The sequence below is a fragment of the Cibotium barometz genome, chromosome 9, assembly GCF_041138505.1.
Source record: "Cibotium barometz isolate CiBa-2024 chromosome 9, ASM4113850v1, whole genome shotgun sequence".
In the NCBI taxonomy this organism is placed as follows: domain Eukaryota; kingdom Viridiplantae; phylum Streptophyta; class Polypodiopsida; order Cyatheales; family Cibotiaceae; genus Cibotium; species Cibotium barometz.
The window spans coordinates 59455930-59528018 of NC_141054.1; the positions used below are offsets into that span (position 1 = coordinate 59455930).

Here is a 72089-nt window from a genome sequence, read left to right on the forward strand (position 1 = left end):
GAACCCGTTAGAAAATTCATTAAAAAAATCAAAAAGCTGGAATCATCCTCGTTTTTCGGGCAAGGGAAATTTTCCCGGTTTCGGTTTCGGAATGACCACCAGATTAGTCTCGTGTCTGGACATTCGAGGGCGAGGCCCCGAGTGGGAAACCCTGCCCCGCGTAAGAGGAAGCTACTTCCGCTGGCTAGCAATCGGGAATCCGCCGGTGCACAGAGGGGGCAGAGGGGTCTCACAGCTGGTATCAGAGCACTGTTGTAAACTTACAAAATAGCAGAGCAGAAATTGCCTAAAATTTTAAAGTAACTCTGGGAAATAATGTTTTCACTTGCTAAGATTATGTTTGAACTGAACTTCATAAATTGAGAACTTATAAATTGAACTGGATTTTTAGATTGATACCCCAAATCTGTCTAGCATTCCTGGACTCTCCCAGAGTCAGGATATGATCGCCTTTGCCTTCGAAAATCTCATCAACTCCGCTACAACTCGAGAAAGCAGAGTGAGACTCGCTTGTCACTTTGAGGATCTATACTTTCTTGATCCACTAGAGCGACATCAGCATATGTGGTTCTCTGGAGGGCAAAGTATTCGCGTCAATACCAATGAACGATAGAGACTCAGACAGAATATCTCGCTAACCATGATCTTGATAAGGCTAGGAGTTGTTCATTATGTAGAACTCTATAATCATTCACCTCAGAATTTCAGAAATTCTTGCCGTATTTTTAGACTTCTTAGTCGCTTTATTCCTAGGAGAAGAATTACAGCACCATTATCAGTGATGAATTGTGTATATCATAGCATGTCTCCATCGCAGTATCGCCTTTTTATGCGCACGCGATTGAGGCGGTGACTTTTGGAGCTGAGATGCTCTATGTATATATCAAAACTTTTGATAATAAATGATGTTTTGCAAAAGATTCCAAATTGTTTTCGTGGTTGTGAATATTGGTTAATAAAATTATCAGAGTGAATCTTGTTTTCAAGAATTATGATGGAATATTTATTTGTTTAATCTTGAAATAAATCTCAAAAATTAAATAGTCATAAATCTGATGACAAAGTTAAGTTGACAAAAATATCGTTTTGTCAGAATCATGAGGCGCGCGGCCCATGGTAGACAGCCGACTCCTCTTACCGAGGATGATGAAGAGTTAGATCCGGACGTTCGTAAAGCCTCTTACTACCGAGGATGATAAAGAGCTAGATCCGGACGTTCGTAAAGCCCCACACTGATCCCAACCTGGTCCCTTCAAGGGTGAAGGGGAACAGTTAGAAAAAGTAGTGGAAAAATGGATCGAGGCAATGGAAGAGTCTTTCGATGTAATTGGTTATAACGAGAGGAGCAAGATGGCTCTCGCCAGATTGAAAATTGTGGAAACGGCCAGGGTCGCATGGAGGAACCATTGCAAGACAAACCATCTCGACCGAAATACCTAGACCTGGTTAGATCTTAAGGCTTACCTCAGGAAGAGGTTTTGTCCTCCGGCTTCCTTGAAACCAAAATGAATGAGTTCTTGGAACTGAAGCAGGATAGCCGGACAATTGAAGAATACCATCAGGAATTTGCCCTTCTCCTCAAATATTCTCCACTTTTGGATGAAGAGGAGCTAATGGCCAGATTCATTCAAGGGATGAACGAGCCATTGGACACTTTAGTGAAAAATGCCAAACCAGTCTCAATGTGGCAGAAGCTGTCAGAATGGCAAAGGACTTTGCTAAAGCATTTGTTGTTAAGGTCCTGCCGAAGCTTGTACCCTCAAACTTTAAAAGATTCCAAACTCCGCGAAGTGCTTCAAACTTTCCACCCCCAAAGAGGCAGCAAGGCCCTAATCTTTCCACCCCCAAAGATTCCGAAGCTTGTACCCTCAAACTTTAAAAGATTCCAAACTCCGCGAAGTGCTTCAAACTTTCCACCCCCAAAGAGGCAGCAAGGCCCTAATCAGAATCAAGATGCTGGGAAATTTAGAAGTGAAGGAAGACCCTTCCCTCCAAACACTTTCTCAAGAGCCCCACCTCTTTCAAGGATTCATAGGGATGAGCTTAGAAGTAAGAACAGGTGTTTTGGGCTTCAGGGTTTCGGTCACCAGCTTAAAGACTGCCTGACTCCTGCCATGTCAAGAGGATAGGGAAGTCAAGGACCTAGAGTGCAGAGACCAGCCCCTTCGTATCAGTCAAAATCAAGGTCCGTCTCACCAAAATTAGGGCAATCCTAGGAGGACTCAGAACTCCCTCCCAGAATTGGGGTAACCAAAGAGAAAGAGTTCCACCCCAATCTGCAGCAGCCAGAGCAGTTACGATAGTAGAAGTAGTGGAAGAGGAAAGAGGTCAGATTTATGCCGCGATTGAAAACCAAGGGCCAAATTGTCAATTCTCTATCATCCATACTCCAGCTGAGTATAAGGGTAAGCCATTCAAGCTTTTGATGATTGATTCAAGTAGTACTCACTCATTTATTTTCCCAGGATGCTTGCGTAAGCTAGTCTTAGAATAGAAATCAGGGAAACCTATGCAAGTTGAATTGGCCAATGGGAAGATAGGGTTTATATGAGTGTGTGTGCTTGTTGCAAGAGCTCACGCTCTCTTCCTCCCTACATCTTTTCATGGTATCAAAGCCTAGTTAATGTTAAGAAGTTGAGCGGCAAGCAAGAGAAGCACAAGAAGTGGTACGAAGGGTAAGAACTTCACCTACTCTTTCCCCTTTGTGTTGGTTATACGACACCCTTGTTGGGAGCTCTTCGAGAGGCACTAGCAAACGAACTATGATTAAGGAGTTGTCTTCGTGGGGAGAAGACCTGCAGGGAAACTATCCGGTCCTTTGGAACGTGTTTCAAGCACGTCTTGACCTCCGTTTTTTAGTTCAGAGGCGTTCACGTGCACTGGACTAAGTTTTGATTCTTTATAGAATTCTATTTTTGGAACTATACGAAGGGCATTTGGTTGTGTAGACACTGTGTGTACTACAAAGAGGTCTTACAGGTGCTATTGGGAATATGCATGCAAATTGAGGTCACTGGTTGTTGTGATAGTTTGGGTGTAGTATAGTACCGTTTGCAGGGAATACAATAGTTTGTGTAGGTAAAATAAGAGTGTTGTTTTTGGTGAGTTTGTGTTGTAGGCAAGATGCCAAATGATGAAATTAACCATATTATTGCAGAGAAGCTTGATAAGAAAAACTTCCATGCTTGGAGGTTTAGATTAACAAATTTCCTGATGGGAAAAGGCTACTGGGACTCCAATGAATGTGAACATGAGGAGGCCTCATAGATACTTGAGATTAATCCAACTGCTGTAGATGTAAAAGAATAAAAGTATTAGAATCAAGGAGCAAGGAAAGTCATGTATTGGCTTTCTATTAGCATACATGACACCATGAATGGACACTAGATGTAAATATTCCTGAAGTGAAAGCTACAATGTTTGCACAAGGTTCAGGAGTTGTTGTTTACAGATATAGACATTTAGCACAATGTTTACACTAGATTTAAATATGCATGAAGTGAAAGCGTCAATGTTTACACTAGATTTAAATATGCATGAAGTGAAAGCATCGATGTTTGCACAGGGTTCAAGAGTTGTTGCAGATACAAACATTTGGCATAAGATAATTGGGCATGTAAATGTGCAAAGAATGAAGTCTATGTAGTCTAAAGAAATTGTTACAAGGCTGCCTAAGTTTAAGGTTGATGGTATGTAGAAAGTATGTGGAGCATGTTAATTTGGAAAGTAGACAAAGTATGGATTTTCACATGATAGAAATGTGAGCAAGAATGTACTAGATGTTATGAATTCAGCTACAGGCATTATATAACATACATTAATAATCACATGAGGAAAGTGTGGGTGTATTTCATGAAGGAGAAGAGTGAAGTTTTCACTCATTCTCATAATTTTAGAGTGATGGGCTGAAAAGTAGATAGGAAAGCATGTGAAGGGCCTAAGGTCAGATAGAGGGGGTGAGAGTACTTCTCCAATGAGTTCTCTGATTTTTTGTGGAAGAATGGTATTCAGAGATAGTTTACATGTAGATACACTCCGCAATAAAATGGAGTTGTTGAGCGAAAAAATAGGCATATTATAAAGATAGCATGAGTAGCATTGATGACATAGAAGAATACACCACATAGCTATTGGGATGAAGTTGTTTCTACAATAATTTATATCATGAACAAGATCCCTATTGCAGCCATACATGATGTAATTCTAGAGGAGAAATTCAGTGGCAAGAAACCTGATTTGTCTCACTTGAAAGTTTTTGGATGTATTGCATATGTTCATGTGCCAGATGAGTTGCATCATATAAAGTTGGATCCAAAGGCATAAAAATGTGTGTTTATTGGATATTCCCTTGAGCAAAAGGGATATATATGCTATAACCCTATTACGCGTGAGTTGAGGGTAAGCAGAGATGTTGTGTTTGATGAAATGAGTAGCAAGTATGCTACTAAAAAAGAAGCCATTGGGATTGATGTAACTGGAAATGTGATTGCACAGAATGCAAGTCAGTAATCATAGGCATTGAGTGGACCTAGAGAGTCCTCTTGTGTTGGGTGTGTTGATAAGCCATAGAGTAGCAGAGGCTGCATCAAAATACCAGTTCGTGAAAATGCACTTGGTAAAACATGGAAAGGCAAAGAGAAGGTTGGTGAGCCTCTTGGTATGCCTAAAATTTAAGGCATTCTTATGTTGATGGAGAGTCTAGTGGCTCAGAGTAGAGCCTTGATAAGCTTGGGATTCTAGTTATTATAACACCTGGTGTAAGAAAGGCAAGAGAAGCTGCAAAAATACCACGTAGTAATCATGGACAACGTAGGTTAGGGGGATTTAAAAAACTTGTTGTGACAAGTTGACATATGCTAGTTATGTGGCTCATCATTATGCATATATGGCTAAAGTTGTGCAAGATGTTGAACCCACATGTCTTGAAGAAGCTATTGGGAATGTAGATTAGGAGAAAGCCATGGATGAAGAAATGGTTACATTGGATGAAAATGAGACTTGGGACTTGGTACCATTTCTTGAGGATAAGAAGGCTATTGGATGCAACTGGGTGTACAAAATAAAGCACAATTCAATGGAAGTATTAGCAAGTATAAAGCAAGATTGGTTGCTAAAGGTTATACTCAAACTTGATTATGAGGAGATGTTTAGTCCCATTGCCAAGATGGCGACCGTGAGAGTTGTGATTGTGGTGGCTGCATCAAAAGATAGGTTTTACATCAAATAGATGTTAAGAATAGATGGGTTGCTAAAGGTTATACTCAAACTTGATTATGAGGAGATGTTCAGTCCCATTGCCAAGATGGCGACCGTGAGAGTTGTGATTGTGGTGGCTGCATCAAAAGATAGGTTTTACATCAAATACATCAAATAGATGTTAAGAATGCATTCTTGCATGGTGATTTGCAAAGAATAAATGTTTATGGATCAGCCATGTGAGTCACCCTAATTTTGTATGCAAGTTGCATAAAGTTTTATATGGCTTGAAACAGGCACCGAGAGCATGGCATGATAAGATAGAACAATATCTTATCACCATTGACTTTCATGTGGTAGATGCTCATTATTCACTCTATGTGTAGAAGAGTGATAAGGGCCTTGTGGTCATCACAATCTATGTGGATGACTTGATTGTTGGGGGTGATAGTGGAGAGGAAGTCGAGAGTGTGAAATGTCTCATCAAGTAGAAATTTGACATGAAGGATTTGGGTGACCTCAGGTACTTCCTTGGCATTGAAGTTATTAGGGCAGCCAAAGGCATATGTGTCAAAATTATGGGGAGTGTGCACAACAGCAGAAGCAGTAGTAGATGGCAAGATAGAGCAACATATATGAGAGAGAGAAAGAACACAAGATGTATAGAAAGATTCTATATTACCTTCTATTTCATCCACTCTAAAGTTGGCTTTCCTTCACCTTCAAGTGTTGTGTTACAAAAAGTGAGGCCTCTTGCCCTTTATATAGGGTTCACCAAGGGCTAGGGTTTGGCCAACCCTAGATCCCTTTTCCACCCACATGCCCACTTTATTTGGGGTGTGTTTACACCTACATGACCTCTTTCTCTCACCTTTTATCACTTGTACATCATATATTTCAACACACCCTCTCAATGCCACCATGGGACAATACCAAACATGGAGCAAGGCGAGCATTAGACATACAAGAACAAAATGACCCCGTCTCAACCATAGGATAGATGACAAGGTAGGTAGCCTATAAATTAGGCTTTTACAAAAGTGATGAGTTATAGAGAAATGTGGTTCACTCCCAATTCTAGCAAACATGCTTCACTCCTCAACTAGAAGAGTTGCTTATCATGTGAGGAGCTTACAAAATTCCCCTCAACCTTAGTAACATCTTTGGTATCATCTCTTCCATAGTGGGTTCGTGCACCACCCTTGTTGCTCCTTTACTCTTTGATGAAACCATCTTCTTGCAAAAGACAATCTTCAAGTGGGATTTAGATGTACCATTATTCATTACATTGGCTTCATTGGTTGCATCTTCATGCTTCTCCAATCCTTTCTCATGGTAGACATGCATCATGCATACATGTGTACTTCTAATAATGCTAGCTTCCTTAGTCTAACTGCCACATAGACCAAAAGATGGTTTGCCACCCATGTTTTAATAGCTTATGCATGTGCTTCACAATATGCTTCTTGCTTCCACCTTCCACTTCATCATGATGCATAAATACATACACCAATGTGAACATTGATTTAGGAGAGGTCTTACCATTTGTTTATCAACACAAGGATAGTGTCTAACTCCATTACAATACGGTAGATGACTTCCATGCACATGAGTTCATCAAAAAATTTTAGGATCGGATTTCATGCTTGATGCATCGATTTTGCTTGGTTTCAAAAATTGTGCATACCTTGCACTTCCCAAGCGAGAACGGCACAAATAATTTCTTCCTCCACTTGCCTTGAGCTTGAAAGAAATGAGGAAAAAACACACTTTGTAGAACCTCCGAGGACTTACAGAAAAAAACAGTTGAGAACCTTCGAGAAAAAGGTTTAAAGAAAACCTTTGATGAAAAGTTTAAAGGAACCTTTAGAAGAAGGGGGAGTTTTTTGTTAAAAAAAACCTTTAAAAAAAACTCAAGGTTTTTTAAAACCTTAGAGTAGTGTTTTTTTCTGTTAAAAGCTGTGTTGTTGTCGTGTTGGGGTTGCCAGGATGTTGCAAGGGTTTGGTTGCATTTGTTGTGCACAATGGAGCTTAGTGTCTAACGGATGGCGTAACCATCAAACGGACTACACTTTTGTCACACCGTCGACCGGATGGTGCTGCAGACATTGATGGCAGCAGGCAGAGGCTACTACCTTTTTCTAATGTGGAGCAAAGATGTCATGCCTAATAAGAGATCTTATGCTTCTTCAAACACTAGCAAAGCTTCTTCTTTAGAGCTTCAAGTCTTCAAAGAGAACCATCGACGGAAAAATGTAGACGGATCTTTTTGACAGAAAAACAAATGGACGAAAAAATTCAATGGAAGTTTGCATTTTTTCTTCTTCTTTTTCTTCCTCTTATTCTTCTTCTTGTTGATGATGAGGATTGTCTTCTTCTTCTTTTTCTAAGTTTCAAGATCTTGTTGATTATGAGACGGAATCTCCTCTTTGATGAAGTTCTTTTGCTGTCTTCCTTCTTGATGCCTTTTTGCTTCTCACCTTCTTCTACCACCGTCCTTCTTGATGAGGATGTGAATGGCTTATGAAAGTGAAAAGAGAGAAAAGGGGATTGAAGGGTAACTTAGCCTTTGCAAGGCTCTGATACCATGTCAAAATTATGGGGAGTATGCACAACATAAGCAATAGTTGCTGTGGCAAGATAGAGCAACATATATGAGAAAGAGAAAGAACACAAGATGTATAGAAAGATTCTATATTACCTTCTATTTTAGCTCTCCAAAGGTAGCTTAACCTTCACTTTCAAGTGTTGTATTAGAAAAAGTGAGGCCTCCTACCCTTTATATAGGATTCACCAAAAGGGCTAGGGTTGGGTCAACCCTAGATCCCTTTTCCAGCCACATGCCCGCTTTATTTGGGGTGTGTTCACACCTACATGACCTGTTTCTCACACCCTTTATCACTTGTACATCATATATTTCAACACCTACTCTCAATAATACCACTATGGAACAATGCCAAACATGGAGCAAGGTGAGCATTAGACATACAAGAATGAAATGACCCCCTCTCAACTGTAGGATAGATGACAAGGTAGGTAGCCTTTATAAATTAGGCTTTTACAAAAGTGATGAGTTATAGAGAAATGAGGTTCACTTCCAATTCTAGAAAACATGCTTCACTCCTCAACTAGAAGAGTTGCTTATCATGTGAGGAACTTACAAAATTCCCCTCAACCTTACTAACATCTTTGGTACCATCTCTTCCATAGTGGCTTCGTACACACCTTTATTGCTACTTTGCTTTGATGAAACCATCTTCTTGCAAAAAACAATCTTCAAGTGGGATTTGGATGTACCATTATTCATTACATTGGCTTCATTGGTTACATCTTTGTGCTTCTCCAATCCTTTCTCATGTGGTAGACATGCTTCATGTGTACATCTCCTTCCAATCATGTTAGTTTCCTTAGTCCCTCCCACCTTCCACTTCATCATGATGCATAAATACATACACCAATGTGAACATTGATTTAGGAGAGGTCTTACCACTTGTTTATCAACACAAGGGTAGTGTCTAACTCCATTACAATATGGTAGCCATGCACATGAGTTCATCAAAAAATTTTAGGATCGGATTTCATGCTTGATGCGTCGATTTTGCTTGGTTTTAGAAATTAAGCATACCTTGCACTTCCCAAGTGAGAACAGCACAAATAATTTCTTCCTCTGCTTGACTCAAGCTTGAAAGAAATGAGGAAATAAACCTTTGTAGAACCTTCGAAGACTTAGAGAAAAAAACGGTTGAGAACCTTAGAGAAAAAGGTTTAAGGAAAACCTTTGAAAAGTTAAAAGGAAGATTTAGAAGAAGGGGGAGTTTTTTGTTTAAGAAAACATTTGGGAAAAAAAATTCAAGGTTTTTAAAACCTTAAAGTAGCATTTTTTCTCTGTTAAAAGTTGTGCTATTGTCGCCTTGGTGTTGCCAGGATGCTGCAAGGGTTTGACTGCGTTTGTTTGTGCACAATGGAGCTTACTGTGTGACAAATGGCGCAGCCGTCGGACGGACTACACTTCCATCACTGTCGATGGACGGTGCTGTAGACACCAATGGCCGGTAGAGGCTGTTGCCTCCTTCTAATGTGGAGCAAAGATGTCGTGCCTAATAAGAGTTCTTATGCTTCTTCAAACCCTAGCAAAGCTTCTTCTTTAGAGCTTCAAGTCTTCAAAGAGAACCATCAACGAAAAAATGTAGATGGATCTTTTTGACAGAAAAACAAATGGACAGAAAAATTCGATGGAAGTTTGCATTTTTTTCTTCTTTTTCTTCCTCCTCTTTTTCTTATTCTTCTTGTTGATGATGAGGATCATCATCTTCTTCTTCTTCCAAGCTTCAAGATCTTGATGATGAGGGAATCTCTGATGAAGCTCTTTTGTTGCTTTCCTTCTTGATTCCTTTTTGCTTCTCACCTTCTTCTACCACCGTCCTTCTTGCTGAGGATATGAATGGCTTATGATAGTTAGAGAGAGAGAAAAGGGGATTGAAAGGGAAATTATCCTTACCATGTCAAAATTATGGGGAGTATGTACAACGGAAGCAATAGTTGATGGCAAGATAGAGTAACATATATGAGAGAGAGCAAGAACACAAGATGTATAAAAAGCTTCTATATTACCTTCTATTTCAGCCACTCCAAAGTTGGCTTAACCTTCACCTTCAAGTGTTGTGGTACTCGGGTGTGTTCTGTTACAAAAAGTGAGGCCTCCTTCCCTTTATATAGGGTTCACCAAGGGCTAGGGTTGGGCCAACCCTAGATTCCTTTTCCACCCACATATGCCCACTTTATCTAGGGTGTGTTCACACCTACATGACCTCTTTCTCTCACCCCTTATCACTTGTACATCATATATTTCAACAATATGGCTATCACAGAGACAATATGCATTGGCTATCATCACATAGGTTATTAGGATGTCCAAAGGCATATGGCTACATTGGACATGCTGTCCAAGTATGGTATCGCTGGTTGTAACCCAATTTCTATGCCATTAGATTCAAATGGCAAGTTAAGTAAAGTTGTAGGTGAGATTTTGGAGAACCTCACTATGTACATGAAGTTAGTGGTAGCTTGATCTACATAACGATCACCAGGCCAGAGTTGAACTATACAGTTGGATTGCAAAGTCAGTTTATGCAGGTTCCTCTCGAATTCACAACACATTGCATTATGTGAAGTCTATAGTAGACTAGGTATCTTTTATGAGGCTAGTACAGAGTTACATGTGTTTGGATATACCAATGCAGATTGGGTTGGTAGTATCGCAGATAAAAGATCTACTAGTGGATTTATGTTTTCCTTTGGGAGTGGTGCTATGACATGGAGCAGCAAGAAGCAGCCCCAATAATTGCCTTGTCAAGTATGGAGGCTAAGTATAGGGGTGTTGCAATGGCAGCATGTGAGGTAGCTTGGTTACGCAAGCTACTTGGTGATTTGGGGTTGTAGGTTGACAAATAGGTTATTGTGACAACCTTAGCAGTATACAGTTGGCAAGGAACCTAATTTTTCATGCACGGACCAAATACATAGAGGTCCACTATCACTTCATTAGAGAGAGGTTCTTAGCAGGAGACATTGATCTCATGTATGATATCACCACAAAAGAGGAGCAGGTAGGTGACATTTTCATGAAAGCCTTGGGAGAAAAGAAGCTTTGCGGATTTTGGACTATGGTTAGAGTCTTAGAGATAGAGTTGAGCTTGAGGGGGAGTGTTGAGATGTCAAGCTCAACATGAGCTGACACTTATGATATGCCTGGGTGATTGTTTTTGCCACTTACATTACTGGCGTGTTTGGTAGGATGCGGACATGATAGATCTTTGCCACAGTGATTCTATAGCTGGACTACACCAGCTCTACTGGTCCACTACTGAGTTATGGCATACTTATGTTGCCAGCTCCTTTTATTGTGGATGAAGAAGAAGAAGAGAAAATTTTAAGCCTCTCATCTTGTGTGTTCTCTTCTAGGGTTTGTGTGAGTGTGTGTGCTTGCAAGAGCGCAAGCTCTCTTCCTCCCTGCATCTTTTTAAACCATCCACCAACAATCTTCTATATCGTACAACATGCACCAACTGTCTTCTATATTGCCATCCGATGAGAATGCTTGCCTCAAGGAATCTTCTTGAGTGTTGAATGAAAGGCCTGAATTTGCATCACACCAAAGATTCGAATACAAGCATCCACATATAAAAGCAATTAGAAGGAAAATGCCTAGCCATACTTAAAATGTAGAGAGAGGTTGTGTGTACCTTACCATTAATGGAAGCCTTGCATTGCAAGACTGTGTGTGCATAGATATAGAACTTAGAGTGTGTATATATACAAAACTTAGAACGTTCATGAGAGTGATCGTGAAAGTTCCTCAACCATCAATGCTATGGGTCAAACATTCAAATAGACTTAATGGTTTTATAGGTTTATCCCCAATAAGGGAGACATTGGGTTAAGATTGATTCTCTAATGAAGTGTTCAAACTAATGTAATACTGACATTTTGCCTGATGCATATAGTATACCACCGGAATATAACAATCATATTCCCCCTCTCCATATAAAAGGTGGACACATATGAGACATACATAGAACAACCTATTCTTGCCTTGTAAATGTGTTACCCTTTTTCCTTCTTTAGGCAAAAAGAAGACACTCTTTAACTTTTGTTTGCCCTCATGCTGTAGTACACCGATTAACCCATTGGGAAGGGCTTGTCACTTCTCAACTTCCTCATGTGCTTTGATCCTCCTTAGATCTAAATTCAAGTTGGTATCAGAGCCTCCTAAGGATATGCAAAAAAATAACAACATAATTGATTCTCCTATGTTCGTGCTCTAACAAACAACAAAAAATATGCAAAAAGTGTTTATGATTGATTTAAGTTTTTACATTCAAGTTTATGATTGATTTATTTTTTTACATTGTGGCAATAACATAAAGACTAATTACGACACAAACTAACTAGTTGGAGAATGTATGTCGAACTCATAAGCAATAACATCTAGATCTAAAGTAGTTTAACCGATGAGTATGTTAATATGGACAAGATGAAAACAGAGGTGAAGATGTGGTGACATCAAATGAGGGCAGAAAAAGTATACAAGAAATCAAAATGTAGTGCATGGCAAAGCTATTAGGTGTAAATTTTATGAATAAAAAATGTTCATATTTTCCATACAATCCATCGGTGTGTAGACCAAGTAATTTCACTTTAAAAATCAATGAAATTCGCTCAAAATATCCTTAAGATACATCATTAAAGAAAGCATATGACCCAAAAGAGCAATCATAATTCTTTAAACATACAATCTACCATACAAATTTCTCATCATATAACTGGCTCCCGGACCTTTAAAAAATCATTCCTTTTGATCTGCAAATGCTATTGACAATCTGTTTCCACAAATATTTTTTTGTCAATGTAACAAAAATTCCCATGGAGGCGGAATTTCAATGCTTTGTGCTAATCAAGAGATGTGAAATTTTGTACGATATTGCAGGCATTTTGGATTGCCCAGCTGACTGGTTGCTTGGCGGGTAGGTGGCTCTAAGAAGACAGTGTGGGTCATGGTTATGAACTCGCTTTGCTGTTTAATGACTATTTATAAATCTTGCGAGTTTCAACCTAAGCGGGAACATACCTCAATCTATCAGCAATCTATCCAAGATCCAAAAAATGTGAGCATCATATCGCGTCTGCCAGCAGGTGCGTCTTTCTCAGAGCCTCCGGGTATCACACAATAAGATGACATACATTTTTCTCATCGTAGAGATCTATCGAGCAACGCCTTGAATCGTTCGCTGACTCGACAGGCTCATTGTGGCCAGGCACGCCAACTAGGGAGAGTGACTGCAGTGTTTATGGGGCCATGCACGCCGAGGGAGAGAGACTCCGCATGTGGCGTTGGTGAATGTAGTTGAGGACGGTTGCAACGTTTCAAGTTTTAAAAAATCCAAAATATCAAATACTATAGCATTAACCTTACCTAATACTAGTGCCCGGAAACCTTAGCTTCTCATGATTAATTGAAAGATTTTTCTTTTTCACTCATTGTGGCCCCCTATTGAGTTGTTAAAATTATGATTGTTTGATTAATCGACGAAAGAGAGACCTACAAAGATACACCATTACACAAAGGTAACAACCTCCCCACACGCAAGGGGTGGTGGTGGTGGTGGTGATGATGATGATGATAAGGAATGGTGATGGTGACGATGGTGAGGAGGCTACATCTGAGCAGAAGGGAACGAGTATTCTTTGTTGTCAACATCTTGATGAATGCGCAGCGAGAGCCCTGTTATTTCATTTGGGCCGACTTTCAACACCATGCGTGCTCTCTGCCCAAAGGTGGTGTCATTTCCCTTATTATCGTGGAATATACGCAGAGCCACCTAGCAACAACGCATATCTTTAAAGTCACCCGGCTCGCCATGAAAGCTCCATACGTTAACAACGACGTGAATAAGGCATTGGAGCAGTTCACATTGGAACGGCCGCCATCTCCCCTCTTCGATGGTTTCACATCAAGGTAATGTGCCTGCCGCATGGTGTGTTCACATTGGTATGCCATCATCCAATGCTCTACCCAATGCATGCAACCCTCTGCATCCTTCGTCTGCCACTCTAGGAAATGCATTTATTTTGTCTTTTTCTTGTATCAAATTACCCTAACCAACCCCACATCAGTCACCACCTATCTTACCCTCTCACAATTAGATAGCGAGCAATGAGATTTGAAGGACAATCATCGGAGATGCATTAAGATTGATCTTCAAGCTACTCAATCTTGATGTAGGGCTTGCTTGTGGATAACAGAGATAGGTCATCAATTACTTTCTACCTAGGCCTTACTTTTTGTGTATGAATCACCCCTTAATTGTTCAAAAGTTCAAATAATAGATGTCTTGATTGTGCGCACTAGTGACCAATCCCAACAAACCATAATGCTTTAAGTCCATAGCCTATTAATCAATGATTGATCCAAGCCTTACCACCCCATCCGTTGAAGTGCTTAACCAACTAACCACAATGTTTTAAGTCCATATCATGTCAATCAATCATTGATCCAAGCCTTACCATCCCATCGGTTGAAGTGCTTAACCAACTACGCACACATATTAGATTGAGCTTCTCATGCACAAATTTGCTCCATTCATCAATCACATGAAACTGCATGCAATAAGTTTCTTATGATTTATGTTCAACCATTGCAACATAATTTTGAGTGAAAATATTTCTTTCTAGAGCATGACATCATGTAATATCATTCCCTTATATGTGGACTTTTCAAATTAATACACACTTTACTATTGGTAATGGTGACCAAAAAGAGGTACAAAGAGCATTATTCTATTCGAGTGTGTAAGTAAAGAAAAAGGCAAGCTTTACTAATGGAAAAAGATTTTCCAAAAAGATTTTACCATTTGAAAGTAGAGTCTGTTTTTGAAAGTTTTGTGAAAGTTTTGAAAAGAATAAAAAAGCTAACATAGGATGTGTCCCATGTTCCTTCAAATCATTGGAGCAACTGTCCAAAAGGTCAACAAAATTCTCTTCTAGATATTCATATGTTTTCTTGTGATTATTGTGACATACAACTATCACCGTAATAGTAGTCTTCACTCAAAATCTTTAAAGTCAATGTGACAAGTTACATTAGACCTCCTTTTGTTATATCTACTCAAAAGTCACATGTATCGCATACTAAAAAGCATCATGATGGTTGAAAGATGTGCCTCATATATTGTAAGAATCTACTAATGATGGAAATTTGTATGAGCCAAGATAAAAAAGAAGAGCTTGTTTTTATTGTAAAAATATAGATGGATTGGTGAATATGTCTTTTCTAGATATATGAAAGTTTAGAGAATCTAGCAAATCTTTTGAAATGTTTATCTTATGTGCTGACATGTATTGTATTTTTGGTAATTATGTCTTCATGACCCACTCAAAATTGGTGATTTTGGGATTTTAATCACAAAAATTTCTTGTAAAATAGCCCAACACTATTTGGAGAACCTCATAAAATAGCAATTACGCTAAAAATAGCCCCTAATAATTCCTTGATATGAGCCTATTGAGATACTTGATGAGAAAAGTCATTTTCTTGAAAGATAAAAGAGGTTCTTGAAAATAGCCACTATTTTTTGCTTAGATATAAGTGTAATAAGATTTTCTACTTGATAAGGAAAGGCGTTTATTGGAATATAAAAGAGATTCTTCAAAATTCTTGCTAACTTTAAAGTTCAAATATAAATAAATGTGCTACCGTTATTTAAGTAAAGTGACTAGACATTTTGAAACTCTCGTATCTCAAAACATCACATGACACATGAACACTTGCAAAATTCTTCCAAATTTAAATTTAAATTTCTTTTAGAATTCCTGAATCCTCAAACGACCGAGTTTATAAATATTTTAGAAATTACTCTATATACATACAGCAACCGTATGGAGTCACATAGTTGAACTCTAGATCAATGTACACCCTCATGGTATGTTACATTCCCGTAACGCCGCTACGGGCATTACCACAAGAGGGGACGGCCTTTGGCTCACCACCCAGCCATAGAGGAAGAATGAGGATTGCCCCTCATCCCCCAGGCTATATAGTGTGTGACCTGCCGTCCACACTAGCCTGGCCGCCCATGACTCTGCACGGGCATCCTCTCCCACTGAACCCCGGACATGGCCATCCGGTCTGCCGTCGGTTCACAGGCATTACAGCCTACGTGACATTACCCCCCCCCTTAAGAAGAGTTTTCGTCCTCGAAAATAAACTGGGGAAACCTTTTGGAAATTGCACTACGGCGTTCCCAGGTTGCCACTTCCTCATCCCTATCTGTCCATTTAACAAGTACCTCCTGGTACACTTTATGTCAGGTTTGTCTGTCTCGATACCCAAGAATCCTTTCCGGTTCATGTGGTATCTTTGGTGGAGTGATCAATTCCACCAAAATATCTAGAGAAACTACGTTCTCTAACCCATGAACTGATTTCTTCAGTTTACTAACATGGAAGACAGGATGAACTTGAGAACTCTCCCCGGTAACTCAAGTTTGTAGGCTACGTCCCCAATCTTCTTAAGGATTTTAAAAGGACCGCAATATCTAGGAGAAAGTTTATCACACTTTCCCGTTTTCATCGTTGCTGACTGCGCAGGAACCTTTAAAAATACAAAGTCACCTTCTGCAAAGGTCACTTGTCTGCGTCCTTTATCGGCAAATGTTTTAGCGCGATCCTGTGCGCTACGAATGCTCTCGCGTGCAGCTCTGAGCATATCATTCATATCTTCAAGGAAATCCTTGACAGATTGAATCTTCTCCTTTTCTAGGCCTACAACCATCGGAGATCTCGGCTGGAATCCATACATTAACATGAATGGTGTAAATCCAGTCGTCGCTGAAAGCTTGGAGCTGTTATAAGCAAACTCCAATATGGGCAAATATTCTTCCCAATTTGATTGCTTCTTATCAACATAAGAACACAATATATCCTCTAGAATTTGGTTAACTCTTTCAGTGTGACCATCAGACTCCGGATGATCTGCCATACTCATACTCAGAGTAGTATCCAACTTTTTAAAGATTTCCCTCCAAAAATGCTGTTGAACTTTCTATCTCTATCCGACACTATATCTGTGGCGGCGGCGGGCAGGCCATATAGCTTGTAGAGATGTTCAATAAAGAGTTTTGCCAACTCTGGCGTTTTAACAGTTTTCTTCGTGGCAATAAACTTTGCCATTTTAGTTAACCTGTCCACTACCACCCATACCGAGTCATTCCCTCGACTCGTGGGTAAACCGGTAATGAAATCCATGGAAATGCTTTCCCATTTCCCTTGAGGAATCTCCAGCGGATGGAGTAGTTCTCCAACCTTAAGACGTTCATGTTTATTGACCTGGCACTTACTGCATTTCAGCACATAAGTCTGGACGTTCTTAAACAAACTAGGCCAATAAAACTATCTTTTTTACTAGTGCATAGGTCTTCTGAATCCTAGGATGACCCGCACTTGGACTATCAAAACTATACCCCGAAGGCTCGGCTAGCCTCTCCGGACTAACTCTCGCCTCGCTACCCGCCGCACCTACGGCTAGTCTCTCTGGACTAGCATTACATGCCGACGAGGAAGGTGGGCGAGGCTGTGACAAAGTGCGTACGCGTACAGCGCGCCAGACCTCTGTAAAGACAGGATCATGCTCACACAAGCCATGATTTGGTATTTCAACCAAAACCCCAAGGCAAATTTCATGCCTTGATTTTGCATCATGTCATTAGCACAGAAGCTAATGTACTGGAGAGCATTCTAGTAGCGCAAGTTCTTAGACTATGCTACTAGATATTTGTAGACTACGCTACCATGTTGCATCACCAACTTGTTAAAACTTCTCCTTGGAAAGTTCTACGGCCATAGGAGAAATAAACTAGAGCCAATCTAATCATGCATCACAAGGATTAGTTCTCTCTTAGAGTAACAACTTCTCTCTTAGAGTAACATCTTTGCACAAGCATATGCTCTAGAATTTTGTTGAGTTTCTAACTACCATCAATCTACGGATGGTTAAACTCCACTCTAACTCAGAGTAAATGTAACTTTTGAAAATTTCCATTCAAATATAACAATCAAACTTCCTATCTCTTATGCCATACTATATATGCGGGGACCATATAGTATGTGGAGATGTTTGATAAAGATTTTGCACCACTTACGGGTGTCTGGAGTTACATCCAATCACTTACAACTCTTTGTTGCTATTACTAGACACATCCTTTCAAGTATTGTCTGGACTCACACAACTATTCCTGTTTATGTGATATTTGAGGATATCCCTCAAGAAAGGTTTTTGTCCTCAAAAACTCTACTCTCAAGCGGACTACGCGCTAGTGTCATAGGTCCAAGAACAAATCTAGACCGTGTTTAATATCATATGTTATATTCTTGAGTCCTTCCAAGAAACTTTTAAACATCTTGCAACGAAGATGTGGTATAGTGTCTACGCACATATGGTGGTACTATTGATAAACTGCTTTGCAACAGATCAGTGGTTTCACACTTGTAACAAAGTGCTTCATTGTTGCATATTATTACCCTTCATAAGTGGTTACACACTTATAAATTATTTGGGTGGATTGTACCATCTATCAAGAAAATTTCAAACTACTAATAACCACATATCAATCCACAGATAATGACTGAGCTTGCTGCGAAGCCCTAGGTTGCTTGATAATTGATGGTAATTACACAAGCCCAATGTCTCATTACATCATACATTCAATATAAATGCAAACATCACAGTACTTCGTGATGATGAACTTAGGAATTTCATCCTATCCCTGTTTGGTGTTGGTATGAAGTATAACTATGAGAACATTATTTGCTGCCTCCTCATTATAGCGACAAAGCTACCAACCCATCACAGGTGGCAATCTCTACCAGGCTATAACAAATGACAAGCAAATAAACGAGTACTCTTCTAAGAACTTCATAACCATATCTCACACCCAACTCATAATCACTACGGATTTAATGCCAGGGCTTGCAAAATTGAATGTTATCTGATAGGTAGAGGGGATCATCAAACTACGGATGACCTTGACAACTCACTAGGATTAGTGATGTGTAACTTATAAGTTACTCCACTCTCTTGCTTATTCCATACCATCGAACAAATCGGTCCCTCGATTTGAGCAACGTTAACATATTTATGAGTACCTCGATACTCATGGATTGTGGTTCGGTAATTTAAAATGTTGATCTAGAGTATCTTTCACTCGAGGATCTTAATTTTATTAGCAGCTATGTATTAGTAGTGAGTAACTACGTACGCACTATCATCACACTAGTAGCTCCATACTAGTCTGTGAGTAACTCCGTACCCATGGCGTATCTCCCCCGAGTGGGAGTACCATATACAACCATCTATAACAAGATGCTTAAGTCACTTGCTGCTAAGAAGTGACTACACAAATTGACATACTAGTCTGTGAGTAACTCCGTACCCAATGGCGTACCTCCCCCGAGTGGGAGTACCATATACAGCCATCTATAACAAGATGCTTAAGTCACCTGTACTAAGAAGTGACTACACAAATTGACCCCTCCATTGCACATTGCAGTACAATTTCTGGTATTACAACACGAATTTTTGGACGTCCTTATCATAGAGGTCAACTTAAAAACTAGTGCATAGGTCTTGTGGAGTCTCGGCTGACCTAACCACACCATTGGTGACTTCCTACAAAAAATGTGGTGCCGAAGTCACCACCTATGTACTTTAACTCCGTAAAGTACATGGTCTTCATCTATCATCTATGGAAAGTTGTAAAACATTCCTGCGATGGATTTTTATCACCCTAAAATTATTGTGCACTATTTTAGTGTGAAGAGCTTTTTTCCTGGGTACCATGGTTCACCCCAAGCTCATCTTTTGCTAAATTCTCCAATTTAACAAAAGATATGTCTGCCTCCAAACACTCCAGTTCAGCCCCAGACTTTGAGTTTACTTCTTAACACTCCAGTTAAGTCAAAACTCACCAGATACAGTAGGATTTACCACTAAGCTCTCCGGCTTAGCCTTCTATCCTAACTCAGCCCGAGTTTATGTACACTTCATATGTCGGATCCAATACTAACAACAACCAGGCTCATCTGGAGTGAGATACTACTCACTATTGCCATGTAAAACCCTATTAAATCCATGGAATGCTCCACTCATTCCCAAGGGGACTTACGACTTATAGGGTTTACATGCACATGAACTTTGTAAGCAAAATAGCCTGTCATGCAATATTACAATTGCTTATGTAGGAAAGTAATATATTTCCCAAATTCATATGGTAGCAACTAAAATGTGCTCACAATCGCACACTTATGTTGAACATAGGCAAGACTACACTTGCAAAATGCTATAGGGCGTCCCCCATGCATGAAACTGTCCAACCAAACTAGTCTTACTGCTAACCTCTAGATTTAGATCACTCCAGAACTAAATCACTCTGTTAGCACTAGTACAATGATGGTCTTGCTACCTAGAGCTTCTCCGAACTCTGTAACTAGGTTTTATCCCAACTTATGGCTATATTTGGTAATTTTCAAAGTTCAAATTTTATCTTGCACACTTTATCACTACTACAGACAAGTGTACATACAGACCTGCCAAAGAGTCAAGTTACATGCACAAGCCTTGGCGTCCCATTCCACCAAGATTACAATCGATTCCGTGAGAATTTGACGTCCCATACCATCAAATTACCACCAAACCAATTGATGTGACATATAAAAAGGCTCTTTCTCCCCTCGAAAGATCACCACAAACTCTCGAGCAGTGGGATGTCGACGCATGGCAATAAAAAGAAGAGAAAACCATGCTAGTAAGTTTAAGAACAGTTCTCTTCGTCGATCAACTTCTATAAGGGCATTGAGCATTACATCTCAAGACTATACCCCCTTCAGATTTACCTTTGATTTCTACAAATCAATCCTAAATCTGCTATTATTATCTAGGCGTATGCTAATCCTTCAGATTAGTACTCCTAGATAAACCATTCAATTGAGTACTGTTAGCAGCACTACTAACGCCTTTATCCCAAGTAATACACACCTTAGGGATTACTTTTACTAGGCAATCATGTGACTAAATCAAACTAGTCACTACTCTCTAGGCCCAAGTAGTGACATTATTTTGTTACTTTTAACAAGGGCCAGCTTGCCTCTACGGGCCAAGGCTCTCTTGTTGCTACAAACAGTAAGCAACTTGTTTGGACACAAGGCCTAACCACATCAAGACTACGCTTGTACATGGTTCTCATTTGCCAAAGTTTATCACGATCTTCTAGCATCTGTTAAAAGATTGTGAAGGGTTATGAGCACTACGGCTCAATTAGGCTTACCTTGATTTCTCGTGATAAGCACTTCGTCTAATTTTGGCACAACTGACGCCATTGCCGGTCCTCTTAGCCCAAGTTAAAACACATCTCAGTTTTAGATTTACACTAGCCAAACTACGTGACTTTGATGGTCAACACTAAGTCTATGCTCAGCTTAAATTTAGTTTCTCTGAACCAAATGTGTGATCACCACATGTGCTACTCTCGAGGCGTTACGATCATAGACGTGTTCACTAGGCACAACGGCCATAGAACGGCTCTCTCTCAAAGGACTCGGCACTACGGCCGTGGGATCTGTCTCTCTCTTAGCACGCGACGCTACGGCCGTGTGCGGTGGGTCTCTTTCGTGGAAAACAGGCACTATGACCATACGACACGACGGCCGTGTGGATTTGTTTCATGGGGTGTGCCGTTGTTTTGTGTTTTTTTTTAAATAATAATAATAACGGGCCAGGCCGGCCCTCGCCGCTTCGGGCGTGGCCGCCCGCCCGTGGGGAGTGTCCTTAGGGCCGAGTCTGGCCGCCCGCTTCATTTTTAATAAAGTAAAAATGAACAAGTAAAATATTTTATTATTATTATTATTATTATTATTTTTTTGGGTTTTTCTGGCCGCCTGCAGCGCTGGTGGCTAGGCTGGTGGCTGGCCGCCGCCGCCGCCGCCGCCGCACGCCTGGGCTCTATGCCCCCAAACGCTCGACGTGGTCTTCGACGGTGCAGAAGGAGTCTGCTGCTACTCCCCCCCCCTTTCAAAGAGGGTCAGCTTTCGCCCCCACCCAAGCTTCAAAGCTCATACAAACGTTGCCTTTCAACAGTCATTTTCACCTTCACGTGCTCGCCGTCGCCTTGTTGGTAGCGCAGGTAAAAGCGTGGGGCTGTGGGGCTGCTCTTCGCCCCCCCCACCTCCCCCCTTCACGGGTCGTGGGCTGGTGGTCTTCGCCCCCCCCACACACGCATTTTTTTTTAATTTCGTGGGGTTGGTCTGCGCCCCCCCACCTCTACACAGGTTTCAATTCTTTTCGCAAGCATTCAACGGAGAGGTTTTCGCAGCATTTGTAGCCATTCAACACAGAAAACAAAAACAAACAAAAATTTTGCTTACCTGCGATGCTCCTTCGTGTGTGTGACGGGGGGAGAGAGAGAGAGAGAGAGAGAGAGAGAGAGAGAGAGAGAGAGAGAATTCTTCCCCTCCCTTCTTCCATGGCTGCCTCCCTCCACACCCTCCATTCGAGATAATGATAAGGAGACGAATGGTCGAAAACCATCGAGTGGGCTCCGGTCCCCCGGTCATGCGCGGGCTCTGACAATCCCATCGAAGCATGCTCTGATACCAGTATTACATTCCCGTAACGCCGCTAGGGGCATTACCACAAGAGGGGATGGCCTCTGGCTCACCACCCAGCCATAGAGGAAGAATGAGGATTGCCCCTCATCCCCCAGGCTATATAGTGTGTGGCCTGTCGTCCACACTAGCCTGGCCGCCCATGACTCCGCACGGGCGTCCTCTCCCACTGAACCCCGGACATGGCCATCCGGTCTGCCGGCCGTCGGTCACAGGCATTACAGCCTACGTGACATGGTAGCAGATTTATCTCTAGACAATCCATCTAACTATAACATGGCTAATCATGATAAGTCAACTAGCACATGGTCCTTGATTTTCCCAAAACATAACTAAGAATTTTTGTAAAAGAACCTAGCTCAACATAGGTAGCTTCTTGGGCCCAACCTTAGTCTCTACTTAGTACAATTAATAAGGTAAGTCCATGCACCTCACATAATTAAAAATATCATGTTGGAAGACCTAAGCCTTGTTCTAAAATGTAAGCACAATTATTTTGATGTAGATCTTGTCTTATATAGAGATATGGTTACATTAATTAACACTCATATCACTATTACATTTTTAAAATCTTGTTATAAAAATGATTAACTTAATCATTTTAAAGACATCAATTTCATATTGTTGAGATATCAAGCTCAACTAGTGTTACGGACATTGATGACCCACTTCACTGATAGCTTTCACACTTATGCCACAGATATGGTTGGTGGTATTATGATTGATATGCCGCTAGTGGATGACAAGTTATCTAACAACCATATTTGAATTACTAGAGTATGGCATAGTTATATCACGAGCTCATATAGTCAGGTTCACACTTGGAGCTGACCATTGTAGGAGAGCACTTTCCCCTATAGTATGTACTCTTATCTTTTAGCTTATGGTTGTAGAGAAGAGAAGAAGAGAGCACTTTCCCTTGTAGTATGTACTTTTACCTCTTTAGCTTATAGTTATAGAGAAGAGAAGAATAAAAGAAAATTTAGCTATCCATCTCTCTCTTATGTCTTGTTCTCTCTTGTGTGTATCTATTTGCTTGCAAGGACTCAAGCTATCTTGCATTCCCTCTATGGTATCAGATCCCCAGTTCATGTGAGAGTTGAGGGGTTAAGAAAAAGGCAAGCACTATACGGGTAAGTGTAGTTCTATCTCTTTCCCTCTTTGATTTTGGAGAAACACCTTTGGTAGCTATGAGAGCTACATGCAAACAGGGAAGTCACTATCTTTAATTGAGGCATTCTCGTGGATGAAGGAAGAAGGCCATGTTCTGTACAGCTAACTTTGTTGAAGTCCACTTTTTCATGTGTTGCTACAATTCAAGCATGTTTTAGGCCCCATTTCAGCTCTGTAAGTTTTTCGCAGGCACTCTATGAAGAAGTGTCGATGTTGGCTGAGTATGCCTAGTTTTTTATTTGGTGCAAATTTGTAGCAGAAATTTGGTTGTAGAAGAGTGTGTGCAGAGAATCTATAATTTATAGGTTATTTGTAGAAGAGTGTGTGCAAAGAATCTATGATTTATAGGTTATTGGTGGATGTATATTTGTGTGACTTCTCCATATACAATTGTAGTATAATGGGTATGGGGTACCCACTCTGTTGAATATTGTAGGTTTGATACAAGTGTAAAATGATATCAAAAGTGAGTAGTTGTTTATGATGCACCACTATCATTGCTCAATTCCACAATAGGAGACATGTGAGGATTAGGAGATATTTAGTATGTTGATTTTGGCACCTCTAACAACATGACCATTCATGGTGAGTGGTAAAACTAAGCTATGTAGAAATAGGTGATGATACTGCACACCCCATTATGCATGTTGGTAAAGTGCCATTATCTATGAAGTAAAATGAAGTATTTGGCAGATGTACTTTATGTTTCAAATTACAACGAACCTAGTTTTTATTGGTTGGGGGGTTTGCAAAATAAGTGAGGTTTTACATTAGGACCTCAATGGAAGGCTTCTTGGGCCCTTTTATTTGGCAATTTAAGGGAGTCAAACCTTTTCTCTTAAGAAGAAACGTTTTCTAATTAGAAGCTTCAAAACGGCTACTTTATTCGAATTTGAATTTTGGGGGGAAAATGGAATTTAAAATCTAGCAAATAAAACCATATCATGTAACATATCTATGGAAAGCTCTTGATGCGTAGATCACAAATCTGTAATCTCCGCTCAAATCGGAGCTTGTATGTAGAAGTTATGGAGGTCCGAAAATTGTAAAATTGCCCCCCTCTTTTTGGGGAAAAAAGTGCACCCTTTGACCACTCTTACACCTCTCTTAAAAACCCAACATTTCAATCCACATGGCAACCCCCCATTTGGCTATTCCTTAATCACCTTGATTAGGCTTGGGCAAATTAAAGGGCCCAAGAAGACCCCATTCACTTCCTAATGTATGGAAGACTTCAAAAACCATTGCCACTTGGTTACAAAGAGTAACACAAATGGCATGATGTTTACTGTAGATGTTAGCATGCTTGAGGTGAGAGCAACCATGTTTATGCATGGGATAGGTATCATTTGTAAATATTGACATATGGCACAAGCGCATTAGTCATATGAATATACAACGATTGAAGTCTATGTAAGCTTAAAATATTGTTGCAGGTTTGTCAAACTTCAAGATTGATAGTATACACAAAGTATGTGAAGTATGTCAACTTGGTAAGTAAGCCAAACATGATTTTTCGTATGAAGATCATGTCAATGCAAGGCCATTAGATGTTACACATTCGAATGTATGGGGATTGACCAAGATTGCAACAATTGCAGCAGCAGGTACTGTGTTACATTCATTAATGATCACACTAAGAAAGTGTTGGTTCATTTTGTGAAGGAGAAAAGTGAGGTGTTTGCTCAATTTCAGAGATTTAAAGTCTTGGTCAAGAAAGAAAATGCAGATCAAATGCCTAAGATGGAATAGTAGGAGAGAATTTTTCTTCAATGAGTTTAGTGATTTCTCTAAAAAGTAGGGAATCAAGGAGGTAAGTCATATACAGATACACTCTGAATGGTGTTAAGGAAGCAAGGAATCAAGAGGTAGTTCATATGTAGATACACTTCACAACAACAGAATGGTGTTGCAAAAAAAGGAAAATCATGCACATTGTAGAAGTTTCTCATGCCAACTACTGCTGCACATTATGAACAAGACCCCCACTGCTATAGTTGTTCATGGGATGATGCTTGAACATAAGTTTACATGTATAAAACTATATGTGTCTCTCTTGAAAGTGTTTATATGTAGTATTTATATGTATTACACATGTGAATGTTCTCACTGAAGTGAGAATAAAGTTGGATCCAAAGTTAGAGAAATACATCTTCATTGGTTATGCATTAGAGCATGAAGGTTTATAAATGTTATAACCCTACTACTTGTGAGATGAGAGTAAGCAAAGATGTTCTCTTTGATGAGATGAGTAGCTATTATAAACCAATGAAGATAAAACAAGATGCAAATGTAAGAAGTAATGATGTTGCCCCACATATAAAACAACCAGACACAAGTGAGATGTTGCCCCACACATAAAGCAACCAGACACAAGTGAGATGTGAGTGAGAAAAGATGTTATCTTTGATGAGATGAGTAGCTAGTATGTACCAATCAAGGCAACAAAATATGCAAATGTAAGAAGTAATGATGTTGCCCCATATATAAAGCAACCAAACACAAGTGAGATGTGAGCGAGAAAAGATGTTATCTTTGATGAGATGAGTATGTACCAATCAAGGCAACAAAATATGCAAATGTAAGAAGTAATGATGTTGCTCCACATGTAGAGTATTAGCCGCAAGTGCTTATTAGGAAGGAAAAAGTAGATCAACATTTTGTGCCTGATCTATCAACATGCATTTTCTATCGACATTTTTAAGGAGATAGATTTTCTTTAGTCATGTGATCTTACGGTCTCGGTATTATGGTTGGTAATTACATCGATAGAAGCATCAGTATTTAAACTTTTTTTGAAATTTACCTACTAAATTTTATAAAAACTATTAGTGATAAATATATTTGATTTGAGAATATAAAAGAAACTTCATGATTGTTCATCCTATACAAGGTTCCTGTCTCCAAAGAGGTCAATTTCTAAAGTGGTCTCTATATCTCCTATATCTTTAAACATGGAAATAAAATGGAATTCGTTACCATCCCGTAGAAGGATCTGATCATGTACTACTGGTAAATTCACAAGATGATAATGAGCCGTCCTCATATTCTATCAATTGATTCTCAATGACATTATCATCCACACAACATTTACATTATGAACATCTCTTAGATTAAGCGCCAGAGCATTAGGGAGATTTTCAACTTCTTCCATTTCTTCCTCAACATCTTTATCTTCAAATAAGTGTTTTATTTGAGGTGCAACTTGTATTACATATGGTCACCATTTCTATTTCGACACAAAGATGATTAAAAGATTACTTGCTCCATATTATAAGATCTATTGTGTTTTTTCCATTTATAATGATAAAAAACTAATATTTAAAATTCTTAAAAATATTACCTATATCACGATTACCTGTCCACATTCAAATAACAAAGCATGATGCCATTGATAAAACATCTTTTCTCTTCAATATAGGAAAACAAACTTCTAGCATTCATGTTGCACTATATCATAATAATGTAAAATCTATGACTCATATACATTTTAAGATTCATAACCATTGTAATTAAGCATGTAAAAGAAGTGTTAAGAAATGTGGTGCCAAAGAGCACAAGAAAAATATGGAGTGAGTGTGAGAAGCCACACCACCAAGTGAGAATTATCCCACATGCAAGAGAAAGGCTAAGCTGTACTCTCCTCTTATAAAAGGAGGACATTTCAGGCATTGGATTATAATCACAACATCTCAAGTCCTTTTATGAATACATGTTTCCATGTTACAATCTTAGTGAACTTGAGCCTAAACTTAATTAGAACACACTCACAATGAGTCTCTTTCATTTTTATACACCTTAGATTAACAATATCATTAGAGAAGATTAGCATTGTGATTAGTGTAGGATAAGTTTATCATTAGATTGATGTCTTGTCATTAGGAGAGCTCAATCCATACTTCCAACATGGTATCGGAGCTTAGGTATAACTCTCCTAGCTTAGTTCTTTAGTGTTTGTAAGTAAGTAATGTGTGATTAGAATATAATTAGGACATAGTTTCCTTCTTCATTAATGATGATGACAATTATATGTTTGTCAAAAATTGTGTAAACCATTGTAAAAGCGGCCAATATGAGCACGCGAGAGTGAGTTTGAAAATGAAGAGCAGATTTCTTGTAAAAATCTCGCAACCAAATGAGTATGTGAGTGCATGTGTGGATAAACTGCATGTGTGGATAAACAAAGCAAGAGTGCATTTACATTCAAATGTAAACATGATCAAGCATCAACGAAGAAATAAAGACCACTACCCATTTTTTAAAACAAAAAATTTCTTGTAAGAAAATCCTACTTCCTACAAAAAGTGCTTGTATCTAGCCTCTAGGACCAATGATGTATCCAAGCTAGAAATTCATCTCTCACCTAGAGCCAAAGTAGCATTAAGGGGGGGAAGTGCCAAAGTAGCACATGGGCCAAAGTTTCTCATATCACATAGGGGAATGTAGAAAGTAAAAAGTCAAAACAAGACTTTGTAAAACCAACATCCAACCACCTTGAGTAGCCCAACGATTTGGCACCAAGGGAGGTGTTGAGAAATGTGGTGCCAAAGAGCACAAGGAAAATATGGAGTAAGTGTGAGAAGCCACATCACCAAGTGAGAATTCTCCCACATGCAAGAGAAAGGCCAAGTTGTACTCTCCTCATATAAAAGGAGGGCATTTCAAGCATTGGAATACAAGCACAACATCTCAAGTCTTTTAATGAGTACAAGTTTCCATCTTGTAACCTAACTAAACTTGAGTCTAAACTTAATTAGCACACACTCATCACAATGAGTCTCTTTCATTTTTATCCACCTTAGATTAGCAATGTCATTAGAGTAGATTAGTGTTATGATTAGTGTAGGATTAGTTTATCATTAGGTTGATGTCTTGTCATTAGAAGAGCTCGATCCATACTTTCAACAAGAAGTCCATACACATTGAAAGTTTGAAACTACACACTAGGTTACAAAAAGTTTCAAATTATACACATGCAAGGTTTTAAATCACACATTAGGTTACGACTAATACATGCCCAAAGAATTTATACACATCTTATACAACACTAGAAAAATGCAGATCTATGAAGATTTAATGGTAAATTCATTGAGCCTTTTATTCCTTTTTATCAAGACTATAAACATAATCAAGCTTATTTATTGACTCTTAAATTCACTTGTCAAACTGAGGCAGGAGAGGAGGCGGGCTGAATTGAGGGAAGAGAAAAGAGGGTATGTACATAATAAGAACTCACAAATAGTTTAAGAGGCCACAAGTAGGCTAAATGTTATAAACGGTACAATGGGAGAGGGCAAAGATGACATAAGCTTAAAGGCAGGGTGGTAGGTGGTGTGGCAAAGGGGTTGGGCAAGGGAGGGATGGAAGATGTAGTGGTGGGTGAGATGGAAGATGTAGTGGTGGATTATGGTGGGGGTGGAATGAAGGAAGTGGAAGTGGAGCCCATGGAAAGGCTGGAGGGTGGCATCAACACTCTAGAAAGACAAGAAGTAAAGGTAGTGGAGGTTGCATCCTTCCAAATACACCAAAGATGGCTATAGGGATCCCTATGGCAGAATGGGAGGGCATGCAAGGGGTAGGGGGTAAGAATATGGTGGATGGAGGATGTTACCGAGGAGGATAGGGGTGCCAGAGTACCCATGCATGGTGTCGAAAGGGCATGGAAGGCATTAGATGCATGGGGAGTATTGAGGAAGTGCTAGAGAAGGCAAGTGAAAAAACATACATTGGGCAAGTAGAACTGAGAACTGTTGGGATTTTGGTACTGAGCCTAGAAGCGCTAGCACTTGGTGGTGTGGATGGTGTCATGTGGAGAAGGTGTGCAAATGGATACGAGAGGATGGTGCAAAGACCCAAAAAAAAAAAAGCTTTGGTGTCAAGGGAAAATTGGAGAGGGTGTAGTGGGTGGTTGAGGTGGCTCACGAAAGAGGAAGTAATAATTGAAGAGGGCATAAAGGTTTAGGAGGGTTGTGAGGAGATTAATGATATGACTAATTAACTAGCTAAGTGGAAGTCCGCGTGTGGAGGATGGAAGAGCAAACACCAAGGGCAAATGTGTGTGCTAGGCCGATTATGATGTAGAGCTTCGGGGTTGAAATGCGAATGCAATTTTGACAGGGTCCAAAAAAGGAAAATTGAAGAGGAGAGAGGAACATATGTCAATGTCGAGTGTAGTCACCGAAGCCAGAGAAGCAAGGATGGTGAGACGAGGGTTGAGAGGAAGGGCCATGAGATAGAAAGGAGGGCTCTTGGAGATAGATAAGAAAGTTGTAGTGATTATATCTAGGAGAGGGAGCTATCTGATAAGGGGTGGACAACTGAGAGGAAGATGTTGAATGGTTGGTGGTATGAGAGGTGTGTCCTGGGACATAAGGCCTATCATCTTCAACAATGGAGATAGAGATAGAGGCAAAAGTAGAGGAGGATATAGGGGAGTAAAAGATTAAGTAGGCGTGACCAAGGGAATTATTCTGTGTGTGGCCATCCAAGGCAGTGTAGTCCTTGTTGGCAGTGGGGAGGTCGGGGAGGACAGCATCTAGGATACATTTCATTGGGCTCACTTTGTCTTATTCAAACATCTAAGGGTGAGACCACTTTAAAAAACCCCCCCTACAAGTGGCTTGGTCTCACCCCTACATGTGTCAATAAGACAAATGTAGGTGGCTGAAATATATCATGTTCCGATAGTATAGGCTACCAAGTGAAGCCAACAATAAAGAGAGGGTAAGAGCGAGCATAGAGGAAGTGGGAGAAGCTGATGATGAAGAGAGGGTAAGAACGGGTGCAGAGGACTTGGGAAATGCCATGGGAGATGGCAAGCTGAAGTAGCTCTAGGAGTGGCTATCAGTGATGTGATGAGAAGGACCGCAAGGTGAGGTGCAGGTTGGTGCCAATGAGGTCAGTGTGGGGGATAGCCCCATGGAGCATAGAACTTTTAATGGAGAGGGTGATTGGTTGGGCTGATCGTCATCAACAATGGCGCGTTAGGGTGGTGCTAACATTGATGGTGAGGAAGAGGGACACAAGGGGGGATGGCAAGGTGAAGTAGCTCTAGGAGTGGCTATCGGTGATGATGAGGAGGACCACAATGTGAGGTGCAGGTTGGTGCTAATGAGGTCATTGTGGGGGACAGTCGCATGGACTGGAGAACTTTTAATGGAGAGGGTGATGGTTGGGATGATCATAATCAACAGTGGCACGTCAAGGTGGTGCTCACATTGATGGTGATGAGGAAGAGGGACACAAGGTTCTGGCCTTGTGCCAATGGTGATGGTGTCACTCTTGGATGTACACAAGGAGGGAGAAATGATGGTGTCGACTGATGGTAGTTGGTGTGGAAGCGAGGAAATGGTGGCTGGTGAACATTGAAGGCAAGATTAGATGGAGTGTTGGACAACACTTGAGGGTGTTGGTTGGATGGAGTGTGCAATCTTGTGCTTAATGTTGAGTCACTAAAGGTATCCTAGAGGCGGTGTGGGACATGCACTGCAAGAGATCATGATCACATTGATGAATACGTGGGAGGCATGTATGCAGTTAGCAAGAGTATGGTGGATGAGAAGGATGGAGTGACCACATGTGGTGTTGATGAATATGTGGGAGAGGCATGTATGCAGTTGGCAAGAGTATGGTGATGGTGAGAAGGATGTAGAGATCGGTCCACATGTGGTGTGGTAAAAGAAAAAGAATGCGTGTGTCCGTTGATTTAAAGGTTGTCTTTGGGGAGAGAGTGGTGCTTTTGTTGAAGATAGAAATGGAAGAGCATAGTTGACGAAGAGAGAGAAGGTGGACACTTTTGGCCAAGTGAGAGAAGGTTTTCTATTGCGAAGAGAGAGAGGGAGCATATTGTCAAAGACAGAGAACAATGATGTCCCAGGAGAGAGAAAAAAGTGTCAAAGAGAGACAAGGGGAGAGACAAGAAGGAAAATTTCTAGGGGATGTTTGTGTGTCAAAGAGAGATAAGAGACACGATGTGGGAAATTTTGGTCTTAGAGAGAGAAGGGACACTTTGTGGACACGTTTGTGTGAAAGAGAGAGAAGGGATACTTTGTGGACACTTGTGTGTCGAAGAGAGAGAAGACACATCTTTTGGACATTTTTGGTTGAAGAGAGAGAAGGAATACTTTTGAGAGAGATAAATGGGAAGCATGCTTATTGGAAAAGCACTTTGTCAAAAGGGAATACGTTTGTTAAGAGACAAGGGGAACACTTTGTGGAAGAGATGTGTGCTGAGGTGAGAGGTGTGCATATATCAAAGAGATAGAATAGGGTATACCAAGGAGAGACAAGGGAGAAGGGGGAGGTGTGGAAGAGAGAGAAGGGACACTTTGTGGACACGTTTATGTGAAAGAGAGAGAAGGGACACTTTGTGGACACGTTTGTGTGAAAGAGAGAGAAGGGATACTTTGTGGACACTTGTGTGCAAAGAGAGAGAAGACACATCTTTTGGACATTTTTGGTTGAAGAGAGAGAAGGAATACTTTTGTCAAACGTTTAAGAGAGATAAAGGGGAAGCATGCTTATTGGAAAAGCACTTTGTCAAAAGGGGATACATTTGTTAAGAGACAAGGGGAACACTTTGTGGAAGAGATGTGTGCTGAGGTAGGTGAGAGGTGTGCATATTTCAAAGAGATAGAATAGGGTATACCAAGGAGAGACAAGGGAGAAGGGGGAGGTGTGGACAATGGGACCACCACCAACAACAAAGTGGCTTATTATGCTGGGTGCTGAGCACACCAAAGGGGGTCGGGTAATTGTGTTGCTCCAGTGTGTTGAGATGGTGGGGCGAAGAGAGAGAGAGAGAGAAAAGGAAGAGAATAGAGGGGGTGCGTGTGGATTGAAGAGGGAGCCTCTCTCTCTCAAGAAGAAAGAAGAAGGAAGTGGTGAGGCCAGCAAATAAATAAAGCAAAAAACAAGTGCCAATGGGATGGGGTATGTGTAAGTAACAAGGGAAAAAAAGGAGGTAAAATAGGAAGCTGGTGAAAAGAGAGGCTGGGAGAAGAAGATGTGCCTTTTTTCTTTCTTTCTTTTCTCTTCTCTTAGTCTTTTTTTAAAACATTTATTAATTGGGCCTACTAGGAGATGGTTTTCAACCCTATGTTGGAGATAGAGCTCGAGTCTAGACCCATTCACTAGAGGAAGGCAATCATTTAACAAGGCAGGATGTCTTGAACCTTGTAAGGGCCTGCCCATGCAGGTTCCAACTTCTTGGTGCGTTTAAGGTATCGAGCCTAGTAAAGCAGCACCGAGTCGCCATGAGAAAAATGATGATGTAAATTTATGTCGTTCCATGCCTTGCATTCAGCTTCCATGACAAGGTTGGTAAGGGTGTGGGTCTCTTCCAAGATAAAGAGATGGTTGATGGAGGAGGAATGAGAAGCACCAAAGTAAGATACAAGGAGGATTCCACCTGGTGAGTGGAAAGTTCTTGGAACTCCCACAACATGGCACCTAGCCTGAGGCTCTCACAACATGGCACCTAGCCTGAGGCTCTCCCTAGGACCTTTTGTTGAGTGGTGCGAGGAAGAGTGTGTTTCACCCAATTATGCACCATGAAGTCACCTAGATGGGTGGGCAAGAAGGAAACCATGATTGTTGCTTGTGTTATGAGCTCAGGGATTGTTTCTCCTCCAGGAAGAAGCTTCAAGTGGTGGAGTTCCTACAACACCTGCTCCTCATAATTTCTTAGATAGAAGGTTCTAGAGAAGGTTTCACGTAGCATTGTCCAATCGCCAAAATCATCCATTAGAAACCGACTCAATCATTTGTCATTCGGCCTGTGCATGGTGGAAGGAAAGAGTACCACATAGGAATCTTCCATGCCCAACCCTCTGCTCTTGCACATGGCTGTTGTCAACATCCTCTTTATGGCGGTTCCCTTGAAAGTTAGTAGCTTGACTTTTAGCATAGTTCACTAGGGGGTCAGTTTACGACTAGATTTGTATTAGCCATGAGTGGGGAAGTGAAGATGAGGATGGTTTGGGGGGGGGGTATGGGAGGCATAATTGTAAGTCCAATTGTGTGGAACCCTGGGTTTGTTGCATGTATTTAAAGTAAATTTTCTTAATATTTCTAAATTTGATTTGTACGAGATGTGTGAATTTCTCATACTATTTTGGCTTGGAACTCATGCATTTCAAACTTTTATTTTGAATGGTTATTTACAAGTCTTGGGGTGTCACGTGATGTTTAAATGAGACAAGAGAACTTCAAAATGCCTAGTTGCTTTGCTTGAATAATGGTGGCATAACTATAACTTTGAACTTTTAAGATAGAAAGCATTTTGAAGGATCTCTTTAATTCTCTTCTAAGAAAGGTCTTTCTTCGTCAAGGTATCAAATTTTAATAAGATCATACACATTGCAAGATGCGCGACACCTTTTGGTCCATAATGATGTCAAGTTTAATACGTAACATTTGAGATGCAGAGACTTTTGGATCCATGATGATGTTAAGTTTAATACACCTTCAAGTTTAATGCCATGGTCCTCACTTACAGAGTGTACATCGATTGTGAGTTCAGGCTCTGAGTCCAATCGTGTGAATCAATTGTGTTGTTGCATGTATTTAAAGTAAATCAGTTTCTTGAATATTTCCAAATTTGATTTACGAGATCTATGAATTTTGCATACTATTTTGGCTTAGAACTCATGCAATTTTGAATGGTTCTTTACAAGTCTTGTCATGTAATGTTTTGAGACAAGAGAGTTTCAAAATGCCTAATTGCTTTGCTTGAATAAATTAGGTGGCATAACTATAATTTTCAATTTTAAAGATAGAAAGCATTTTGAAGGATAACTCTAGATAAAGGATCTCTTTAAGTTTCTTCTAAGAAAGGCCTTTCCTCATCAAGGTATGAAATTTTAATAGGATCATACACATTGCAATCATGATTTGTTACAACATATTAGGTGCTTGGCAATGATGCTTTAAAACGCCTTCAAGAGATGCCTTTTTCTCGCGAAGGAAGTTAAAAAGAACTTCAAAATAAACAAAACAAAAGGAGGTCCAATGGAGATATTGAGTGACTTCAAAGATCTTGATTGAAAAATGTTATCAATATACGATGATAGTTTATGTAAGGAAAATCTAAGAAAACATATGAATATCTATATAAGAATGTTGTTGACCTTTTTGAAATGTTGTTGCTATGATTTGAAAGAACATGGGGCACACTCTATGTTAGTTTTGCATATTCTTTTAAAAACAAAACAAAAAAAAACTATACTTTTGAATGGTAGATGCTCTTTAAGAAAGCTTCTTCCATGAGTAAAGTTGGCTTTTTTTCTTTAGTTATTTATTGGAATAGAAAAATGTCCTTTGTACCTCTTTTTGTTCATCAGTATTACCCGTAATAAGTGTGTATTGATTTGAAAAGTCCATATGAGGGAATGATAGTGGTATCCCATGATGTGATGCTTTAGAAAGAGATCTTTCCACTCAAATCTTGTCTTGTGCATATGGTTTCCATAATTGATGAACAACTTATTTCATGTGGCTCCACACGATTGATGAATGGAGCAAATTTTTGAATGAGAAGGTCAATCCAATATATGTGCTTAGTTGGTTTTAGCACTTCAACCAATGGGATGGCAAAGCTTGGGCCCAATGATTGGTTGATGCCCTAAGGACTTAAAATACTCGAGACTTGTTGGGATTCATCTCTAGTGCACACAATTTAGACAATTAATATTTGAACTTTGGAATGGTGGTGATTCACAACTCGAGAAAGTAAGGCCTAGGGAGCGACTATTTGATGGCCCTTCTCTAGTATCCACAAACAAGCCCTACATAAAGTTTTAATTGCTTGTAGATCAATCTTAATGCATCTGGGGTGCTTGTCCTTCAAATCTCATTGCTTGCTATGTGATTAAGGGATGGTAAGATGGGGTTGCTAATAATAAGAAGAATTGGGTAACAAAGACAGCAAATAGATCCATGTACTAATTTGCCAGGGTGGTGGGTTGCATACGTGTGGAACCACTTGTTGGCAAATGTACTCTTTAAAGGCATGTGAAACCACCGAGGAGGGGACATGGCCGTTTCAATGTGAACTGCTCCAAAGCTTTCATGGACAAGTTAAGGAGGCACATTACGTTGATGTGAAACCACCGAGGAGTTCGCACTTTAATTATTCTTTTTTTTTTTAAATTCTCTCTCTGCTAGCCGAGGTCGCTTTTGCGTATATTCCACAATAATAGTGGAAATGGACCACCTTTCGGCAGAACACGCGTCGTGTTGAAGGTCGGCATAATTGGAGACGTGCGCGTGCCACCTTCACTTACAACACTCACACTACTCGTTGGATTCTGATAATTAGGGGCAACTAGCTGCTCAATGATGCAAAGCTGAAGATGTTCAAAGAACCCATTATTTGTTTGCATTTGATTGAAGTCTGATGAGCAAAAATGATGTGGACTCCTCAGCATCGTCACCATCATCATGCCATTCCTCCTCCTCCTCCTCCTCATCATCATCATCATATTCACCATCACCATCGCGATCATCATGCCACCACTGCGGCAAGGAAGTGGGTGCCCGAGCTCTCCTCTCTAGCCAACGTTGTTGTAGCACGCTGTGCCAGGTATGCCTTCCCACATTAACAACCTTATGGTTGTTTTAGATTTTTTCCTGTAACATGCATGATGCTTTATAATCTCTCTCTCTCTCTCTCTCTCTCTCTCTCTCTCACACACACACACACACACACACACACACACACACACACATGCCAAAATGTAGGGTGATCTCAACCAATATGGGGCACAAAGGTGCCAAGACAGCCCTGTGGAGATCGATGAGAAAAAATATCCCTTGATCCCACTCCCTCGTGAAAACAATGCACTTGGAATGCTGTTGTATGATAAATATATCTATGTATGCATAGACATATCATGTATGTATCATAAAATGTATGCATGCATGCATTATAAGTATGATCCTAACATGTATATATGCGAACTGGTTACTCCCCCAGGAATTGGGAGGCAAGGGCCGCACACAGGTATATGCATGTCTGGAAGGTGTTATATCATGGATATATGTACGTATGTATGTATATACATTCTATATCTATGTCTACATATGTATGTATCATAACTTCTAAGTATGATCCTAATATGTATATATGCTAAATGATTAATGATTTATGAATTGGCACGTAGCGGAGCACATATGCACATTCACACTCTCAGTTCTTGGCTTCCAAAGAGAGGTACATGTATGTATCTATGTATGTCACGAACTTAAGTTCTGTTACTTGCAGATTTATAAACCTACTCGTGTGCTTTGTGTGTACATATGTTGTAAAATATATATATCATGTACATACATATGTGTGTATGTATGCTGATGGCATCTCTCATGTAAATAAATGAAGGTAATTGAAAAGTAAACAAAACTTGTAATGCTTCTGAAATTTTGTGATATTTCAACATCCTCATTTTCTTTGGCAGGATTCTTGCAACTTCTGTTGAAGACTTGCAAAAGCAGTTTGAGAAGGAGGTTTCAGAGTCTGCAAAAGATTCACAAAATTATGCCTCCAATTTATTGGAATATTGCTGCTTCAAAGCCCTTGCTGTGGCAAGGCGAAACACTAGTTTTTTGAAAGAGAAGCATTTCAGACGCCTGAGTTTTGACATGATGATTGCATGGGAGGCTCCTGATTCAGTAGCTGTGTGTATCAAGGTAGCTTTCTTCTGCCAAACACCTACCATGGTGTGTGTGTGTGCTACCATGGTGTGTGTGTGTGTATGTGTGTGAAGGGCATTTTGACTATAGGGTTTTTTGCTGACATACATAACCCACCCAAGGCATGCTTGGAGTTTAAAGAGTATTCACCATGTCCTGTGGCTCCCCACAAAGTTAAAAAATTAAGGGCGATTTTTTATGTTTGAAGATCTCAATGTCAAGGTAGACATGTTATTTACATAATTTCCCTCCTACCAGTGGGAATGTTGATGCAAGGATTCATAGCCCATTGTCTAGGTACTTTGGCATATTGTCTCGGTACTACTCTTTGGCAAAGTAGAAGGTTAGAAGTTTTGTGAGTATGCCGCCTTGAAGTTGAGATTGTGCTTACTGTATAACCTCAACTTTCTATGGATGCATGGGATTGGAAACGAGATTTTTCTCGTAGGATTGACAGTACTAATCTAAGGATTCACTTGTGCATGGAGGAAGATGAGTTCATCGCAACAGTATTTACATTTTAGTAAAGATACACACCAAGGAGCCAGGTTGTCATAGCAGAAATCTCCTGGAGGGGCATGAGCATGGAGAGACAAGTGGGAGAGTATGCTTCAATTGAGCAAGAAAATCATTCAGGTTAGTATGAGACTTAAGAGGGAAACCTTTTATGCCCCAATTGGAAAACCCTATAGAATCACCTAGAAATCCAAGGCAAGTGTGAGAAAGAAAGAAAGAAAGATAGATATATTAACGTCTCCTAAAGGCTGAAATGGCCCATGAGACCAAAACAAGGTACAACTGATGATGATGATGATGATGTCTCATCATAACAAATCTGAAAGAAAGAATGAAAATAGTAACATCCTAAGAGAGCTAAGAGCTGAGAGCTGAGAGCTGAACCGCTGAATCGTCGCGGTAAACTCCTCCGGTGGTGCGCAATGATGGCTCGAATCTGCCGATGGTGAGGGAGTCCCTCACACTAGTAGCACAAAATCTTGGTAAGTTGAGCAGATTGCTGCTGGCACGGGGCATTGATCATAAAATCTTCGGTGCAAGACAAAGAAAAATGAGGCTAGGAATAATTTATATGGCAATCAATTTATATGTCAACAAGAAGCGATTTGAACCTCATATTGCAGAGCTGCTCTGCTTATGAGCTCTTCAACTACATTTGGTTAGTAGTAAGGCTTACTCGAAATGTAAGACAAAATCCACCAGATTCATGAGGTCTCTTGATGTGACCTGATGGTCAGACACATGTAGCGATGGTATAACCAGATTCAGCTCTGAGTCTACTTCAGTCTTTGCATTTAAGATGATGGGTATCACATCAATTGACTCATTAGTAGCTCAGTTTAATAAAGTTACTTTTCAGCAGTGCATTAGATGGACACAGTTTGTGTTGCATTTTGATGATGGCATCACAAGAGTACACATGTGTTCACATGCATGGGATGTTGCGGCAGGCGATGGACTGTTATGTCCACACATTAATCAAGTGCGAGGTAGACATGATTATTCCCAACAGCCACCTTAGAAGCAAAATCAGAGGCAGATTGGAGCAGTTTTGGTAGCCCAACGGGTGCCTATGAGTGCCTAGGACAAGCACCAAGGAGGAGCTATGGAGGGTGTCATCATCATGGTGGAGTGTGAAAAAGAGATGGAGCAAGGAGAGAGAAGAAGGTTCAAGCCATGGCAATGGTTGTACAAGGTAAAGAGATAGAGAGAAAGTCAGAGGAAGAGAGAGATGAGATACTAAAGCCAAGCAAGTTTGCACAACTCAAATGATATTCAGTGTGATAATGAATCCACCCAAATGCATGCTTTTATAGGCACCAAGGCCTTATCTTTTGACCCTTAACAAGAGGGTGTTCACACCACTCAGGACACTTGACTAGACTCTAGACTAACTCCAAAATACCCAACAAAGCCCCTTCGGAGTGATGGTGGACTTGCATGCATAACCTGAAATAGTCCCGTACTCCAACACAAGCAAAGACTAGACGTGGACCCCGCAACTAGCTCAGTGGCTCATGAACATGGCTCAAAGGCTAAAAGCATGGCTCAGAGGTTCATAACACATGGCCCAGTGCAAAGGCCTCAGAGGTCAAGTCTTGCCCGGCGGACAAAGACCGCTTGCATCGGCATACACCCCCCCCAACAAGCAGGGGCAAAAAGGGAATAATGGAGAGGAGCCTTTTGTATAAACAAGGCGTTACAAAATCCAAAAGGATCCAAAAATATATAATTAACTCAGATTTTGGGGGACTACCCGTAGGCAGAGAACCCATGACTCCAAAATACTCAAATTTTGGGGGACTTCCCGGACAGAAAACCAACACATACAACTGAAAAGATAGATTGTCGGAAGTTTAACAAAATTCCTGCAATTCCCAACACATACAACTAAAAAGATAGATTGTCGGAAGTTCAACAAAATTCCCACACGGAAGAACATCGATGATGATTTGATGCCAGCTTCTTGCATCGATGTTTCCAAGATTCCGACACTTGAGTGTCAAGTGTGTGGAAAGTACTTGCAAGGAACAGATGCTTCATGACGATGCTTGCAGTACTGATAGGTGCAATCCTTTTTGGCATGATGGCCAGGGCAGAGAACTTGAGGGAACCAATGAGCTCCTCCATGATATTTTAACTCGCAAAGATTCTGATATGATTACTTGATACCGTGCTGCATGTGCAAGATTGTTGTTGTGGAGGCCGGTGGAGTAGATGAGCACTAAGGAGGAGTTGGGCCCACGATAGGCAATAGAGATTTTGTACCCGATGCTGTTGGAGATCACGGCAAGAAGTTGATGGCAAGGCGGAGGAGCCACAGCAGAAGGCAAAAGAGGGCACACAGGTTTGCACAAAAAACGCAGCCAAGGGGCTGAAGCGAGACCGATGGATCAAACGTTGGTGAAATGGGCAGAAAACACTACTCTTCAGGAGGAGCATAGCAGAAAATGCTGACCTCGTGCTACTCATGGCTGGGCAAAACACAACGAAGGCCTTGCTGCTGGCTGTGGACTGGTGACGGCAGAAAAATCAGCGGCAATATTGGCGGCAAGTTGGTGAGGGCATCGACATCATCAGCTTCAACAGTGACAGCAACAGCGAGAACACACCCTTAATGATGATGGCATATGTAGAGCTCCAGGCAGTCCAACAGAAAAACGTAGAATTCCTAAAAACGCAGAAACCCTAAAATTGCAAAACCCCTAAAAACGAAGAAACCCTAAAAGTGCAGAAATCCTAAAAATGCAGAAACCCCTAAAAACAAGGATTTGGTACAGCCTAGCTCTAACACCATATTGGCATCAGGGCATCCCAGGAGGAGCTATGGAGGGTGAAATTCATCATAATGGTGGAGTGTGTGGAAGAGAGATGAAGCAAGGAGAGAGAAGAAGGTTGAAGGATGGTTGTACAAGGTCAAGATATAGAGAGGGAGAGAGATGAGAAACTCAAGCCAAGAGAGAGTAGGTTTGCACAACTCAAACGATATTCACTATGATAATGAATCCACCCAAATACATGCTTTTATCCAAGGCCTTATTTTTTAATCCTTAATAAGAGGGTGTTCACACCTAGTGTGGTCGCACCACTTAGGACACTTGACCAGACTTCATCCTAACTCTGAAATACCCAACAGCAGCATGTACCGGGCACAATATGATGTTGGGCTGACTAGCATACAACCAGCATCAAGAATAAGTAGCAAGTTTTTTTGGCTCATTCTTCATTCATTCAAGCATAAGAAAGGAAAGCCTAGGCCAATGAGGTGATAGCCCAAGTGGTGAAGGTGTTTGCCTAGGACCATGAGGTGCTCGGTTCAAAACCCCACAAGGTGCTTCCTTGGTGGCATCGCCTGTGGTGGGCATATAAAAAGCGCATACGGGCGGTGAATAAACACTAACTACGGGAGGATCTTGGGCCTAAGGCTAGTCGGGAAAGAAAAAAATAAAAAAAAGAAAGTCAAGCCTAGACATGGATCAACAGCAATAAGCATTATCCAATACGGCAGGTTTCAACCCTCTAAAGCTTTGGGGAAGCAAATAGAAGCAAGTATAGTTAGTGTTATGCATTGTAGCATTTACGTGCAGCAATTCCAAATCTAGTGGCACATCTGAATTTACAGCATTGTATATATTTGTTTTTGTAATATATAAGAGGAGTAGGTTAGGTAAAGAGTCTCTCTCGCCAATGAGGTGATAGCTCAAGTGGTGAAGGTGTTTGCCTAAGACCAAGAGGTCCGGGGTTCAAAACCCCCCTTGGTGCTTCTTCGGTGGCATCACATACTGGTGGATAAATAGGCACCTACGGGTGGTGAAAAATTGGTAACTATGGGAGGATCTTGGGCCAAAGGCCAGTTGAAAAAAAAAGACTCTCTCTCTCTCTCTCTATTATGAGATGGAGGTACCTCCATAGTGTACCTTCCAGTTCCAGTTTCATTTTCTAGGTGCCAGTAGTATCATCTTTATTTTTCATTTTTTGGGTTTTTTTATCCAGACATTGTATCAGATCCACCATGATGTAACTTTTGGTCTCATAGGTCATTATGGCCTTTTGAAGACGTTAATATAACATTTCATTTCATTTCATTTCTCTCTCTCTCTCTCTCTCTCTCTCTCTCTCTCTCTCACAGAAATGTATCGTGTGGGCTTCTGAGAAATGGATACTTCGTGCAAGTTGATGACTAGGGTGTCTGCCAAACACCGCCTAAAGCACGGCTCATTTTTTGTAGAAGAATGAGGGAAAGTACGCCTTCCCCGGGCTCATCTAGGGCAGGGAAAATGTCTAGAACCAAAGACGATTCTATGTATGAAAAAGTGCAGATTATGATCAAGGCAGAATTGAATAACATGCAACTAGATTTGGAAAAGGAAATGTATGAGGCTATGGAAGCCCGGAAGAACGACATGTATGCATGCATGAGGAAGGAGTTGCATAAGGAAATACTAACGGAATTGTGGGCGGAGATGTATACGGCACTGAAAGGGGAAATGCAGGCCCTCTTGAGAACATAGGTGAATGTAATGGAAATTGTGGTGTATAAAAAAGTTAGTGATGCAATGGCTGAGGTCGAATCCTGGAAAACTAAGATGGAGAAATGCATAACAGATAAAGATGTCTTAATCAAGGAACTCCAAGGAGAACTTTTGGCATGCAAAAAACAGCTAGAAGGGCAAAAGGGGTCGGTAACACCCCAACTTGCTGATGAAATTAAGGAGTTGAGAACACACGTATAAAAAGAGATCAGATCCTTTACTGAGGTGACAAAGCAAACAAAAGCAGATGTTGAAGAGAATAGCAAATGGATTGATGTAGTGAAGAAACACAAGGGTGCGTCAGTTGATAAAGTCGAGGTAATGAATGCCACTTTGGAGGAGGAGGCTAAGAGACGTGCCAGGGTCTTACATGTGTGAGTTACTGGATGGAATGAGAAAAGCTCCCCCAAAGAGGATGCAAAAGATCTTGGCACTAAAAATGGGAGTATTTAAGCTCCCCATAGTGGATGCTTGGAGAGTGGGCAAGGATGCTACAAAGGCACAGACATTGATCTTGAAGTTCCCAGAGATGGGATCGAAGAGGGCCTTCTTATCAAAAAGGATGGCTCTCAAGGGAGAGAAGATTTATTTGGATGAGGATCTAACACCAACACATGTAGCACACAGAAAAGAGCATATGCCTCGGGTATATGAAGCACGGAAGGAAGGGAAGTGGGTAGTGTATAGACATTGTCTTCTATACGGAGACCCATCAGTGTGCAGGGAGTCGCCTCTCGACAGTGCGCAGATATACATGGGAGTCGGTTTATCGCCCCCACCCACGTACACTAGGTAGTACTAGAGGATCAGGCGGAGTGGCTGTGTTATTTAGAGAGGAGCTTCGGGATATGGTTCATGTAGTACATAGAGATGCAGATGCACGATATATGTGGATTAGAGTTTGCACAGAGAGGCTACAGGACATATACATTGCCATATGCTATTTTCCTCCTGCCTACTCTAACAATGACAAACAAGAAGCAAATAAATCACTGCATTTGACTATCACGGCATATCGATTATGTGCAAATTTTTCTTCCTCAGTATTGCCAAGCAAGTCACTGATGTTTTCAAACATTTTACACAACAAAGAAATGGGCAAACTGAAGTATAGCTGGCAGTAGCTGCACGTGACCGGAATACCTCAAATGTTTGCTCAATGCACGTGCAAACTCACCAAACCAACAATGTGCAGATGCAGAATCTACAGGTCGGAATCTGTTGACGTGGAATGAACAGGTCGGAAGCTGACATAGCACCAATAGGTCAAGAGTTGACATGGCATCAGCAGGTTGGAAGCTGACGTGGCATCAACAGGTTGGAAGCTGACCTGGAATCAGCAGGTCGAAACCAAGCTCTGACCAAAGCTTTGAGACCTAGGCACTGAAACCTAGACTCTGAAACAAAGTTCTGAAACCGAAGCTCTGATAACATTGCTCTGATACCAATGTTAGACGAGGGAGAAGATGCTCTGCACACTCACAGACATACACGCACACAGTCACACATGAGCTCTGAGAGCGAGAGAGACCAAAAGCGATATAACTAGAAATACTTGATATTGAATGTGTGGAGTACAAAGAACTAATATTCCTAGCCCTAAGGCTAACGTGGCTAACACACTAGAGTGTGTTTACATGGGGAAAAAACCCCTGCCAACATAGGGTAAAAAGTGCCCGTGTGTAGGGCTATTCACACCAAAACTTCCAAGGTTAATACGCCCATTCCGGCCCTAGTGTGGCTTGTATTTCATTTCTGTTGTCATGGTGATGTGGATGGTGTTGTGGCTATTTCATTTATCTTAACCACATTAATAGTGGATCTGAGATCTCCACTCCTAGGTTTCATTCCCTTTGGTCACTTTTGATCTCACATATCTTAGGACCGTCTCAATTTGGGCTTGGCCTAGATGGTTGAAATCAATGCCCCGGCCTCTTCTAGTAATTGTTGCCAGAGTGCAAGCTAGTGCATGTTTGAAGGCCTCCTTTATGAGGCATGCCACATTCGAGCAGTCCGGACACTCAACGAGACTTGGTAATGATGGTGCTTGCTAGAAGGCCAGATGGTTAGAGATGCCTTAGGTTGGTTTTACACATTTCCTAATAGGCTACGTGGACCGATATCTTCACAAGACCTCCTGCCCTCGGGTTGTAGAGTGCCTAGAGGGCATGTGGTTAGAGATGGCTTAGCTAGGTTTGGCACATTTCCCAACATGCTACATGCATGTGTGGACTGATATTCTCATATGGGACTGCACTAAGGGCTAAAGGATATCTTCGCAAGACAACTTCCCTCGGGTTGTAGGAGTGTCCGCCAGTCTAGACATGCGATCTAATCTTTACTCTAAGATTATTTGGGATGGTGATCTGGTCAATCGGGTCATTTTGGACTTGAGGAGCCGAGGGGCCGATTGTGACCAATCTATACCTAGCCTAGCCCACGATCTTGTATATAGATCTTAGGTGTAGCTCCTCATTCATTGTTCACTCTTCTGTCTTCAGTGTGTGCGTTTTTGTATCCTCATTGCATAGAGCCTTTGTGTCAGTAGCTAGTTGCATTCCGCACTCGTACTCATCCGTTACGTACTTTCGATACGTACCGTACCGGTACCATGCTTTCCGTACCCATACTTAAAAAAAAAGTTTAAAATGACTAGTTACTCATAACTACTAGTGAATATATGGTATGTAGGTTCATGTTGAGGAGCTTGAGCATCGCAAACACCAGCATGCCGAGGAGAGCATCATGGTATGTGATGAACAGGAAACGATATACAGACAGCTCCATAGAGAGTTGGAGGGCATTGATAGATGAGTCACTCTAGCTTAGTCTCGAGCTCTCACGACCACTTCCCTCACTTCTTCACGTCAGCAGAGGCGTCCTTCTACCTCTAAAGACACTAGGGCATATACTCTGGTGCACATTTGAGAGGGAGACATTCTAAAGCGACCAGTAGAGGTAATTCAGAGCACTAGATGCAAATTCTTCCAGAGGAGAGACTTGGACTCTCTACCATTGTTGAGGACATACCAGATACTGATGTACTAGGTGATGTGGTGGAGCAGGAGCCGCTATATGATTTTGATGGGAATCTCCTTATAGATGGAGACTACTTATCATCCTCATCTTCAGGCTTGGATGATGATGAGTGGTGACTCATGACACTTGATTTATTATCTAGTGGTCTTGTGGTGATTGGTCGCTTCTTACCATTTAGTAGTTAGCATATCAGTATTTATTTCAGTAGCGACCTCTGACTAGTCAGATATTCAACTTGTAGCTACTAGCGGCTAGCCTTGTACTTTCATGATTTACAATCAAACATGTATGATGTCATATTATTTTGTGCTGGCCATATGGCTATTGGCATTTGTACTAGGATTTCAGATTCAAGAGGACTTCATGTTGTATGTTCGCAGCTCATTTGACATTTACAGAGCATAGATGTTTGAATTTCAAATGTTTTCTGCGCAATTTTGTGTACCAATATGTATATATATATGTATACATACATATATATATGTATATATATATATGTATACATATATATATATATACATACATATATATGTATACATACATATATATGTATACATATATATATGTATACATATATATATGTATACATATATATATATATATATACATATATATATATATATATATAATATACATTATTTTAAAAAAGTGAATGTACTTAAAGTACTTATCCCAATGCGTACTTTACGTACTCGTACGCACACCGTACCTAAAGTACACAACCACTATGGTCAGTAGATCCTATGCAGCCATCAAAGCTTCCTTCATAGAGCACATGGGTAGGAAGCACATCTCTGTTTGTTTGCAATTTGAGCTTCAATTTTTCCTCTGAAAGATCTTATGTTTGTAGTGTTGCTGTGTACATGGCCATCTGTAATTTTCTACAGGAGGGGACTGGCTCTCTACAGGTTTTGGTGAGGTTTAGAGGAGGATCTCACATATTGACTCTCCATTCCTCTACTTTTTATAGTAGTAGTAGTAGCACATACCCCTCTTTGTGGTGGCAAAGAGCCAAAGTTTTCTTATATGCAGAGCTGCTTTCTATTTTAGTCATGTGACAATGAAGCCAGTGTTGGTATGTGGACCCTCCTCTACACACAAAATGCAGTTCTTCTTGCAGACTCTGGATGTTTAATGCTGCTTCAATAAAATTTAGATGCACAGAGGCCCTTTCTGGATATTCCCTGCTTTAATTACAGTTCTAGGAATGGGTGTTGAATCCCATTGAAAGCTTCCAATTGGGTTCTTCTGGCTGTCAGCATATGGAATCAGAGGTCCATACACCGATTGTCTTTGATGAACTCACTCACTACTGAAGACCATTAAACAATGCAGTTGGCTTAAATAGGCCTGGGAGAGTAACTGCAGTTCTGTTAAGCATCAGGAGACAGGAGAGTGTCTTAATATATGTCACCTTGGCGTTGAGTTGCATGGCTTATTGGTTTAGGGTTCCATGTGTTTCAAGCGGGCTTTCCTATGCTTACATATGGAATCTCTATTTTTTACAGAAACATCAAAATGAGATGAACAATAAAGGGACCAAAAATGACGATGACTCTCTTTTCTATTCTACGTTGATGCCACTACTGGTTGGATCCTCCATTATCCCTTCTTATTTAAAATTTGTGCATTAAAAAAAATTTAACTGGCCTACATTTATGACTGCTTGATTGAAATTAAATCGTGGTTTTCAGGTTAATCTGAAAAGCACAGTAGGGAAACAAGCTTTCGTGCGTGTTGCTCCGGCAATTTCAGGTGTGGCTGATGTGATAAATGTGCATTTCCTGTTTGATGTACTGGCTCGCCCAACTGGAGGCCGTCTACCATTTAGTGTCTACAACAAATACTTGATAGAATTGGACAGGTGTGCATCTCAGTCTCTTGAAGCTTGATTCTGTTTGTTTAAAAGATGCCTTTGCTCTCAAAAAACGCTCAATTGTTTGAAAGGCCTGCTGGCCTGCTTCACAAGGTGCAGCCAGCCATGCTGGCTCTGCTAGGTGATGGACTGAGTCTTCCTGTAACCTTTCCTACATGTGCTGGGCACAATTCACATTTCAAATACCCAGACATAGTCACATGGGCCAGAAAAAGCCATAAGTACAGCAAGTTAAAATGCATTGATTGCCTGCTTTTCAGCACATTCACCTGTCGCCCAGCTTGGGAATGTCCAATGAATTAAACCCAATGATGGGCTATGATTTAGCATGTCATGTTTTCACCCAGACATCCATGCAAGTATGTGAATTGTATCAAGAGCGTCCACTTGTTTTTCCAACCATGTGACTCAAGTTCACAGGGATGGAAATCTGCACCTTGTGTAGCCATTCTAATGAAAACTTTTATGAAACGTTTTGATCTATTGAGGGTTGAAGCATTAAAGAATATGTTGTATTTCTGATCTTTTAGATAGGTTTGATGGGTAATGATTTATATAGTGGAGGGTTAAAGTTAAATCATTTGTGCATGCCACAAACACCCACACACGCGCGCACAAACATGCACACACGCACTCATGGGTGATTGATTTGTTTTTCAACCAATTGACATTTATGTTTTTTCTTAGAGCTCTTGCTGGCATAAAAGATCAGGGAGCTTTGTTGAATAAGCCACATCTGAAGAAGGGGGAAACAGTGGTAGAAATTGATGGAACAGTCATTCAACATGTAGGAGCTTCTACTCAGCCTGGTAGGTTATTTGATTTGATACTATGCTTCAGGCCGCGTTTTAATTAAGGATTCTGTGGCGAACTAAATAGGTAGTTCTTTGGATTAAAAAATTCACATAATTTTGTAAGAGATGCCAATGCCTGTTAATAAACGCTTCTACATTCTTCAGGGCGGTTAATATTGACAGACCATTCTCTGTATTTTGAATCTGCTGGAGTAATCCCGTATGGTAAATCGCAAAAGTTTGACTTGGCGGCTGATTTGCAGCAAGTGGTGAAACCATACGTGACCGGGCCATGGGGTATCCCCCTTTTTGATAGGGCTATTTCCTACAAGTCAGTGTATAAGTAAGGCTTTCAAAACAATATGCCATGTTCTTGCGTGAAGGTGCATGTTGCAATCATGATGCATGTAATTTTTGGGCCTGCTACCAAGCTGGTAATAAACCACTATTTTGTGCAGTGGTGAGCATGTTATTTTGGAGTTTCCGGAGTTTTTAGGCTGCTCACGTCGGGACTATTGGTTAACCATCATTCAGGAGATCATCTGTACTCACAGATTCATAAGGAAGTCGTGCCTTGAAGGCACTGGTCAGGTGGAGGCCATATCTAGAAGCATTCTTGGTATCATACGCTTTAAAGCCACAAGGGAGGCTCTCCGTGCAAACCCGACCCAACCCAAATCACTTATGTGTTTTTCTATGGTCCATCTATCACCATGCAGGGATCTAGTTCTGAAGATTCTAGCAGACAAATTGAAGAAAGGAGCATCACAACATATTAGAGGTGAACAATCAATAAGAAGATTTACATATGCCAAATCAGCTATGTCTATTTTATGCGATTCGAAAGTTGCCTATCCAAGCAATGGGACAAATTTAGATGACACACAACTTATCGGCGATTTTTTCCTTGATGAGCTTCCACATCTTGATAGGGTGGTTGAACAATCATGCAAGGTGTGCACGCATGTGGACCGCTTTGAAATAGTAGTGTCAGGGGAAAAAGTAGACAGTTTAACCATCAACTTGGCTATTATGAAGGTATGCACACTGCAACTCTGGCAACAAGCTCCCAATATGCCGAACATTTCATTGTTCTTATATGAAAAAAGTTGATATTTTCCTGCCTAGGCTGTTCTGGACTCACTGAGGCCAACAGTCATATGGATCAATGTTTTGTTGTCATGGGATGAGCCTTTCAAGACAATTCCAGTTATCTTACTCGGGTCCTCCATAATCATGAGGTATATTGGACCTTGCAGGTTTACAATTGCAATGAGGTTGTGAATATTATTACTTTTGTTGAGAGAGTTAACATATTGGACCTTACAGGTTTACAATTGCACTGTTGAGAGGTTGTGGATATTAGTACTTTTGTTGAGAGAGTTAACATATTGCATGTTAGGTGTAAGGCTTTGAAATTGCACCTGGAACTTGGTGTGATACCCACTTGGGCAAGGTCGCACACACTGGATACTTCTACTTCATGAGTGTAATAAAACATTTTCGTCTTTGCCAGGGACCTGCTGCAGTATTTCTTCCCTCTCTTCCTTGTAGGAATGGTGATATTTATAATTTTTTTCAAGCAAGCTGGAGAGGGTCCTCTATCTGGAGAAATCAAAATCTTGTCTCCTAGTCAGAACACTGCTGACGAGGTACTGGAACTGCAGCAAGCTCTCTATCACTTGGAGCAGCTGTTAAGGACTAGCAACATTGTACTTCTGAAGATCCGTGCGTTGCTATACTCTGTGCTTCCCCAGGTAAAAAAATGTTTGTGGAAAAATATTATCTAAACAACAAGGCTACATCATCAGTCCTTAAGCTATCTCCATTTATGATCTTTTCTCTCTTTATACATGTCTTTTCCAAGGTAACCTCATGCTTATTGACCTCCATGAACAGTGCCTTTTTTTCTGGCAGAGAGAAAGTCTTGCATGAGATTGTTCCAGGTGAACACATTTTGTTTGCAAGAAGCCACCAAAGGCCAAGCCCCAAGAAGTAGTCTTACTTGTCCCCACAACTAACCAGCTAGATCTGTGCCCTGGTTTCTGATTCCATAGAGGTAGTTTCCACACCCATGTGAGTAATGCTCTAGGCATAGGCATCATAGCCTAGGCACCAGATCACATATCCTTATATGTGAGGCTCTTTGACAAGGTCTTATACAATCACCCTCTTACACCACATGGTGACGTAGTCCTCATATGTGAGGTTCTTTGACAAGGTCTTAGATGATGACCCTCTTACACCAAGTTCCTAGGCCTTAGTGATGTGCGCAACATATAGTTCAGGTCTATGCTTGCTACGGAGTTCACTTCTAGAGGAGGTACTACCTGGGTGTCATTCCATCAATGAACCTTCAGCCATTGAAGATCATTAGTTGGAAAATAGAGGGCATTTGAAGGGTGCACAACCGGGACATGAGATGAATTGTCAAAGATCAGCTTCATCCTCCAGTATTATTTGGAACAATTCATGGTCTATTTTAGATGGTTTACATGACTTTAGAGCTAGGACTGCGTGGGAAATCATTATCCATCATTTCCCCAGCCTCAAATTTTCCTCCAATCAAAACCTGGGAGTTTTGACCCTGTAAGTTTCTCCAATCAGGGTGCAGGAAAATTGGAGGCTGTTGAAAATCATGGGAGGGAACCTCCCCCAACCAGCCCTTTCCTAGCTCTAATCCAGGCTCCAGCTGAAAGCTTCCCATCTGGTGGCCAATTTATCCGAGGGAAAGGGGGATCAAGGGAGGTTTTTTACTCCCAAATATGAGGGTGGTTTGGGAATTTTTAATCTGCATATGTAGAGTAGAGAATTGATAGCCAAACTCATAGGTTTGGGGTTTTCTTCCTGATGATGGTCCCAGAAAAGTTTTTCACACGTCATATCATGCAGTGTGCTCCAGGGAGGACATGTGGTGAGCGTGGAACCCTAGCTTAAGGTGGATTTTTAAAGATGCAGATATCTGTATGCCAGCCTCTAAATGTTTATCATGGACTGTTTAGAAGTGGTGCAGATGACACGAATATGCAATAAGGAACTGTCAAAAGGAGAAGTGAGCACTGGAGCCAAACTGATTGCTGCTTCCTGCACCATCACCTCCCCTCGCTTCCACCCTCCATCTTTTTCTGCTGGCTGCCACCTTCCATCTCCCGCTTCCGGCTTCCGCCTCCCTTCTCCTTGTTTCTGCCTTCCCTCTCCTGCTGCTACCCCCCCCCCCCCCCCCCTCCTTCTTCTTTGATGCTGCTGCCCCCGTCCTCCCTGTGCACTGCCCCCTGCCAGCCGCCACCCTCCTATGCGCCCTGCACGCGCCTGATTTTTCCCTTCGCCTCCTCCGCATTGCCCGCTGCCACCACCTCTTCTCCTCTTCGCTGCGCTTTCTGCCTCCACCGCTCCCAGATGCGACCGTGTCCTCACCACCGCCCGTCATCCCCCAACCTTTTCTTCCCTTGCACGTGTGTTAGTGTTCCTTAGGCAAGTGTTGGCTTACATTGGTCTTCACCCCCTCAGGAGGACTCCATGAAGCCATTCCATCATCCCCGATCTAGGCCGCCACCCCTTGCCTATTCTCTGAAGCGGACCTCCAGCTCTTGGCATTGTCTCCGTCTCATAGGAGGCTCAGTGGACATTCTTTTCATAGAGGAGCACCACCTTTGTGCAGGACGTAGCCGTAGAAGTGGAAAACTCTTGCCAGGCCGTAGCCACACGTGCTGGTCACCTGTTTTTTGGTCAAAGGGGGTGGGTGCATGATCAGCATCATAGCCAGCACGTTATCAGCAGACCACACCCATGTCCTCCTTTCACTTAAGAGGACCCCTGGCAGCCAGAGAGACAGTAGAGTGTCCGCATTCAGAGAGCTTGGTCCAGGATATCGAGATCAGCACACAGATCGCTCAGATTTGGGACACTCGGTCAGATATTTGAGGCAGCAGGACAGGATTGATACCACTCCCGATAGATCCTCAGAGCCTTGGTCTCCGGGGAGATTAATCATAGATGGGAGATCATCAGCAGCATTGCTGCATGGCATGTATGATGGGCCCGTTGCAGTTAGGCCATCGAGGTCACTCTCACCCCTCTTCTGAGTCCATCTGTTCCATATGGACTGACACCATTCATACCCTTGGCAGTTAGTGGGGGAAGCTTTAGGAGGTTTGGATTGCATCCATAGACGACGAGAGGCTTTTCTGCACACAGGGCACCTAGGTCCCTTTCTCTTTGATCGGTGTTGGCAACAATAAGCCCAACTGTAGTCCCTACCTAGCCTTTTTAATTATTTTGCATAGGATATCTTTTAGTCTAAGATCAAAGATGTAATCTACCACACCAAATGCCATAAGCATAGATGTCATCCCAGAAATGTATCCAGTCACATTGAGTGTACCTCTCATGGTGGCTATATAAGCCCTTATGTATAAGAGCATTTGACACAAAATCAAGTCTATTTTCATTATGAATGGCTCACTTTTCTTTCCCCTTTAAATTTTACATGGTATCAGAGCATAGGTTCTTATTACCTTTAGACTTCTATTTTGGAGCTTCTAGCTTGGAGTTTTCTAGCTATTTTCAGTCAGATTTTTTTTGGAGCTTTCTATTTTCCTTTTGGAGTACCCAACCATTTCCAGTTAGGTTTTATTTTAGACCTTTCTTTCTATTTCCCTTTTGCAGTACGCTCCATCCTGTCACCCTCCTGCGCCCACCACTCTTTGGCTTGGAGCACGCACCAGCCCGTCAACCCCCTGCGCCCACCACTACGCGCTTTGATACTGGATGGCGGAGCTGCGCTGTGAGTCTTTTCTTTTTTCACCTCCCATCGTCGTGTTCACAGCACGCTCATAGTTTCTGTTAACAACACGCAAGCTTCCATGGTCGCATTCACAGCTTCTGTTAACAACACACTCAAAGCTAAGCGCACTCAGCCCCCCCACATCTTGCCGTTGCTGCAAACTCCGGGTCTTCCAGTTCATCAATTGCACAGCCTTAGACGTGATTCTAAGCACAATTTGATCAGATTAGAGAGACAATAATCGAGCTTTAGGTGTGTTTTGCTGCTGCTGCTTAGACAGCAGAAACCTTGAATTTCCAGAGGTGTGTTTTTTCGTCCGTCAAGCACATACGAGCTTTCGTCCAATTTTGAAGCTCTCTTTTGTGCCTCCAATTCTTGTACCCACTGTTCCACCTACCTATTGCGCCACCACCAACAACGACCAGGATATCTGCACTGACTACCTATCTCTGCCCATCCATCGTTCAACTTGGTATAGATCTCAGGGTAGGTTAGCTGCTTCCATAACTTGGTGTTGAATGAGAGCTGGGCGCTTAGCTTCTGCAATCTTCTTTAACAGGCTTGTAAGGAAAGCCTTGGTAATTATTCTAAACCAAAACTCAAGCAGCCCACCCTCATGGCATCACTAGTTGTTACCTCATCTTCTAAGTACCCAGATAAGTTTAATGGCCAAGGATTTCATACTTGGCAAATTAAAGTAAAAGGGCATTTAATGAGAAAAAACCTATGGAGTCTTGTGAAACCATTGAGTGAGGAAGAGGGGGTTGCTACTAGAGCTACCACAACTGCATTATAAGCCAAAGATGAACAAGCCTTTGGAGTCATCATCATATCACTTCAAGATAATTTTATACACTACATAGATGAAGCCGATACGGCTACCAAAGCTTTGGGAAACCCTAGAGAGGATATTTGGAGCTAAGGCAAAACATTCCAAAATTAGCCTCAAAATGTAACTTTATGGGTTAAGTATGGAAGCTAATTGGGGTATATCTAGTGTTGTAAATAGGCTCAAGAGCCTTAAATTGTGACCGTTCTAAAGGAGGAGTCCATCCCTTCTTTAGAAATTATTATTAACTCTTTGCAAGAAGAAAAGAAGAAGGCTTTATACATATCATAGAAGGCGCATATGTTCTCTTCTACTCCAACAAGAAGAAATGTACTCATTGTGGAAAGACCAATCACTCATCCAAAGACTTCTTCATCAACAATCCATACTCTCATTGTAGGAAAACCAACCACTCATCTAGCAGGTGTTACCTCAAGGAAAAGCAAGAGAAGAAAAAGGAGAAGGCTCACATTGTCGAGGCAAAGGAAAGCTACTTTGTGACAACGGATGGCATTGAAGACTTTGATGATTCTTATGATTTTTAACTCTTTTTGTACACTCCCTTTTTGGGTTATAAGCCTTTGTTTTTATCCATTCCCTTGATTATTGTAAGAATAGAGTACACACACACTATTGTTATAAAAAAGGGGAGACTCTATCTCATTGTTTCAAGGAGGATAGTTGTAGGCTAACTCCATGTATTGAGTGTCTTTCTCAAGTTTGGCTTAAGGGGGGGTTTATTGGCAATAAGCCAACTTGTAGTCCCTAGTCTTTTTAATTATTTTGCATAGAATATATTTTCGTCTAAGATCAAAGATATAATCCACCACCAAATGCCATGAGCAGTGATGTCATCCTAGAAATGTATCCAATCACATTGAGTGTATCTCTCATGGTTATATAAGCCCTATGTATAAGAGCATTTGACACAATGCAATCAAGTCTATTTTCGTTATGAATGGCTCACTTTTCTTTCCCCCTTAAATTTTACAATTGAAACGGCGAGATTTCTTGGCATTACAGACCTGGACAGCTACTGATCATGTCATTTATGTAGTGAGTGATACACTAAGGGATATTTTCTTGATCTGGTTCATCAGTTCTGCAGTAGACGGACTGGTAGATTATTGGGAGTTTGATTGCACGGTTTGATGATCTTGTTGTATAGATTGCTTGAATAAAGTAAACTTCTTTTGACTTTTTGTTTCATAATATATGTGTGTTTATATAACTTGGGCCTTTCTTGTGTGCAAAATATGCTTGACCCATAGCTTCTTTTTGAGGGCAGGGGAGCATAGATTCTGTTATACTTGTCCATAGGGGCATAGCTCAGAGATGTTTTTTTAAAGCTTTCCCCTAGTTACGATACACACCACCTCTGCTAAGTATTGACACCATGCTACTATCACAGCGTGTCATATCCAGAAGACCAGATGCTCAAAGGCCTTCGAGGGTATTCATGTTTATTTCAATGTATTTGCAGTATATGGAGTGACATCGTTCATAATCTCTTTTGGCCACCGGGAGCCATATACAGGGATCTTCTAGCAGATTCTTGAGAGAGTGAAACCATGGTATTTTCTTTTCTCCACTCCTACAGGACTTTTATGGCAGCATAATTCCCTTGATTGGTTGAGATCTCCCTACCTTTTGGTTTGAAATCTCCCTTTGTATGATTTTATAGTACTTAATAGAAGTCTTAAAAAAAAACCCGGCGTCCCCCTCACTACCAGGCAAGACAGGTAGCTTTGATCCGGAGTCAATATGCTTCATGGGTCCTTGTGGTCTCCTGTTAGACGTTTATATTTTCTCTTCTAGTTCCTCTAGATGTAAGAGGTTTTTAAACTGTAAATAAGCTTTTGTAAAAGTGAAAATTGAATGACTTTGCTAATATTGTTTGTTTTCTCCTTGCAGGCAACAGATCAAGTTATCTTATGTCTCATGATTTTGGCAGGTCTAGTAGCTGTTCTTCCAGCAAAGGCCATTTTACTATTACTATTTTGGGAGACATTCACAAGACAAATGCCCCTTCGGCAAGAGGTCACACAAGGCTACATAAGGAGGTTAAAAAAATGGTGGTATCACATACCTATTGCTCCAGTCCACTACAAGAAGTGAGGACAAGAGATGGAAAAGAAAGAAAGACAGCCATGGAGAAGTGGAGGTACAGCCATGGAGAAGTGGAGGTGTTTTGAAGAGAACACATTTCATGATGTTGAAAGATGTCAACATGGGCTTCACTGGACCTGAGTAGAGACAAGGAAGTCCACATCATTTTCAATGTATATATTCTTCTGCTAGCATATGTGACAGTATTGTGTGGTTTCTAACAGTCCAGCCAAGATCATGCAACGGTTCAGTTTCTGAATTAATATGGTTTCTGAAACAAAGAGGACCAACACAATAGAACTCATGATATAGTGTTCAGTTTAGGGGGGATGAGAGGAAATGAATCTCTATAACAAGCAATGCCAAACAAACTTTTTTTTAAAAGACAAGTATACTCTATTAGAAACAAAAAGAGTGTTTGCATCACATCAGGCTTAAGCTTGTGTAGAGATTTCCATCGAGAGTGTTCTCCTATGTCTGCCCTTACTATAGCAAGTTCCTGGTATGCTTAGTTAGGTTGTTCTTTCTAAATGCCTTTTTATGAGTTCATCAAATTCCTTTGAATAATCTCCACGAGTGTCATTTTGTTCCATTGAGCTCTAGACTTCTTAGCCAAGGCTAAATTGTTTCAGGCTTCCCATATAGATCCAATGGCCATTGCTCTAACCCATTGCCACATTTCCACTAGTGTCAGGTTCAAATTTTTAACGTCTCCAAGTACACTAAACCAGTTTTTGATGCTCCTCCAAAGTAGGCTAATTGACCAAAACTTCTAGAAGGAGTTCTTTTCCAGAGGGGGCATAGAAAATTTGTGTTTGACACTTTATCTATTTGGTCTCTTGTGAGCAATCATGAAGGTGTAGCAGTTCCATATCAACAAATTGAGCCAAGGCATTGACGTAGCCTTCCCAACCAATGTTGTGTCTCTCTTCCATGCCCATAGAGGGTATAGTTTGCTATTTTTGAGTGGTGTTTTAGAGCCAGTTCACCCTTCTTTATTCCTGCTCCCTAGCATTAAGCTTCACTAAAGGCTTGCCTATAGAATTGCACTAATTATAGTCATCTTTATTATTGGAGCAGATGTTGGCCAATTGTTGGGAGCAGTGGTGTTGGAAATAAATGCTCCACCCTCATCACTATCACTGTTTGGTTGTTGTGTTGAGCACCCAAGCGCCTACCAATTCTCAATTTACAAACTTGACCATGTGTGGTCAGATGATTAGGAGAACTTATATAGATTTGTCACCATGCCAAGTAGGATGCATGTTAGTGCACGCCGATTGGTTGCACTCTTGGATAAAAGGAGATCTTTTAGTGGCATCTTGTTTTGGATCCGTTCGGTTGTCCATGAGACCTCAAATGACTCTTGGATGGTTCCAATCAGGTGATGTGGTCAGTTCGGTTCATTTGGACCAGTTGTAAGGTGGTATGCATTAAAAAATATCATTAGATCCACTACAAACAATATTGCTGCATTGTGCTCTAGCTTTGATGTGGACGAGGAGGGTAGTAAATACTCTTATGTGCCATCGGTAGTAAATACTCTTATGTGCCATCGTCATCACCAGTATCATTGATGACTTTGATTCAACATATGACCGACAACAGAGTCCTGGGGTGGTTTTATAGAGCTAGTATAAAACGACACATCAGATAAGAACTTAAAACCTTGAGAATCAGCTAGTGTGAGAGAAGCTTTTTGATGAAGAAGCAGTCGAGTAGTTCACTATAGGGATCAAGGATTTGCAAGATCGGATGATGGTAGTTGGAATCAACAAGTTAAGTGAAGATCTTGCATGTAGGTACATCTAGATCTTTGTGGCACTTGATGGTTTGTGGATCATCGACAGTGGAGCGTCTTGATACATGATTAGTCAAAAGGAGTGGTATAACTTCCTACAACCAGTAGAGGAGTCCATCCTTGAGAATGATATCGAATGTCTAGCAAAAAAGCACATGGACTTTATGTTTGTATCAAGTTAATACTAAGGATTTATCAAATGTTCTCTATGAACTTTCTCTTATAACAGATCATGGCCTAAGGATTCACTTTGAGCATGTTCGTGCAGTGTCACAACGGCAATATCATTGGGAAAGGCACAAGATGTAACAATATGTATGAGTTATCAACGTTTTTAGCATAGGCCGATGTGGGCACTAGCAAATTGTGGCATGAGAGATTTGGGCGCTTGAGCTGCTTTTAAAAAATGCATAAGTTTGGGATTATGAAGCACCTAGCAGCTTTTTCAGAGATGATAGATGCATGTGAAGTTGTTAACCTTATTTTGGGCTTAACAAAGACACTCTCTACTATAGAAGACGTGAGTAGTATAATAAGAGTCATGACAAGGAACTATAAACATTGTAAATACTATGAGAAAAGCTGGCAAATGACCAAGCTTATTAATTAGGTTTTCAAGTCTTGGTGTCCAAGTGTGAATAAGGGCTAGTTGCATATAAGTCAATTTCTTATAATACAATGACACAATCTCTTAAGTGAGCTCTTGTTATCTTCTTGCTCGTGCGTGTGTGTGTGTGTAAGAGAGAGAGAGAGAGAGAGAGAGAGAGAGAGAGAGAGAGTTGCGAGGAGATGATTGTTTGTTCCTTACATGTGCCTTTCAAAGCTTGGTGTAAGAGAGTGCGAGAGGTGAGTCCTTACAAGGAGGTGCGATAAACCTCTTGTTGATAGAAAGAGGGAGACTTGGAAGTTGGAGCTAGCAACCACACCACTGGTGGAGCTTGGAGATTAAAGAGATCCTAGGCTGGAAGTAAGGTAAGAATCCCATGATAGTTGTTATTTGTTTCACTGTTGCTTGAACATGAGAGTTTTTCGGAAGAGTAGAAATGTGCAATAATATTTTTGGTCTCACTACTGTCGGTGGGGAGCTAATCTTGCTTCTTCCTTCTTCTTCGAGTGCTCAACTTCTTTCTTGAATGCTTAAAAAACTTCATTTTCAGTTTTGTTGAGGTTTTGTGTGCAAATGTGAGTGGATAAGGTTGTTGAAGAATGGAGAAAGATATGGTAGATGTCTGGTTTTTTGTTGTTTACAGTTGAAAGAGTGATTTGTGAGTACTTGGAAAACCTCCATCTCCTCACTCATAAGAAAAAATGTCTCTCCAGTTCTAGTGATACTCTCCACGCCCCTCTTTAATGCTAGGAGTGTAAGAGATTTTCTCATAAGGATGGGTGAAGGTTTCCCTTCACAAAAAGGTCTAGAAAGGAGGTGTTGTTTACACAACTCTTCTTCTCGTTGTTGTGAACCTTTGAATATTTCTCATTGCATAACCCTCATCAGCAGAGCTGAGTGAGCCTCTTGATTCATGTTTGACTATATTCCGAATAGCCCTTTGGTAATGTGTGTAGCAATGTGTCTAGTATACATGTGTATTTATAGATACTTATATGTGTGTGTGCTTAATGTGTATGTGTAGCCTTTCCTTGCATTTGTATGTGTTTTGGCGTGCTTTTCTCAAGAAACTCATGGTTGTTAAAACCTTTGGTTTGTTGCACACCAAATATTTTTATCTTTTAATATTAATATTCACTTGTAAGTGATCAATTGATCACTTGTAAGTGATCAATTTAGATTATATGGACATCTTAAAAACCTCAATTGATGAAATTATTCGAACTTGATTTTCTCAAGGAGTTAATAGCATGAGTATCTAGGAGATAGTCACACATGAAAAGTCGAGATTGTCACAATTGTGAAAAACTCTGGTTTTTTACGTCAAATTTTTCAAGCTAAGTGGATAAGATTTTCTATTTTAGGTAATGTAATCCCTAAAATCATAAGATGATTTTAGGGACTTTTTATGTGTGAATTTCTCTGGTTTTTCACGATCGTAAAAAATTCCAAGGCATTAAAAACTAGTAATTAACTTTGATCTAATTTTTGAAGGTCCAAATCTTGTTTTTACGTTCTCTCATAAGATACAGTTTGAGTCTACTTATACCATAGCTAAGGCAATGTAATCTTCAACAAGACTCAACAAACAACAACATTTTTATGATTTTTTAAATAAAGAAAAAAACATTGGTTTTTTATGTGGAAAATATAATTATTGCAAACTCAAAAAATCAAACAAAATTACTCCAAAATTGATTGGAATGCCTTAGTACAAAAGAGAAACCTTGAAAGGATGCAAGCCTTAGAGTCGGAAATCCAAGAAATAAAAGTAAGACGGTGGCACAAAACTAAGCACTTGCACAAGCCTTGGTAGAGGGGATGCGTGCCTTAGAGACAATCTGGGAGGATTCAAAGGGAAAATGGGAAATGGCTACCCATCATGGGCTAGTAGAACCCAACTCAAAAAGGGGGAAAAAATCAAAGAAATAGCTTTACACAAAGGAGGATATCAACAAAATGATGACAGATCCTAATTTCCTTGTATACAACATGCAATCAATGCTATTATAAGAGCAAGAGAGATTTCTCCATGGGAGAGAAGCACTAACTCATAAATCCCATCCTTTCCCATAACCTCGAGTAGAGAGAAATATCACCAAGAAACCAATCTATGAAGGGAGAGGGAAAGAGGGAGAGGGAATATACACTTCATAGAACTACTCTATGTGCCAACCCCAATCTTCCCCAGTCTTAACCACAACTATCCCAGCTAATTTGTTAAGGATGTCATCAAAAATAGGTAGGGGTTGGCAAGGGAATTGAGAATTGCTCAAGTTCATGTCCCAAGGTAAAATCCAATGAAGCCATACCACATAGCAAAACTTATGCAAAGCTTCAATGGAGATGGGGATCATATCTAACACGTGGAAATATTTCAGTCCATTTGTGAAACACCTGGACACATTGAAGAACTCACAAAGATCCATTCGCTTTTCTTAACATTAGGTGGGAAGGCACATCAATGATATAGGATGCTAAAGTCGGAGCATAACGTCAATTTTACTCGACTTAAATATATCTTTGTGGCGAGCCGTGCAAGAAGTGGTGACAACAAGTGAAGCTCAGTGGCACAATTCTACAACATCAAGCAAGAAGAGCATTGTTTGATTAGAGATTATGTATCTCATCTTAAACAATTGAACTCTTGGTGTAAACTTTGGGAGAGGCTCCAATTATTACCATGATTCCAGAAGGAAGTACGAGACCTAAGAATGCATGACTATCTATTTTTATTGTATGTGTTTTGGAAATTGGCCATTGGAATTTGAGAATAATATATTGGAATTATTGTAGCCTGAAGTGAAGAAGACTCCATCTTTGGCTGCATCATCTTGGGTGTCATGTTGGCATGACTCAGACACTAGGAAAAGGTAGATAAAAAATATGATGGTCAATGAATTAACCTTAGCCGATAAGGTCAAGCTAAAGGAGGCAAGGGAATGTACACAAGAATAGAGCTAGTCTGGTGTTGGATATGTAGACAACACCATACAAGAAGAGCACTAAATGCCCACATCTATGACCCAAACCATTTATTTATATTGTGCACATTGCAGATGCTTGGGGAACCACAAGGCATCCATGTATAGATATGGTGCTTAACTGCTAGCACAAGTGCCAAAAGAGGAGAAAAAGAGTATCTAAGATATTTATAAGTAAAACTACACGGTTGTATGTTTGTTAATTTTGAACTTTGCCTTTAAGATATATCAATCAAAACCACCAAAAAACTTGCTATAGGTAACATGGCAAACCAAAACGTGGGAAAGACATGCCTACAAAGAAGACATGTTGTAGAAATTAAGACTTCGAGAAAAAGAAAACAACTGCTCAAGCTAAACGCTTCCATGTGGCATAATGTGGAGATGTTACATGAGCAATGGCGTTCTCAAATATTGTTGTTGGCAACATTGCATTATGTCTTGGATGTAGCGTGTGTTTATTTCTGACAAGGTGGCATCATACTGAAAGTGAAAGTTGCATGACTAATATTATGCTAGCAAGTGCACTACTGTTACTAGATGCTACAAACAAATACGGTGTTAAAGCACACAGGTGTGCTTACTACAACTGCAAAAAGAATATGACTAAGCAAGCAAGTATAGTGCCCCTACTTCTAGATTACATTCGTCGACTGCTAACATTGAATGAGTGTCAATTCCATAGCGAGAAGATGAATGCTACAAATGTATGCAAGCACACCTGTGTACTCACTAGTAGTGAAAGAGAAGATGAATGCTACAAATAATGTATGCACAAATGTGGAAAGAGCAGTTGATGCAATCAAGGAGGATGTTGCTAGTCTCAAAGGTGGTCAAGTGAAAGATAATGTTGTGTCAAATGTATCTCAAATGGCACATGTTGATAATAATTGGGTGCAAATGGTACACCATGGGTGTGGCCCAAAAATGGTGTTGGACATCTAGCTCCCATTGTGCGTGGGAAGGCCTCCTCAAATGTAGATGCAGAGGAATGGCAAGAGCGTTTTAAGAGGTCAAAGAATCTTGTGATTCAAGGGCTAAAAGAGAAAGATAAAGAAACCTCTTCTACACTCACAGTGGATATCAGCACATTCTTTGAAGAACACTTCTCTATGCTCGAGATTGTTGCGTATGGAGCACATAGAATTGGAAAACCAACTGACACTAAGAAAAGGGAAATTTTATGTACTATATTAGATGAGAAAAAGAGGGCTATTATATTGGACACAGCTCGAGTGTATCTCCAAGGAACTCCATACTATGTCAATGAAGATAGAACACCTAAACATCAAGAAGGACGATGAAAAGCATACGAGGCTCGCACTAAAGACAAGGACGAGAATTCTTTCAAGGATAAGGAAGAAAAGGAACCCACTACATAGGGACCCGTGACCTATGGGGATGCTACAACATGCTTACATGTGGTATTTTGGAATTGTAGAGGCTATCCATGGTGGCAAAAGGGTGCTGGCTTAAGTGATTGGACTGAAGGTGCATATTTAATTTTCTTAGTAGAGACTTGGGAACATGATGCTTGTTGTTTGCCACAGATTGAGGGTTATGTAATAGAATCTGTATGGAATCCATGCTAAAAGTTGCAAGGCAAAGGAGGAGTTGCATGCATATTTCACACGTCACTTGCTAATGTAGTCAAAGTGTGTAAATGTGATGAATACGAAAGGTATATATGGGTACATGTGATGAATACGAAAGGTATATATGGGTACATGTGAATGCAATATGATTTCTACATAGTTGTGGATGCTATATACCTCATAGTGACCCAAATCTTTATGGTATGTACTCTTTGGATCCTTTTGACTGTAATGATGGGGAAAAGAAAGAAAGAAAGATTGCACTCATAATGGAGTACCACATGCACTCATGATGGAGTACCACATGCACTCAAGGGAGTACCACCATTGCCATAGAAGCATGGAGATCCAAGAAGTATGATTTCATTAGTAAAAGTGTGTTATGCCCCTAGTTACAATATTCACTTATATACTTGCCCACCTTTTCACATTCATTAATGTTGGGCCTCCATACGTGCCCGGTCTTATTCATGCCCATGGGCTCTCTTTGAGTCTAATTCCAAGCCCCCTTCATTACAAACCATCCCCACCCAAAGGTTTCGTCCTCGAAACCATGTATGGAGCAATGCATGGGCTGTTGGGAATCTTCTTGACTTCCCTCATGAATGCGGAAGTACATTTGTTGCAACTCCAAAAGTGCCTCCCACAAGAGAACTCCACATAGAGATATCCACTTATTTGATGTACATATGGACTACTCTCTATGATATCCATAAGCCCACGGAGTCTTGTTGAGCGTTGATTGATGAGTGGTGAAGTATACCAATGACCATGGCTGTCCATACAGTAAATTTACAGCAATGGCATCCTTCATATCATCATCCAAATCCATGCAAATAGCCGTCTAAAAACACCAACAGATGTACTTATTTCATGAAGACTCAAACATAAGGTAATAGGTGACCCACACCAAGTCCCCATCAATAAGGTTGATTTCCAAAAATGCCCGATTCAAAAGGAAACCCATCCGCTTCAAATGGCAATGCATAGTATCCACCCGAGTCATATGGAAATCCATCCCCTTCAAGTGGCAATGCATGCTGTCCACCCGAATCATATGGAAATGAATCCACATCAAGCATCTTTCCATGTATACCGGGATCAAATGGGTATGAAACATCATGGTTGGAAGTGTCATCACTTACCCAATGATCCGCCATTAAAGTCCACCCATGAATCACTTCCATAAACCAAAGCATCATTCATCATCATTACCCAAAGCATTTTCATCATAAATGTCATTATAAGGATCACAATCAACCACATTATTGCTTTCATCCACACCATCATTTTGTGAATCCACATCATATGCCACATCTTCATGGTCGGAAACCACAAATCCCTCATGCAATGCAACACCATGAAGATCTTCGTAAGAGTTGTCTCCCTCATCAAGAAGAGTAGAGAACCATGCATTTGCTCTTCATCTTTCCCATCAACACTTGCATCTTCATGGCTGTCCACTAGTTCATTTTCAGTCATTCATACATGCATTTAAGACACTTGACATAAATCATTAACATCTCCTTCATCACTTGAAGTGTCCCCATATAGCAATGGTTTCCAATAAGAGATGTGGACTGAAGAGTGAACTCCTAGTAGAAATCCCATGTATAGACGGGGTAGGCTTGTAGAAGAGCTCCACTAACAAAATGATCTCATTAAGAGCAATGTCATTGTTAATATCCATGATTCATTGGACCATTTGCATGAACTCCTTGCCTAATTTTTGCACAAATCCACCTATGATCTTCTTCTCCTCAATGTTAGGCACAAAGAAGGAAAGATACCAATATTCCTTAGCATACTTAGGCAATGAATCCACATGTAATAATGGCATGCATTTTTCCCTAAAGCTCCATTGCTCTTTGAGTAGCCACAAAGTTTTGTACCACTTCATAGGCTAAATTTGCCCAATCCCATTTGTACTCATGCATTACTTGCAAGCCACCATTGTCTAGCTTTGCCTCCAAATTTGCATGTCACTTGCTTCACTTTGTCTCCCTCATTGCATGGAAACGCACAAAGGTAGGCATCCCAATTGCGAATCCATTCCTTGAGCTGTACACAAGTGACTCCTTCCCCATCAAAAGAGAGCAAAGCTTCTACAAATGATTCACCATGCTTGAACCATAAGCTTCCAATAGGAGTAGAAATCATATCCACAAATTCATCCTGTGTCAAGAACTTTGGTAACTTGGAGTATATGACCTCATCATACAACCGTGCATACCTATCTTGGCTATTTCCTTTTGTTTTGACTCCATCAAATCTTTCCTATGCTATTCATCCTTTCCATAGAGCTTTGACAATGGTGATTCAATATGAGAAACATATTTTGGGTTCTCATGAAGTGTTGTCTTCATACTTTGAGTGTTCCCATTGGAAGTTCCCACCTCAATTTCAATATTTCCATGCTGCGACTAAGCCCACAAGATGATGGATTTGGAAGTGACCTTTGTGGTTGTGACCAACCTCTTGTCCTATATCAAGGGGAGTGTCAATCTTTTCCACACACCTTTGCACTTCATTTATCCCATCACCAAGCTTCTTAAAGCCCTCATTTATACAATTGAACATTTTCTCCATGGGAACATTGCTTTGCCGCATATGCTCACTGTTTTGTCTTAAAAGCTCACTGTTTTGGAAGCAAATATCCCTCTGTGCATCCTTTATAGCTTCGGTGATAGTAACCTTTAGCATATCCAAAGTAATGTGCTCTAAAGAAACTTGTGCACTTCCACTTGTGTGTCGTCCTGACATACCCTCATTCACCATGTGATCACTCATGTTATGTAAAGGTATTCCCTCTTGTTCACGGTCACCCATGGTACCAAATTAGGGTTTTTGGTGCTACCAATGTCGGAATTGAAAGATCAAAGGCTTTCCATGTTCGTCTCTCGATGATTGGAACACTTCTATCACCCTGAATTACCACTTCAAACACCCCATATACCTCTTTGTTTTGACTTTTAGTAGCTGAAAGTCAACTATGAGGGGTTGACTATCCAAACGGTCATGGAATTGGGAACTTATCTGCTCATTAGGAAGCTCTTTAGTAGTGTTCTTAAGCTATGTAAACACCTTCAATTCAGTCAGCCCTATTTTTGATTGAATTAGGGTTTTCAGCCTGACAGAACTGTCCACTTTGTACCCTGAGATGGTGTCTGAATAACCACTTGATGGCTAGTAGGACCACCTTAAGACACCCTTTTAAGGCTTCCAAAGACCCTTGAGAGATCTTGAGTGAGTTGGGACTGAATTGCACTTCTTTACCCAATGTAGAGTGCAGAAAAATCACAAAAAATTTGCCATAGTTTCTCTTCAATTTGGCCCAAATCTCAATCAAAATGCAAAAGCGATTGCCCAATATCCACTCATGATATAATGCCCCAAATGATTATCATCAAAAGCATTTGCTTGCTCATGTAACCCTTATTCTTCGACCACTAGTAGCAAACATCCATGGCATATCCAATCAAGTGACCAATGGCTTCCATAGCCTTAACACGCTGCAATATAGTTGACTGTGTGTCGAAGAAGAGCTTTATGATTGCAGATCTCCCGGCCAAGCCTTCCCACGCTCATACTACCTAGTCTGATTCTAGGCAGCATAAGTTGGGGCCAAGTCTTTACATCCAAGTACCTAATCTCCCTCCTTGCCGCTTTACCAAAAGCACTCACGACAAGAAGAGTTTATGCCATGCTCCCCCGGCCTCTCCTCCAATGCCAGAGGTACCCTCTCACAAGCATACTAGATACTATGAATTGAAGTGAGATACAAGTGAAGTGTATGTGGATGTAGCTTTAAAAGGATAAGATAGGAGTACTTATAGTGTTTTTAGCATGACTCATGCTATTTCATTTCATCATTACAAAGAGCATATACTCATTGTAAGATTCCTCCCCAGCCTTTCAAGATGTCCAGCATCTTCCCCTGTAATCAAATCCCTCTTCAGAAATATAAAAGATCTTGTTTCTACCATTTTGGCCTAGAGAGAGAAAATCTTCTAGAGAGTGGTAATTCAGTTTTTAAATATTTTTGGATAGAAAAATATCTCATCTTATTAAAATAAGTTTCCCTAAAACAGAAGTTCAAAAAGATTTTCAGAAGGTGCATTAGAAATTAAGTATAATCTGTTCAAGAGGCATTATCCTGGGGGTGAAGATTTTTTCGAAATTTTAAATTAAGGTTCCTATAGAACAATAAGATTCATCCAAATGTAGGGAGGAGATAAATAGAAGAATAAAAGAAAAATCCCCCAAAAATGAGTAAATACTCACATAAGATGAAGAGTTGACTAAGGACAAGGTTAATAGTTAAAAAAGGGAGATATTTAGAAGTAATGATGCATTTTTGATACCTCTGCATGGGGGAATTCCCCTCATGAAGGAGGTGCCTATTTCACATGCTTGAATGAGTTTTAAACTCCCAAATAATGAGATATTTTTATCTCCCCTCTCTCCTGTTTTAATTAGATCCAAAAAGTGAGCAAAACTGACCTAAAAATGGTCGAAAATTGACCAAACTAATTTGGAAAATTCTAGAATCAGTTAGCTTGGTTAGAAGCTTACTTTTTCCTTTAAATAGAAGCCTTCCCCTTTGTTGAAACTTAATAGTGTTTTGCACTGTTACCCTGCCTCTCCCAAGTGCCAAAAACAGTGAATTTTACTCATAATTCATTAGTTTTTGACTTTCCCTCTTCCAAAAGATTGGTGGCCACTCTTGTTTCAAACAAGAGTAGAACCCTCAAACCATCAAGCCAAAGGAAAGCTCTCAAATTCATTAGTAAGTTGGAGATTCTTCTCTTTTCCATTCATTTTATGGTTTTTATGATTTTTTATGATTTTTGTCTTCTCTAAATTGAATGGATGTTATGCCTCATTGAAAAAAAGGCATTCCCCTCTCTTCTTTAGTAAATCCAACCATTCTTATCCTAGATGAATGATTAATGAATAAAATCAAGTTTTTCATAATGTTTCTCTTTGATTGTTTACATTAGAATGTTTTAAATACTCTTAGTAAACTTCTAATTAATTTTAGTAAGTTAAAAATTGAAAAATGGTCAGCCATACAAAGAAGATTATGGTAATTTTTTTTGAAAAATTGTGAAATAAAATTCGTCTTTTATTAATCAAAAAGAGTAATCCCCATCATTAGAGCATTCTAAAAGTGTCATTTTCATCAGGCATAGAAAGATGTATAATGATTAATTTTTATAAAAGAATGATTTTCAATAGAATTAAATTCTTGGAAAGATACTTATTGATAAATTTTTTATTATGAAAGTGTTACTTTCTTCACTATGGATTTTTATGCATAAAATAATGTATAAGAGTATTTTTTTTAATTACAAAAGAGTTACTTTCATCATGTTGATTTTTATGCATAAAAGTATGCATAAAAGATTATTTTTATTATAAAAGTGTTACTTTTATCATTATTAATTTTCATGCATAAGAGGATGCATAAAAGAAATTTATTTTTATTATAAAAGTGTTACTTTTATCATATTTTATTTTCATGCATAAAAGTATGTATAAAAGATTATTTTTATTATAAAAGTGTTACTTTTATCATTATTAATTTTTATGCATAAGAGGATGCATAAAAGAAATTTATTTTTATTATAAAAGTGTTACTTTTATCATATTTGATTTTCATGCATAAAAGTATGCATAAAAGATTATTTTTATTATAAAAGTGTTACTTTTATCATTATTAATTTTTATGCATAAGAGGATGAATAAAAGAAATTTATTTTTATTATAAAAGTGTGATTTTCATCATAAAGGATTTTTATGCATAAACATATGCATAAAAGATATTTTTTATATATTAAAAGTGTGATTTTCATCATAAATGATTTTTATGCATAAAAGATATATATTTTTTATATTAAAAGTGTGATTTTCATCATAAATAATTTTTATGCATAAAAGTTTTTTTTATATTAAAAGTGAGATTTTCATCATAAATGATTTTTATGCATAAACATATGCATAAAAGATATTTTTTATATTAAAAGTGCGATTTTCATCATAAATGATTTTTATGCATAAACATATGCATAAAAGATAAATTTTTATATTAAAAGTGTGATTTTCATCATAAATGATTTTATGCATAAATGGATGCATAAAAGAAATTCGTTCATATTAAAAGAGTGATTTTCATCATAAATGATTTTTATGATGATAAAAGTGTGACTTTTATCAGAATTAGATTATATGCATAAATAGATGCATATAGAATGATTATATTTAAATAAGGATTCTCATAGTTCTTTGTTTAATTTCCGTAAAAATTGAAAAAATGAATGAGTAGATAATCTATGAGAAGAAATGCTACCGTTTCATATTCACTATGATAGTAATGAAAAAATTCAATTAAACTATCGCGAAGTTAGAGATCGAGATAAATGATTATTTTATTCCTAAAAAAAATTCATGTTTTAGAAATCCGTAAACAAATATTCGTCGAACAAAATTTAGAGAAAGAGAAATTGAAATAGTACCTTTCGAGAAAGATAGTTTAGGAAGAACCTTTCCAAACCCAAACTCTGATTCAGACTATTGACCAACACCTAATTCCTTCGTCAATGACGATGTACTCAGTTCAGGAAAAATGCACTCAAAACACCCACCGAATCTGAAACTAAGTTAAGACTTTTGATTTTGATCTGAGGATCAAGTTAACAGAATTCGAGGAATTCTGCTTGGAATTCAAACCTCGATCTAGAAGAATTGGGTTACGGATTTAAGATTATTCATGGTTTTCAAACAAAATCAAAACTGAAAACTTGCATAGAAACCCTGTTTTCTTAAAGGGTTGTCTTACGCCAGAATGCTAGAGGGAGCATTTGGCATATATGTTTATCTAAGGGAAGTTCGGTTGCAACAGCTGGCGAGGAGTGTTCGAGGGACAGCTCACGCGACAAAAACCTGCCCAGAGTTATGCGGTTTCTTGGTCAAACTAAATGGCATAGCTGTTATTTGAGATATTTGGCTGATGTGTGTGCACCGTTGAGTCATTTGACCAAAAAAGATGTGAGTTTTGTGTGGGGTGAAGCACAGGAAAAAGCCTTTCAGATTATCAAGAAAATGTTGGTAGTTTCACCTATCCTTCAACCTCCAAATTGGGAGTTACCTTTCCATATTTATGTGGATGCGTCAGATATGGCAGTTGGAGCTGTTTTGATGTAGGAGAAGGTTCCAGGATGGTTTAGACTAGTGTATTATGCAAGTAGAATGTTAAATCCAGCCGAAAGGAATTACACTGTCACAGAGAGGGAAGCTAGGGGAATGATTTTTGCATTGGAAAAATTCAGGCATTATTTGTTGGGAAACAAAGTTGTTTTTCATGTGGATCATCAAGCTCTGTTGTTTTTGGTCAATAAACCAAAGCTGGAAGGAAAGCTTGCAAGATGGATGCTTTTGTTGCAGGAATTTGATTACACTGTAGTGCATACTCCTGGAAATCAGCATGCAGTGGCAGATTATTTGAGCAGGCTGGAAAATGTCTCGGATATATCAGGGGTGTCGGATGAATTGCCAGATGCGGAATTGTTTCAGGTTCAAGGTCAAGCATATGACAACTGGTATGACCAAATGGTTCAGTTTTTGACCGATGGGGTATTACCTTCCAACATGACAGCTGATCAGAGGAAGAAGTTTGTTCTAAGGAGCAGACCATTTTTGATAATTGCCGGATCTTTGTATAGAAGAGGAGCAGAGAAGAACAGGCGCAAGGTACATCCTGGTTGCAACAGATTATGCCACCAAATGGGTGGAAGAAGTGGCTTTGAAGGATAACAAGGCAGCCAGTGTGGCTAGGTTCCTGTACAAAATGATGACCAGATTTGGGTGTCCGATAGAATCGGTGTCTGATCAAGGTGTCCATTTTCTAAATTCAGTCATTAAGGAGTTGACATCCAAGCACATGATTCTTCATACGAAATCTACCCCGTATCATCCGCAAGCTAATGGGCAGGCGGAAAGCACAAATAAGGTGTTAGTGAGGATTTTGAAGAAGATTGTTTCTGAAAACACGGCAGATTGGGATGAGAAATTGGATTCAGCATTGTGGTCATTTAAAACTGCATACAAGGTGGCAACAGGCATGACACCTTTTAAGCCAGTTTATGGGATTGAGGCAGTTGCCCCTATGGAATATGTGATATCTAGCTTGAGGCTTGCAGTTCAGCATAGATTGAGCCCTGAAGATTCATTGCTGCATAGGCAGCAGGAATTGTTAAAGTTGGAAGAAGATAGAATTTACAGTGCTTGTGTGGCAGAAGTAAGTCAAAACAAAAGACAAGCATGGATGACAAGGCAGGTTAAATTCAAAAATTTTCAGAAAGGTGATTGGGTGATGATGTACAATTCGAAATTAGGGCCAAACCCAGGAAAGTTGAAGCTTAGGTATTTTGGTCCATATCAGATTGTGCAAGAATTGGGGCAAGGAACTTTTAGATTGATAGATGTGTTTGGAACTCCTATCCCTAAGCCAGTGAATGGATTCCGACTGAAGAAGTTTTATGGTAAGATTCCTGAAATTCCAAGATGGATGATTAATAAGGCTGAAGACATTGCTGTGAGGCATGTGGAAGTTGAATTAGAAATCGGAGTAGAATTAGTAAGGAGGAAAGTAAGTTGGCAACTAGGTTTCCAGGGAAATTTGATGGCAGGCCGAAGCAGAATCGGAATGATTGAGGGAAAGCAGTTTTTGGATAGACAATGTGGTTGTCAGATATTTTGTCAAAAGGATAGCCAAAATGAAAGTCAAAATGGGGGGAATAAATTATTTCGAGAGAATTTTTGCACTCAAGTTAAGAAAAGAATGGTGCCACGTGTGAGACAGATTTTAGGCACACCTTTTGAGAAATTTGCATGGGGTGCGTTTTTTGAGAAGGAGCACCATGATAAACCTGCGAAGGGTCGACGTGCCCGACTAGTCCAAATCAAAGTGTGTGGAAGCTTGGTATTTTGGAGCGTTTTCTGTGTCCTGTTCAAGATGTTCTCTGAGAGTTTGAGGAAGAAAGTCTTCATGCAGCCCCAGGAGCAGGGAAGTGATCTTATGCCACAGACGCGTTCGATGAAGGTCGCTTTGGAGGAATTGAAGACGCCGCGGGTCGCTGTGCAGGTGATTGAAGATGATGATGAAGCCGACAATGTATCAGAAGCCCAGAGTTGCGACATGGAGTCAGATGAAGGTATTGATTTGCATGCAGATGAGACGAAGGTTTGGCTGAAGCGGATTGGATTGTTTGAATTTGCACAGTTGCCTTGGTCTGCATGGCAGAACAATCCTTATGCAGAACAGCAGATGCAGCATTTGAGGGAAAACAGGGGC

General features: G+C 40.2%; 1 protein-coding gene across 8 annotated transcripts; it reads left to right on the forward strand.

Annotated features, from left to right (window-relative positions):
* The first annotated feature begins 35790 nt into the window (after nucleotides 1–35790).
* On the forward strand, nucleotides 35791–56173 carry LOC147635774 (uncharacterized). Of its 8 annotated transcripts, none has more exons than XR_015266704.1 (11): nucleotides 35791–36163; nucleotides 37035–37266; nucleotides 46865–46945; nucleotides 47051–47220; nucleotides 47920–48041; nucleotides 48192–48369; nucleotides 48485–49064; nucleotides 49155–49267; nucleotides 49543–49783; nucleotides 55050–55212; nucleotides 55553–56173. XR_015266704.1 is itself a non-coding variant. In XM_086803175.1 (11 exons), exons 1-10 carry the CDS (start codon nucleotides 35988–35990, stop codon nucleotides 52785–52787), a joined length of 1989 nt encoding a protein of 662 aa, XP_086659301.1. In that variant the 5' UTR covers nucleotides 35791–35987; the 3' UTR covers nucleotides 52788–52809; nucleotides 55553–55781. The 8 variants fall into 8 exon arrangements, 5 of the variants coding, with proteins under 5 accessions (XP_086659301.1, XP_086659302.1, XP_086659300.1 ...); XR_015266706.1 differs by having other exon boundaries at nucleotides 55122–55212; XR_015266705.1 differs by having other exon boundaries at nucleotides 55593–55781.
* The last annotated feature ends 15916 nt before the right edge of the window (nucleotides 56174–72089 follow it).

Bases quoted from the DNA above. Each gene is read 5' to 3' on its own strand.
- LOC147635774 (XM_086803174.1), top strand. From the start codon at position 35,988: ATGATGTGGACTCCTCAGCATCGTCACCATCATCATGCCATTCCTCCT. The intron at 46,946-47,050 runs GTTGGATCCTCC...CGTGGTTTTCAG, and splicing joins CTACGTTGATGCCACTACTG to GTTAATCTGAAAAGCACAGT. The intron at 49,268-49,542 runs GTATATTGGACC...CGTCTTTGCCAG, and splicing joins GGGTCCTCCATAATCATGAG to GGACCTGCTGCAGTATTTCT.